This window comes from Heterocephalus glaber, unplaced genomic scaffold (genome assembly GCF_053883595.1).
Source record: "Heterocephalus glaber isolate CG9 unplaced genomic scaffold, H.glaber_assembly_v1.0 deba00001613, whole genome shotgun sequence".
NCBI lineage: Eukaryota > Metazoa > Chordata > Mammalia > Rodentia > Bathyergidae > Heterocephalus > Heterocephalus glaber.
In genome coordinates, this window is record NW_028258384.1 from 771037 (window position 1) to 843125 (window position 72089).

The window sequence follows — 72089 nt, forward strand, 5'->3', positions numbered from 1 at the left end:
TCATTTTGTATCAATCCAGCTGCTTCTGAATGATGAGAAACATGTTAAGACAAGTGAATTCCATGAGTATGAGCCTATTGCCTCACTTCTTTGGCTGTAAAATGTGTTCCTTGGTCACAGGCAATGCTCTAAGGAAGTCCATGATGGTGGATAAGGGATTCTGTGGGACCACAGACGGTAGTTTTGGCAGAAGTATGACATGTAGGGAAGGCAAATTCATATACAAAATAAGTGTTTATGCCAATAAGGACAAAGCCCAATCCTTCAAATGATGGAAGCAGTCCAGTATAATAAACCTGCCGCTGGGTCACAGGCTGCTCACCCTGGGGAATGGTAACATATCAGGGCCTTAGTTTTGATCTCTGCTACTGACATATTGGGCATTCAGCAGTGGCTATAGCCAGATCAGACTTGGCAAGTGGAAGTCCATATTTCTGGGCCATACATAACTTTCATCCCTGCCACCATGGCCACTCTGTTCATGAGCCCATTGGGTAATGACAGGGATGGGTTAAGAATTTGATCACTATCTACAGAATGGGTCATCTCATCCACGTGATTGTTAATATCCTCTTCTGCTAAGCTCACATTTGGTAAATGCTTACATATGATACAAATATTTTTACATTCCTTGCCCTAATGGAAAGGTCTATCCATGTGCCTCTTCCCCAAGTATCTTTTTCATCAATTTATCACTCATGTTCCTTTCAAGTTCCTGACCACCCCTCCAGACCATTGGCTCCAGCCCATGAATCAATATACTGTCACTCATTTGGCCATTTCTCTTTCCAAGCAAAATGTACTACCAGGTGCACTGCCTGAAGTTCTTCCCACTGTGGAGATTTCCCTTCACCACTGTCCTTCAGGGATGTCCTGGAAAGGGGCTGTAATGCTGCAGCTGTCCACTTATAGGTGGTGCCTGAATAACTTGCAGATCCACCTGTAGAGCAGCCCCTAGTCTTCTCTTCCTTTGAGAGCTGATCATATGGTACATCCCATGAAGTCATAGGTGCATGCTGGGAAACAGAAGGCAGTATAGCAGGAGTAGGAGCCATGGCCATTTGTGCAACTTCTTCATGTAACTTATTTGTACCCTCTGGACCTGCTCTGGCTCAATCATATATATACCATTTCCATTTAATGATACACTGTTTCTGTGCATGTCCAACAATGTGACTAGATGGATCAAATACCCAGCTCATGATAGGAAACTCATGTCACATGGTAACCTGGTGTCCCATGGTCAAGTGTTCAGTTTCCCTAAGGCTCCATAGCAGGCCAAGAGCTGTTTTTCAAAGGGAGAGTAGTTGTCTGCAGATGATGAGAGAGCCTTGCTCCAAAACTCTGAAGGTTTCCACTGCAATTCACCTATGGGGGCCTGTTAGAGACTCTGAACAGCATTTCTGCCTGCCAATGACACTTCAGGTACAGGATCTGCTGGATCATACGGCCCCAGCAGCAGAGTAGCATGCATAGGACCCTTGACCTGTTGCAGAGCATTCTCTTGTTCTAGGCCGTATTCAAAACTAGCAGCTTTTAGGAAACAGGGAGATTGATAATTTGCAAATGAAAAGGGGGGTGTAGAGATAGGGGGTATAAAAAGAATTAAGACATGTTAAGTACTTAAGTACATCAACTTACCCTCAGATGAATGTAAACATACATACAGCAAATATGTACTAATAAAATACATTTTAAGAAAAAAAAACTAGCAGCTTTCTGAGTCACTGCATAAATGGGCTGGAGCAAAACACCTAAGTGAAGAATGTGTTGCCTCCAAAATCCAAAAATGCCCTCTAGGCATTTCTTTCTTTTCTTTCTTTCTTTCTTTCTTTCTTTCTTTCTTTCTTTCTTTCCTTCCTTCCTTCTTTCCTTCCTTCTTTCTTTCCTTCTTTCTTTCCTTCCTTCCTTTCTTCTTTTTTATATCATTGGAAGCCAGATGCAACAGCTTATCTTTTACCTTAAGGGAGATATCTCTACATGCCCCACACTACTGGACTCCTAGAAATTTCACTGAAATAGAAGGACCTTAAATTTTAGTTGGATTCATTTCCCATCCTCTGGCTCTCAAATGCTTTAGTAACAAATCCAGAGTGTTTGCTACCTCCTTCCCACTTGGTCCAATCATCATAATATCATCAATGTAATGTACAAGTGTGGTACTTGTGGGAGAGAAAGGTGATCAAGGTCCTTGAGAACTAAATTGTGGCATAAGACTGGAGAGTTAATATAACCTTGAGGTAGGACAGTGAAGGTGTATTCCTGGCCTTGCCAGCTGAAAGCAAATTATTTTTGAAGGGCCTTATGGATAGATATGGAGATGAAGGCATTTGTCAAATCAATAACTGCATACCAAGTACCAGGAGCTGTGTTAGTTTGCTCAAGCAAGGAAATCATATCTGGTACAGCAGCTGCAATCACAGTCACCACTTCATTCATTTTATGGTAATCTACCATCATTATCCAAGACCCATCCATCTTCTGCACAGTCCAAATTGGAGAACTAAATGGAGATGTGGTGGGGACCACCACCCTTGCATCCTTCAAGTCTTTGATAGTGGCACTGATCTCTGCAGTCTCTGCAGCAATTTGATAGTGTTTTTGGTTTACTATTTTATCAGGTAAAGGCAACTCTAATGGGTTCATTTCAGCCTTTCCAACCATAATAACCCTCATGCTACAGGTTAAGGAACCAATGTGAGGATTCTGCCAAGTACTAAGTATATCTATCCCAATTATACTCTCTGGAACATGGAAATGACTACAGAATGGATTTGAGGATCTATTGGACTCACTATGAGTTGGACCTTTGCTAAAACTCCCTTTATCAACTGATATCCATAGGCCCCTGGACTTATTGGAGAGCCACAATGATGTATTCAATCTCCTAGAATTGGCATTAGTTCAGAACCAGTGTTAAGTAATCCCCCAAATGTCTCATCATTTCCTTTCCCACAATGTACAATTACTCAGGTAAAAAGCCTTAGGTCGCTTTGGGGATGGATGGAAGAAAAATTGATCATATACATTTTTGGTGGTACATAGGATCCTTCCTCAAGAGGACCCAACCTCCTTTTCATTCAAGGGGTTCTGGGTCTGTACACTGGATCAAATCTGGGAACGGGCTGAGGTGTTGTGATTCCCTGTTACTACAATTTGATGGAGGTTTTTATTTGTCCTTAAATATCTTTGATAATATAAATCTTGTAAAAATTTTGTAGGCTTCCCATCTATTTCACTTTTGAGAACACCATGGCTAGTCAGCTAACACTATAGGTCAACATGTGCTAGATGATTCTAATCATTGTTCTGCTTCTGCTGTGCATTACAGTGTGTGCACCCTGCCTTTGGTGATTAAGTGCTGTCACTTGATTCCTGGCATTCTGGGATTTAATCAAACTCACTGTCCTTAAGTTTCCCAGTTGAATAGCTTTGGTCCCCACTGTGCAGTCTGGTATACAGAGAACAGCAATGCCAGTGATCTTTAGGGATGCTGGTGCTCCCCTCATGTATCTGTTTCTCAAGGCATAAGTGAAGGATACATTTTCTAGATCATACCAGTTTGGCGGATTAGGTTTGACATGACAAATCCACTCCAGCATTCCCATTTCCCTAAGCCTCTGAATCCCCTTATCAATAGTAAATCACAGAATATCAGGGATCTCAAACTCACTGTGTGCCATCTTTTGATCCATACTTATGCCAACCAACCAAATAAACTATTATTTATTCCATGAGCTGCAACATTAAATTCAGAATCTCTGCTTAATGGGTCTATATCAACAAACTTAGCCTGATTCAGGTGTCTGTTTTTGCCACCATTATTCCACACCCTTAAAATCCATTCCCACATTTGCTCATCACGCCTCTGCTTGTAAGAGTTAGAAAACTCAAAAAGTTTTTCAGGAGAATAGTGGACCTCATCATAGGTCATACTATGTACCTCAGCCTTAGGAGCCTTTTGCAATTTGAGCCTGGGTATAAGCCTAGTGGCAAAAGTTGGTAGTGAGAGTGGGTCCTGAGGAATGTCATCAGTATCATCCTTGATCAACACAGGATTACTTTCCTCAGGTATAAGAGAAGAGGCCAACACACATAGGGTAGAGGTGGGGATGCCTCTGCCACTGTAGGTGGGTAAATCTGTTCCCCTGGCAAAATAATCTTAGAGTACAAGTGCTTAACATCCTCATCTTTGTCAGGATCCTCCCAAACATCTCCGTCACAAATTGCAGGATTCTATTCTTTTCAGATCAGTGCCTTCCCATTTACATCAGATACCCTTCAAGGCTGAGCATTAAACTTTTGCTGTATTTTAGCCAATCAAATTATGAAAGCCTGTGTTTGGGTTTCTGCAATCTCAGTCCTGTGACTAAAGGAGAGGAGATTCTCTTTCAGGAAACACTTAGAAACTTTTAAATATTTTATGTGTGTCTGGAGCTGGGAATTTGAATCCTTGATCTCCTTATTTTCCTTCATTAAACTGCCTTCACAGTTAAAATACTTCAGATTTCCTATGGTATGTTGAGCTCATTGTTGTCTTTCACTAGTTTGTCCAGAGATGCTAAGAGAAACCAGCCAGTATCATTATATTTCTCACTCTGCCAAAAATATTCAAAAGTTTCATATATGGAGTTGTTAAATTCCTTACATCTCACAAGTAGTGAATTAGGATAATCAGATGGATCTGCATCATTACTTTAAACTATTACTTTAAACAGTTCACACCAAGGACTATCAGTATTCCCCACAGTATCATAAGGAGACCATGGCATTTTTAGATCTCATTACATTAGAGAGCCAACTCCAGGAACCCTAAAGCTGTTAAAAATTGACCTTTACAACTTTTTTCTCTAGAGCCCTCCTTGTACCAAAATTTGTATCAGTCATTGCTTACTAAAGAAACAGATTTAACCACTTACCTGCCCAATTATTTAAATATAAGATGACCCCAAAATTGCATATTTTTGGTAATGTTTCTAAGATAATATAACATAAAATATAAAAAATGACAATTTTGTCAAATTTATTCAATACAAGAATTGACTCTTTGAAATGACATCTGCTTGAGCAACGCTTTGGATAGTACAGAAAATCACTGAAGGTGATGCTAGGGGTAAACTGTGAAATGGTTACATGGTTAACAGTGGTTACATGTGGTAACAGTGGTTAAAGTGGTTACATGTAGCTTGCAATGGCCAACCGTAGCAGATGTGAAAGAGTACAAAAGTCTATCTGTACACTGGAGATTCGAGGGATCCAGTTGAAGGCCTGGAGTTCAGTGTAGCGTTCTGTGTGAGCTAAAGGGTCTGTGATGGAAAGGAGAAGAGTCTGTGCTGGAAGCTGAAGAATATGTGCTGGAAAGCTTAAGAGTTTGCACTGGAAGCCAGGAGATGATGTTGAAGGTGAAGGGATAGACTGGAGCTCCTCTGAAGAAAGAGAAGTGAGCCTTCCTTCTTTGTTTCCTCTTTATAACATTCAAGTGATAAGCTGTCCTAAGGTGAATATTCTGTCTTCAGTAAATTCCCTCAGACACACATAGAACTATGCTGATCCAATTCAGCTGAGCATTTTTACTCAAGTTGACACAGTTAACTGTCAGACCCCAACCCCTTCATCTCTCTCTGTTTCTTGGCTGACATGGGCTGAGTACACTCTTCTCCCATGTGATCCACATTCCCTTTCATGATATATAGCCTTGACACATGCCCAAAGGCTACATAGTGAAGACATTTTGAACTGAAACATGTGAAAACTCTAAGCCAAAAATAAACCTTTCCTTCTGTTTAATTATTTCAAGTATTTTGTTACTGATATGAAAAGCAGACTAACATAATTCTGTTTGTTATTGGAGACATATTTCTCCTTTTCCTAGTGTGCTGAGAATTTTTTTTTCATGTTTATGTGCAGGATTCTGTCAAATGACTTTTCGGTGTCATTTGCAATGACCATGCTTTTTAAATTTAAATGTGTTTATGTCATAAATTATAATAGTTTCTGAATATTAAAAAATAATTTTATACTTAAAATAACTCTTACTGCTCATGGTGTATAATTTTTTAACATATTGTTCAATTAATTTGTTAATCGTTTTTAAAGAATGTGTTGAAATTCATGAAAGATTGGTCTATATTTTCATTTGTTCCTGATTTTAATATCATGTAAGCATTGTTCCCATATAACGAGTTTGTAAATGTTCTTTATTTCTTTGTGCATTTTCTGGAAAACATTGTGTAAAATTGATTTTAGTTCCTCTTTTCATTTTTGAGTGAATCTTTTTTGAAAACAACAGAGTTTGAAAATTATTATTATTTGTGCTACCGAAGCGAGCACAAGGGTTTGAAAATTATTTTGGGGGGATTTAAGCTATAAATTCAATTCATCTAATAATTATAGCAATAGTTTGTTACTTTCAAAGACCTTATAGGATGCTATAAATATTTTACAACACTGAATGAACTGTTGAAAAGACATTCATTTCATCCCTTTACCCTCACAACCTCAAAATATCACCTTCAACAGTATGAAATAATTATAAAGGGGTTTTTTGGGGGGTATTTTACCCAAAGGTTTTTAAAATTAATTGTTTATTGGTACTTTTTTTTTTTTTGGTACCGAGGATCTAACTAGGACCTTGTGCTTGCGAAGCAGGTGGGGGCACCACTAAGCTAAATCCCTGATCCCCTATTGGTACATTTTAGATATACATAATGATCACATTCATCATAAGGAATTGGTACCTGTACATGATATATGTTGATCTTTATTTTTTCCCCATTCTCCTACACTCTGTTCAACCCCTCTTCCCATCCTTGTTTGCAAAGGCTTTTCCTTTTTCCCCTTTTCCTTCTTTTCTCATTTTTTTCTTTTCCCTTCCTTCCTTTCCCCTCCCTTTTCCCTAGTTCCTCCTCCCATTTGAACATTTTTTTCCTACTTCACAATATCTATTATACATTTTTGTCCTAACTACACTTTTGGCTTCTCACACCAGAGAAACAATGTGATATTTATACATGTGTGTCCAATTTATTTCACTTCAAAGTATGGTATTAAAGTGCATCCATTTATCTAGAAATGCCTGAAGAATACTCTTCTTTATGGCTGAGTAGTACTCCCTTGTATAAACACCCACATCTTCTTTATCCATTCATTAATTAATGGGCATTTCGGCTGTTTTCAAGATTTAGCTATTACAAACTACGCTGCTATAAACATGGGTGTGCATATATTGCTGTGGTATGACATTTTTAACTCTTTCAGGAAGATACTAAGAAGGGGAATAGCTGAGTCAAATGGAACTTCTAGTTTTAATTTTTTGAGGAATCTTCACACTGATTTTCACAGTGGTTGCACCAGTCTACACTCCCATGAAGAGTGGAAAAGGGTTCTTTTTCCCCCACAGCCCCTCTAGCATTAGTTGTTGATTGATTACTTGATAATAGCCATTATTTCTGGAGTGAGATAGAATCTCAGCATTGTTTTAATTTGCATCACTTGAATGACCAGTGATATTGAACACTTTTTCACATTTTTATTTGCTGTTTCTAATTCTTCATCTGAGAAATGTCTATTCATTTCAGATGGTTTTCAATTGAGTTTTTGTTTTATTTTGTTTTGCCAGTATCATGCTATTTTTTATCACAATAGCTTTGTAGTACAATTTCAGGTCAGGGACTGTGATGCCCCCTGCCTTGCGTCTATTGCCCAGAATTGTTTTTGCTATTTAGGTCTCTTCTGGTTCCACATAAACTTTACAATTGTTTTATCTAATTCTGTGAGGTATGCTATTGGTATTTTGATTGGGATCGCATTAAATCTGTACAACAATTTTGGGAGTATGGCCATTTTCACTGTGTAGGTCCTTTCTCAAGAGCAAGGGATATCTTTCCACTTTCTGATATACTCTTCGATCTCCTTTTTGAGAGTACTGTAGTTTTGATGTAAAGATATTTCACTTCCTTTGTTAGATTGATTTGTATTTCATTTTTTCGATGCTATTGTGAAAGATGTTGTTTCCATAATTTCTCTCAGTGAGTTTGTTATTTGTGTAAAAGAATGCTATTGATTTTTGATTGTTGATTTTGTATCCAGCTACATGATTGAATTTGGATATTGAACCTATAAGTCTTTTGTTTTTAGGGTCTTCTATGTAGAGAATCACATCATATGCAAATAATGATAATTTACCTTCTTCCTTTTCTATCTTTATTTATTTTTCTTGTTCAATTGCTCTGGATAATGTTTCCAGAAGTATACTGACTTTTATACTGATTTTTTTGAGACAGGGTCTCACTGTGTAGCCCAGCCTGGCCTTGAACTTACAGCAATCCTCCTGCCTCAGCATCCTGAGTGCTATGATTACAGGTGTGTACCACCAAACCAAGTTCCAGAAGTATATTAAATAGGAGTGGTGAGAGTGGACATCCTTGTCTGGTTCCTGATTTTAGAGTGAAAGCTTTCAATTTTTGACCATTTATTATAATGTTGGATGTTGGTTTGTCATAGATGGCTTTTATCAGATAGAGATAAAGACCATCTATTCTTATTTTCTGTAGGGTTTTTATCACAAATGGGTGTTGGACTTTGTCAAAACATTTTTCTACATCTTTTGAGATGATCATGTGAATGTTCCCCTTGGTTTTGTTGATATGGTATGCTACATTTGTTGATTTGCATATGTCAAACCATCCGTGTATCCCTGGGATGAATCTTACTTGGTCATTGTGTATAATTCTCTTGATGATTTGCTGCATTTTGTTTGCCAGTATCTTATTAATTTTCCATGTATGTTCATTAGGGAGTTTGGCCTGTAGTTCTCTTTCTTGGTTGGGTCATTTTCTGGTTTTGGTATCAGGGTAATACTTGCTTCCAGGAATAATTTTAGAAGTAATGATCCTCTTTTAAATTCATTAAAGCATTTGAGTAGTAGTAGCATTTGCTCTTTTCTAAATTTCTTCTATAATTCACCATTCAATCCATCAAGACCTGGGTTTTTCTTTGATGGTAGGTTTTTTAATTATATCTTCAATTTCATTGACTGATACTGTGTCATTTAGAATTTTTATATTTATTATTTTGAAAATATTTTTTATTTTAAAGTCATATAAGTAGATGTTAATAAAGAAAATACAAAATACCTCTATGACAAAATAAAATTTCATAACAATAATTAGAATAACAATGTAACAACAGTGTATCATGATCTTTTTATTCCCATTAAGTTTATTGGTACATTTTGGTATAAAATACAGCTACATTCATCATTGGGATCTGGTACCTTTACATCAGTATCTTGGGTTTTTTTTGCATAAATTATTTTATTGGTACATTTTAGGTATACAACATGTTTACATTTATCATTGGGTGCTTGTACCTGTACATGATGTATATTGGTTCTTAATTTTTCCCCGATTACCTGTGCACTTCTCCCCCCTTCCACCCTTCCCTACTTACAAAGACTTTGTTTCCATTTTTTCCTTTTCTCATAATTTTTCCTTTCCCTTCTTGCCTTTCCCCTTCCCCTCCCTCTTCTCCTACCACTTTGGAACTTTTCTTTCTATTTCAAATGATCAATTATTCATTGTAATCCTTTTAATTCTTATTTACAGTTTCAGTTTCTCACACTAGAGAAACTATTCAGTATTTACACATGTGTGTCCTATTTATTTCACTTAAGAGTATGTCCTCAATATGCATCCATTTAGTTATAAATGTCTCTAGTTTCTCGTGTTTTATGGCTGAGTAGTACTCCATTTTATTAAAAAAACCCACATTTTCTTTATCCAATTTACAGTTGATGGGCACTTGGGCTCTTTCGAAGGTTTAGCTATTACAAACTGTGCTGCTATAAACATAGGTGCACATATGTCACTGCGCTATGATTCTTTTCTTTTGGGAAGATGACCAGCAGGGGAATACCTGGGTCAAATGGGACCTCTAGTCCTAGTTCTTTGAGGTATCTCCATACTGACTTCCACAGTGGTTGCACCAGTCTGCACTCCCACCATCAATGGAGAAGGGTCCCTTTCTCCTCACACCCCCACCAGCATTTGTTATTGGTTGATTTCTTCATAGCAGCCATTCTTTCTGGGGTGAGGTGAAATCTCAGCATTGTTTTCATCTGCATCTCTTGAATGACCAGTGATGTTGAACATTTTTTCATATATTTATTTGGTATTTCTACTTCTTTGTCTGAGAAACATCTCTTCATTTCAGATGCCCATTTTTGAATTGGGTCTTTGAATTTGGGGGGTCTGATTTTTTTCAGTTCTTTATATATTCTAGATAGTAGTCCTTTGTGAGGTACAGTTGCTAAAAATTTTTCCCACATTATAGGTTGTCTCTTAGCTCTGTTGGTGTTTTCTCTTGCAGTGCAGAAGCTTTTTAATGAGATGAGATCCCAGTTGTTGATTTTTTCTGCTAATTCCCATGCTACTGAGGTTTTGTTCATAAAGTCTTTTCCTATGCCAACAGCTTCAAACATTCTGCCTAACTTCTCTTCCAGCAAATTTAGTGTTTCTGTTTTATTTAGATCTTTAATCCACTTTGATCTTAGTTTAGTGCATGGTGATAGATATGGGTCTTGTTTTAATCTTTGGTGAGTCAAAATCCAGTTTTTCCAACACCATTTATTAAATAGGCTATCTTTCCTCCAATGAGGGTGGTTGGCTCCTTTGTCAAAGATGAAGTAGCTGAGTATGTCTGCAGTTGTTCCTGCATTTTCTAATCTATTCTACTGATCCTTGGGTCTGTTTCTTTGTGAATACCATGCTGTTTTTATCACAGTAGCATTGTAGTATAGTTTCAAGTTGGGGATTGTTATACCCACTGCCATGTCTCTGTTGCCTAGAATTGCTTTTATTATTCTGGGTCTCTTCTGGTTCCAAATTAATTTTTGAATTGTTTTCTCTACTCCTGTGAAATATATTGGAATTTCAATTGGCATTGCATTAAATCTATATAGCAGTTTTGGAAGTATGGCCATTTTCACTATACCCAGGAACAAGGGATGTCTTTCCATTTTCTTATATCCTCCTCGATCTCCTTTTTCAGAATGCTGTAGTTTTCAGTATAGAGGTGTTTTGCTTCCTTTGTTAGATCGATTAATAAATATTGCATTTTTTTGGTTGCTATTGTGAAAGTAATCATTTTCCTAATTTCTCACTGTGAGTCTTCTATTTGTGTACAAGAAGGCTATTGGTTTTTGAGTGTTGACCTTGTATCCAGCTACTCTACTGAATCTGTCAATTAAGTCTAGTAGTCTTTTGGCTGAATTTTTTGGGTCTTCTATGTAAAGTATCATATCATCAGCAAATAAGGATGGTTTAACTTCTTCCTTTCCTATCTTTATTCCTTTTATTTCTTTCTCTGGTCTAATTGCTGTGGCTAATATTTCCAGAACTATATTGAACAGGAGTGGTGATCGTGGACATCCTTGTCTTGTTCCTGATTTTAGCATAAAATTTTTCAGTTTTTGACCATTTACTATGATGTTGGCTGTTGGCTTTTCATAGATAGGCTTTATCAATTTGAGATAAAGACCATCTATTCCAATTTTCTGTAGGGTTTTTATCATAAATCTGTGTTGGATTTTGTGGAATGATTTTTCTGGATCTATTGAGATGATCATATGGTTTTTGTCCTTGGCTCTGTTAATATAGTGTATTACACTTATTGATTTACAAATGTTGAACCATCCTTGCATCCCTGGGATAAATCTAACTTGGTCAGGGTTTATGATCTTCTTGATGACCCTCAGTATTCTGTTTGCCAGTATCTTATTGAGGATTTTTACATCTATGTTCATTAGGGAGATTGGTCTGTAGTTCAGTCTTTGGGTTGGGTCTTTCCATGGTTTTGGAATCAAAGTAACACTTGCTTCCAGGAAGGAATTTGGAAGCCTTACTTCCCTTTCAATTTCTGTGATGAGTTTAAAGTGTAATGGCAATAGTTATTCTTTAAATGTCTTGTATAATTCAGCAATGAAGCCATCAGGACCTGGGCTTTTCTTTGTTGCTAAATTTTTATTACGTTTTCATTTTCATTCATTGTAATTGGTGTGTTTAGAATTTCTATATCTTCCTTGTTTAACTTTGGGAATTCGTATGTGTGTAGTAATCTGTCCATTTCTTTTGTGTTTTCCATTTTATTAGAGTACAGGTCCTCGAAGTAGGTGTTGATGATCCTCTGGATTTCTGCTGGATCTTTTGTGACCTGTTTCATTCTTAATTGGGTGGATTTGAGCCTTTTCTTTCCTTTTTTTGATAAGGTTGGCTAAAGGTTTATTGATTTTATTTATCCTTTCAAATAAAACAACTCTTTGATTTTTTGTATCATTCTCTTAGTCTCCATTGCATTGATTTCTGCTCTGATCTTTATAATTTCCTCTCTTGTGCGAACTTTGGGTTTATCATGCTCTTCTTTTTATAGGAGGTTGAGGTTTAGCATTAGGTTGTTGATTTGAGCTCTCTCTGTTCTCCTAATATGGGCATTTACTGCTATGAATTTCCCACATGGAACTCCTTTCATTGTGTCCCGTAAATTCCTGTATGTTGTACTGGCATTATCATTTACTTGTAGAAACCTGTCTAATTTCTTCTTTAATTTCTTCTGTGAACTATTGGCTGTTCAGGAGGGTGTTATTCAATTTCCATGAGTTTACAGGGGTTTTACAGTTTCTTGTGTTATCGATCTCCAATTTTATTGCACTATGGTCTGGTAATATAAAGGGGTAACTTCAATTCTTCTACATTTACTTAAACATATCCTATGAGCTAGCATGTGGTCTATTTTGGAGAATGACCTGTGTGCAGCTGAAAAGAATGTGTATTCTGATTTAGTAGGGTGAAATACTCTGTAAACATCTATTAAGTCCATATGTTCAATAGCTTGGTTCAGTTCTAGAATTTCATTGTTGACTTTTTGTCTAGATGATGTCTCTTTGTGATCGTGTGGTATTGAGGTCCCCCACTGCAATTGTATCAGTGCTTATTTGCTTTATGTCCATTAATATTTGTTTTTTATAGTTGGAGACATTCGCATCTGGTGCATATATATTCATGACTTTCATCTCTTCCTCTTGGATTGTTCCCTTCACAAGGATGTAGTGACCGTCTTTGTCTCTCTTAAAAAGTTTTGGTTTGAAATCTAGTTTGTCTGGAAATAAGATTGCTACCCCTGCTTTTTTCTGGGTTCCTGTCATGTGGCGAACTGTTTTTCATCCTTTTACTTTCAGTCTATGAATTTCTTTTTGAGTTAGGTGTGTTTCTTGTATACACCACATTGTTGGATTTTGCTTCTTAATCCATTCTGCCAGTCTATTTCGTTTGATTGGTGGATTGAGGCCATTAACATTGATGGTTATAATTGATAGATATTGACTCGTGCTTGTCATGATATTTTGCTGTTGTTGGTCTTTTATTTTTTCTTTTTCCCCCTTTCTCTTTAGTTTCTAGCCTTGCTTGGTGGCTTCCCTCTGTTCGGCCTCATGGAGTTGTGACCTTCCTTTTCTTTTTCTAGGATATTGTTCAGAATTGTCTGGAGTTCTGGTTTAGTGTTCATGAAATTTCTCAGGTGTCCTTTTCATGGAAGTATCTAATTTTGCCATCAATTTTGAAAGATACTTTTGCAGGATACAACAGTCTAGGTTGGAAGTTATTTCCTTTAGGGCTTGAAATAATTCACTCCAGGCTCTCATTTACTTGAGGGTTTGTGTTGAGAAGTCTGCTGTGATTCTGATGGACTTTCCTTTGTAGGTGATTTGTTTCTTTTCTCTAACTGCTTGTAGGATTTTGTTCTTCTGTTGGGTTTCTGGGATCTTGACTATTATATGTCTAGGTGTAGATTTTTTTTGATCATGGCTAGTTGGAGTTCTATATTCCTCACTTATCTGTATGTGCAAGTCTCTACTTCTGTCTGAGAAGTTTTCTACTATTACTTCTGTGAACAGTTTTTTTTATGTCAATTGTACTTTCTCCTGTGTTTTTGTGGACTCCTATCAGTCTTATGTTATTCTTCTTTGCATCATCTAGCAGCTGCTGGATTGATTTCTCGTAGTCCCTTACTATTTTGAAGAAATCTCTGTTTTCATGATCACTAACCACAATCCTGTCTTCTATAATATCTGACACTCTATCTTCACATTCCCTTAATCTAATGTGAATGCTTTTAATGGAGTATTTAATCTCCTGGATATCTGTTTTAATATGTTTCATGGTTTCCATTTCTTTCTTATGCTCAGCATTCATGGCTTCCAGCATGTTTCTGAACTCATCTATTTTTTTTATCTGTTTCTGTTTTTGAGTCTCTAATCATATCTTTCACTCTGCTCACCATCTCTGTAGTTATATGGGAGATTATTTCTTTTTTGAATTTTTAGTATATGTGCTGCCGAAGCAAGCACTGTTTTGAATTTTTGTAGAGCCTCATTCATCTGTTTTGTTACTTCCTGTGCTATCAGTTCACTTTGTCCAGATGGTTGATTATCAGACTTTTCTACCTCGTTTCCCCCAGAATTTGCCTTTTTGGGGGTGGAAGCCTGAGTTTGTGCCTTCCTTAAATGTCTTCTCATTTTTGTTTTTGGTACTGTCCTTGGTTTAATTCATGGGTTTATACTTCACATATCTTATTGTAAGTATCTTTATTGCTTGTGTTTAGACCTCTTGTGGAATGATTGCTTTTCAGAGGTGTCTTCCAGATATAGCTGGTCTTTAGATTTTGAGCCTCTAATGACTCTGAGGCTATCTCATTTTCATTATACCAGGAAGGCAATCACAACATCTTAGCCCAAATTATACAATTAGCACAGCTTAGAAAATGACAATTTGTGGTAGTTATTAATCTATCAACTTTCACTTTGTGAATTAAATCAAAATCATGGACAAACCCAATGTATGTTCATAGTGAATAAACTCTTCAATATAGCAACTTTACCCTTTGGGATGGGGAGTTAGAAGGAGTTGGGGAGGGAGGGACAGATAGGCAGAAGGATGAGGAAAAGTTAGCAGTGAGGCCAGAAGACACAGGAAGATCACACAAATTCTAAGAAACTGTTGAAGGGAAGAGGAAAAGGCAGAATGAAAGAACAAAGACATGAGCAGAACCACCTAACAGCAATAGGGAGGCTAGATACTGTATTTCCTTTTCTTAAAAACTAATGATAATCAAGAAAAGGGAAAAGAGAAGAAAAGAAAAATAAATGAGAAATCCAAATTAGGTCCAGAAGGGAACTAAAAGGGAGATGAAGAACAGCGTGGGACAGAGAGCATGAGTGAGAGAGAGAAAGAGAAAGAAAAGAGAAAAGAAAAAGAAAGAGAAAAATAAAAATTTGAAAAGAGTAGAAAAAAATAAAAATTGAGAATTAAAACTAAGAGAAAAAAATTTTTTTTGCAAATAACAAAAAGTAAAAATGAAGGGCCTCCTTCAGGGTGTGTCTCTGCTGTCACGATAGACAATGTGGGCAGCCCTGTGCAGATATAAGTCAGTGAGTCTCAGCAAGCCAGTAACATACCTGTGAGATTCAGCAGATTTCTGGCTGCTAGTCCCAAATTGAGCTCTCTCTCCTCCTGCAGGGTTGAAGTCTTCAAGGTTCTACTGCAGGTTCCAGCTGCCCTTCCACTGAAGGTATTTCAGGTTCCTATGGGAGGTTATGATCCCTCCAACTTACCAAGTACAGTTTTCTGGTGTGCCTTTATTGCAGAGATTCTCTTCAGTTTTCTACTGGGCTTCAGGTTTCATTGAGGAGCCTGAGAAAGGCCCTCTTTCTGTTTCTCACTTCTGCTCAATCTTGTGGAGCACAGGACAATGGCCTTTACAACCCTCTGTGCCTCTGTAGTGTGGAACCAGGTAGCAGCAGAACCAGGAGGCCAGGGAGGAGAACCGGTGCCTGTAGGTGCCCCTGCAGATAAGTTGGTCGAGTTTTGCAGAGCATGAGGATGGAGTGGGGACTCGGAGCTAGGCCAGGGTCCTCACCCTGTGCCTTCTGGTTATGGTGGGTGGAGCCAGGGACAGAGCAGGTGCTTCAGGCTGCCTGGGTCCACACCTTGTGCTGGCTGGTCGCATTGTCTTGGTTCTTATTTTTTTCCCCTTCCCCTGCCCTCCCTTTAGCCCCTCTACCCTTCCCTATTTGCAAAGACTTTGTTTCCATTTTTTTCCTTTTCTCATATTTTTTCTTTTCCCTTCTTTTCTTTCCCCTACCCCTTCCACTTCCCCTACACCTTTAGACCTTTTCTTCCTATTACACAATATCAATTATACATTTTTAAATAACAATATGAAGATCTAGAAGACATTACCACAGATTTTACAGAATTTAAACAGATATACAAAGCATATTACACAAATCTTTTTTGAAATAAATTTGACAACTTATATGAAGTACCTTGGAAGACAAATTAATGAAACTAACTCTGGAGGAAATATAAAATTTGAATAGCACCTATTAAAGAAAGTATATTCCTAGCTTGAAAACCTACCTATATGACAACAGCAAGCTCATATACATTTTAACTGATAAATTATATCAAACATTTAAAGCAGAGAAAAAAGAAGGAACACTTCTCCCCACATTTTACGAAATCAACATTGTGCTAATCTTAAAACTGGATAAAGATAATAGAAGAAAAAAGTATGAACATAGATAGAAATTTGTTTAACAAAACAAACTATTAGAAGTCAGATCTGGCAGTATGTAGAAAGTGAATTTATTATAGATATGGCAGTGTTGGTTCAGCATTGAAAGATTCACCCCCATAAGTTATCATTTTAACAGAGGAAAAGAAAAAGCCATATGATCCTGTCAGTAACTGGAGAAAAAGTATCAGACTAAATTCTACAGCTGTTCATGGTAAAAGCTATCAGGAGACTAGAAGTAGAACAGAACTTTCTCAGCAGATAAGCCATGACCTCCATACTTCCAGCAGAAATGCCTTATATGAATGGAAAAGATGCAATGCTTTTTCCCTAAGGTGGGGAACAAGGGCAGATATGCCTACTCTTCATCTGTCCATTAAACTTTGAAACATAGGCGCAAACCAAAATAGTCTGGCAATAAAAAAACACCATTACTATACGATTGGCAAGGTAGAAGTAAAATCTTTATATGTAGATGAAATGACCATCTACAGAGAAAATACTAAGAAATCTCTAGGAGTCCCTAGAACTTGTTCTTGAATTTAGCAGGATTAGAAAACACAAGGTATATATAAAAATTCAGTTCTATGCATACTTGCTATAAATGAAGAATTGAGTATTGAATTTTAAAAGTTATGTAGGAGTACAAAGGACCTACAAAAGTAAAAAGAAAAAAAAACAGTGTTGGAAGACATTTATTGCCTAATTTTAAGACTTCCTCAAAAGCTACAGTAATCAAGGCAGTGTTGGTGTAAGGAAAGTCATATAGATCATTGGAATAAAACAGAGAACCTAGAAATAGAATCACACATATATGGTCCCCTGAGTTTTGAAAGATTATTTAACAGTAACATTTTATAGAACATAAACTCAACTCAAGAGCAGAGGAAATGATAGTGTTTTCAGCAAATGGTACTAGAACACCTGGTATCCATATATAAAAAAATTAACCTCAACCCTTTATTTGCATACATAAAAATAACTTGAAAGGATCTATGAACCTAAATATGAAAGACTAAAACTATGAAACTTTAAGAAGAAATCATAAGGGAAAATATTCATGAATTTAGGGTAGGCAAGAATTTCCTAGGATATAAAAAACATGATATATAAAAGAAAAAAATGATAAATGAGATTCCATCAAAATTTAGAACTTTAAATGACATTGTTAAGAAAATGAAAAGTAGTCCTTAAAGAGGCCATATTTATAATGTATATAACCTATGACCAGAATATATAAAGAACTTTTACAGCTCATTAATAGACAACCCAATTTAAAAATAGACACAAGAAAATGATAAATAGCCAGTACAGCACAAGGAAAAGTGTACAACATTAGAATAAGAAAAATACTAATCAGTACAATAACAAGATTGACTTATACACTCATTAGGGAGATGAAGTTAAAAGTTTTAAAAGAACCAATGTCAGCTTAGGTGTGAACCAGTTAGAACTTTGTAATACTGGTAATGTGAATGTAAAATGATAAAAACCATTTTGGAAAACAATACAGAAATTTTTTGCATTACTGTTAAGAGCCAACAGTTTTGTTCTTAAGGTTTTACTTAAGAGGAATGAAAACACATGTGCACAATAGATTTGTACATACAAGCTGACTATCCCTTATCTGAAATTCTTGGAACCAGAGTGTTTCAGATTTTCATTTGAAATCCACTTGATTTGCAAAGAGGATAGTTACTCCTGCTTTTTTTTTCAGGTTCATGTTGCATGGAGTATTGTTTTCCACCCTTTAACTTTCAGTCTATGAGCTTCTTTCTGAATTAAGTGTGTTTCTTGTATGCAGCATATTGTTGGATCTTCCTTCTTGACCCATTCTGCCAGTCTATTTCTTTTGATTGGTGAATTGAGACCATAAATATTCATGGTTATAACTGAAACGTGTTGACTTATCATGGTCATGACTTTTTCTTTTTGTTGGATTCTCCCCCTTTGCATTTAATTTCTTGTCATGGCCAACAGATTCATTCTGCTGGGCTTCCCTGGGTTGTGATCCTCATTGTCTTTTCCTAGGGTATTGTTTAAAACTTTTTGGAGTGCTGGTTTGGTATTCATGAAATTCCTAAGATGCTTTTGTCATGAAAGTATCTTATTTCTCCATCAGTTTTGAAAGATATTCTTGCAGGGCACATAAATCTGGGTTGGAGGCTGTTTTCCTTTAAGGCTTGAAATACATCTCTCTGAGCTCTTCTTGCCTTGTTGGTTTGTGTTGTGAAGTCTGCTGTGATTCTGATGGGCTTTCCTTTGTATGTGTTTTGTTTCTTTTCTCTCACTGCTTGTAGAATTTTGTTCTTGTGTTGGATTTCAGGAAACTTAATTATTATATTCCTATGTGTAGATTTTTTTTTGATCAAGGCTAGTTGGACTCCTATATGCCTCACTTATCTGCATGTCAAGTTCTTTCCCCCTGCTTGGGAAGTTTTCTGCCATTACTTCTGTGTATAGTTTTTTATGTCATCTGCACTCTGTTTCTTCATTGACTCCGATCAGTCTTATGTTATTCTTCTTTGCATCATCTAGCAGCTGCTGGATTGATTTCTCATGGTGTTTACAATTTAAAGAAGTTGTTCTTTTCCTGGTCAATAATTGCAATCTTATCTTCTATATCTGCAGTTGTGTCCCACATTGGCTCATTCTACTGTACAGACTTTCAATGGAGTTTTTAATCTCCTGGAAATCTGTTTGCATCTGTTTTATGGATCCCAATTGTTTCCTATGTTGGGATTCCATCATGTTCCTCAGCTCCTCTATTTTTTAATCTGTGTCCTCTCTAGATTTATTAATCATGTCTTGCACTATGGGCACAATCTCTGCTGTTATCTGAGAAATTATTTCTGACTTCCTTTTTTTGCAGTTCCTCTTTTGTTGCCACTTCAGGGAGTTCAGGTGGTTGACAGTGTCCCATCTTGTTTCCCTTTGGGGGTGTTTTAGGTGATCTGGAAGTCTGGTTTTGAAACTTGTTTACATTTTTTCTCATTTCAATGGCGGGAGGTGGTCCTTGTGCCCACGTGCCTCACCTTGTCTGTGCTGGTGGGGGGGGATACAGTGGCTGGGAAGCCTCCTCCTGTGCACTGGGAGTGACTCACCTCCTCTGTGCTCTAGAATTTTTATATCTTCTTGATTCAGCTTTGGTAATTCATATGTTTCTAAGAATCTTCTCATTTCTTTCATGTTTACCATCTTATTGGAATAAAGTTTCTTGAAGTAGGTATTGATGATCTTTTGGATTTATGCAGGATTAATTGTGATTTTATGCTTTTCTTTCCTAATTCCATGGATTTGAGTCTTTTTCCTTTTTTTGATAAGGCTTGCTAAACATTTGTCAATTTCATTTAATCTTTTAATTAACCAACTCTTCAATTTATTGACTATTTATTGTATTGTTTTCTTAGTCTCAATTACATTAATTTCTGCTCTGCCATTTATACTTTCCTCCCTCATATGAACTTTGGGCTTGACTTGTTCTTATTTTCTAGAAGTGCGAAGTTCAACATTAGGTTGTTTATTTGAACTTGTTCTGTTTTCCTGATTTGAGTTCACCAATATAAATTTCCCTTTGAGGAATACTTTCCTTGTATCCCATAAGTTCTGGTATGTTGTATCAGGATTATCATTTAATTACAGAAACTCTCTAATTTCTTCTTTAACTTCATCTGCAACCCATTGGTTGTTCAGGAGGGTGTTATTTGATTTCCATGAGTTTACACAGTTTTGTGGGTTGTTTTGTCATTGATTTCCAATTTCATTGCTCTATAGTCTGATAATATGCATGGAATAATTTCAATTTGTTTGCATTTACTTTAGTGTGTTCATGGTCTATTTTGGAATATGTCATCTGTGCAGCTGAGAAGAATGTGTATTCTGACGTTTTGGGTTGGAATACTCTATAGACATCTTGTAAATCCATTTGTTTACAGATTTGGTTCTGTTCTGATATTTCTTTGTTGTTCTTGTGTAATTAGTCTATTTATGGCAGTATGGTTTTGAGTTTCCCTATTACAATTGTGTTATGCTTATTTGATTTTTCAAGTCCATTAATATTTGTTTTGTATAGTTTGGTGTACTGGTATTTGGTGCATATATATTTATGACTGTTATCTCTTCCTCTTGGAGTTTTCCCTTAACTAGTATATAGTGACCTTCTTTGTCCCTTCTGATCAGTTTTGACTTGAAGTTCACCTAGTCTGCAAATAGAATATGTACCCCTGGTTTTTTCCTTTTTCCTGTCCCATGAAGTATTGTTTTCCATCCTTTGATTTAGTCTATAAATTTGTTTGAGTTAAATGTGTTTCTTGTATGCAGCATATTGTTAGATCTTGTTTCTTAATATATTCTGTCAGTCTGTTTCTTTTGATTGGTGAGTTGAGACTCTTTACATTGATGGTTATAACTGATATGTATTGGCTTATCCTTGTTATATTATATTCCTGATGTTGGTTCTCTGTCTTTCCCCTCTGTTTAATTGTTTGCCTTGTCTGATTCATTCTTTCTTTTGTTGTTCTTGGAATTGTAGTCTTTGTTATCTCTTTTTATAATATCCTTCAGAATATTTTGAAGAGCTAGTTTGGTGGTCATGAATTTCTCCATTTATTCCTTGTCATGGAAATATTTTACTTGTGCATTGGTTTTGAAAGAAAGTTTTGCAGCTTACCTCATTCTGGGTTGGAGATGGTTTACTTTCAGGACTTGAAATATTTTACTCTACACCCCTCTTGACTTAATAGTTTGTGTTGAGAAGCCTGCTGTGATTCTGATGGGCTTTCCTTTATAGGTAGTTTGTTTCTTTTCTCTAACAGCTTTTAATATTCTGTTTTCATGCTGAATTTCTGGAATCTTGATTATTATATGGCTTAGTGTATATTTGCTTTGTTCATGGCTAATTGACATTCTATATTCCTCACTTATCTGTATTTCAAATTCTTTTTTCATGTTTGGGGAGTTTTCTGCCATTACTTCTGTGAACAAGTTTTTAATGTCTTTTGTACTGTGCCTTGCTTTTTCATGACTCCAATTAATCTTGCGTTGTTCTTTGCATCATCTTCCAGTTGTTGGATTGATTTTTCATGGTCCCTTGCAATTTTTAAGAAAACTTCCCTTTTTTATCACTAACTACAATCCTATCTTCTAGATCTAATATTCTGTCCTCACATTGGTTCATTAGGCTGCAAATACTTTCAATGGAATTTTTAATCTCCTGGATATCTGTTTGAATCTGTTTCATGGATTCTATTTCTTTCCTGTATTGGAAATTTATGGTTTCCTTCATTTCTCTAAGCTCCCCTACTTTTTTTTTTACCTGTGTCTGCTCTAAATTCACTGAGCAATTCCTTCATTTTAATCATCATCTCTTTTTAAACCTGAGAGATTATTTATGATCTGATTTTCTCCATAGCATCATTTTTCTGTTTTTCTTACTTCTTTTGATGTCATTTCAGAAAATCTAGGTGAGTGGCTTCTGATTTCCTCTGTCTCATTGTTCCCTGGACTAGTATTGGATGGGCTGGATGTCTAGGGTTGCATTTTGTTTCTGGATCTTGCCACTTCCTATTTTTTAAATTTTAATTTGTATTTTTTGTTGATGCTTGTAAATTGCTTATGGTAGGTAGTTTTATCACTAGTATTGAGGCTTCTCTTGTAAATGTCTATTCCTCAGAGATGTCGTCTAGGTTTAGCTGGCTCTTGGCCTTTGTGTCTATCCCAAGATCCTACCTTCCCAATTTATTAGGGATGAGAAATTGTTATCTATTTGACTCTGTACCCAGTCCTTTGGTACTGGACTATGATGATGATCATGACTCCAAACAAGCACAATGTTGTCATACAAGGAAGAACAACTGATTACAACAGATATGACATCCTGACTAACATAGTGCAATTAACAATAACAATAGCATCTAGCACAGCCTAGAAACGGACAAACTGTGGTAACTATTAATTTGGTACTTTTAATTATAGGAGCAAGATATACAGTTATATAACAAAATTCAACATAACAGGAACTTGTATGCAGTGAGTTTCCTCTTAGTAGAGTGATTTTACCCTGTGGGGAGAATTTAAGAGGGATGTAGGCAAAACAGAAAGATAAATGAAAAGAAATATAGTAGAAGAAAGGCTGAAGGACAAAGGATGACCACTCAAGCTTTGGGAAACTGGAGAAGAGGATAGAAGTGGAAGAATGTAAGAGAAAGCAAAAGAGTATTGAAGCAAACCACAAAGACTAGAGAAGATGTCCACTTGTATATAAAAAAGCAAAAAATCCAGAAGTATAGTTGAGGAAAGAGATAAAAAAGACAAACAAAGTAAAACAATGAAAGTAAAAACCTGAACAACAAAAAAGACAGGAAAAGGAAAACAAAACAAACAAATGACAACAACAAAAAATAATAAAATTCCTCTGGTTCCTGCAGTTCTGTGGTAGTGTCCAAGTCAGAGCCCAAATCTGTGCTGGGCAATTCCACCAATTCTGTAGTAGGAGTAGTGCTGGATTTGAGGCTGATCTTGGCCTCCAGATGTGTGGGCTATGGGCAGAGTTTTCAGCCAGAAACTTTCTGTATGTCCCTCAGTGGCCCAGTCACATCTCCTTACCCTGTGTGTCTCTGCCTTGGTCTACCAGTTGCTGTGAGGCCTTCAGTCACAGACAGCCCCAGGCTGCTTCTAGTGCTGTATACAATTGGCCCCTGCTGGTCCTCTTACAGACCGCTGTGTTCCACTCTGCTGCATTTCCCTCCTCTCATGCTCCTGGGAGCAGGGCGGGAGGAGTGCTGAATTTCCACTTGTTGCCCTGCTACAGCTTAAGGCTGTTTAAGTCCTCTCTCTCTCTCTCTCTCTCTCTCTCTCTCTCTCTCTCTCTCTCTCTCTTTCTCCTTGGAGCAGGGCAGGCAGGGTGGTGCTATTCCACTCACTACCTTCACTGCCTCCACTGTGGTCCCTAACCTTGTGCTAGAGGTTCCAGTTAGCCACTATGATGCATGACAAAGAGAGATAGATAGAGATGGGGGGCTAACTGGTAGCCCACTGGGGAGAAAGCAGCTTTCTGGTCACTCATCCCTGTGTGTGACAGTAAAATTTGCTACCAGGCTGCAACATCCTCTGTTTGGAAGAAGGCAAAAGAGGTGAGGGGCCTTATATTCTAAATGTATCTTTTGTGGCTTGAGTTTGCCATGCTATTCCAGTCCATCAGTTTTTTGGGAACTTTCCAGAATGGCAATTCCTGCTTTGTGTGTGGGCAGAGTTCTGACAGGCAGCCCTGTGGACTGTTTCACCATTTTAGAGAGTCTTATGTCCATATTTTGTTTGACCTGCAAGTCTCTTATTTCAGATTGATTTTGTCATCAGAATGTATGTCCTTCCCTTTCTTCCAGTTACCTGTGTTTTTAGATGATTTTCTCTGAGTAACTCCAATGTAGCTCCTCCTTTATTCAGCCACGATGAATCCCTCCTAATTATGTTTTGATTCAATAATAAATATTACCTAGAGATCATGAGAATAATCTATTTCATCAACATTTGTGCTCTTTAGTTTTAATTCTTTTTTCATTTTCCACAGTTACTCCTTGATAATTTTATTTGTATTGTGAGACTTATTTTAACTATTCTTTTTTTTTGGATGGAGAATGTACTTTTATTCTTGTTTTATCCTAGGACATGAACACTGAATAATCCATTGTTCACAAGCTATAAAATTTTTAATCCTTAAATTGTACATTAATATCCTATGACTCCAAGTTTTATTTATCACTCTCCTTCAAGTATGAAGAAAATGATTAATTTATTAGGTTTCACAGACAGCACAGTCCCACTGACATAACATTTAGTCCGAAATCCTACACTTGTCAGAATAATAGCCAGTATCAAACTGGCCTGAAACCTGATTGTGTTCCTGGCTCAGGATGCCTGCAATAAATTTATATGTCCACACTAAGACACAAAATTAAACTAGGATGTATTAATTTTATTTATAAAACTTTTCACATTTTGCTAAAAATTAACAAAGATTTTACCAAATTTTAACCTTATTATGGTATTTTATTCAATTTTCAAAATGCCTGTTTAACTGCAAATTAATTGCAAATCTCTTGAGGTGGATTGCTTTTGAAAATTTGCCCAGCATTTCAAAATAGTTACAGAATTAATATAACTTTTAAAATGTCAAAATTATGCTATACATATTGCACTCTTCTGCTAGACAGGGCTAGTATCTTCCATGGCAAGATACCAAAACTACTTAATAAAATACATTTAAAAAACCAGTAAATACTTGATTAATTTCCCTGATTATTTTTAGGATTTTTGTAAGTTTTGATTCCTTAAATAGTTTTAAAGTTTAAACTACAGAGGGGATAAAAACCCTCATATATTGATCTTTTTATGTCCTTTTTTGGTCCCTCAATGACCAAAGAGAATTTTAAACAAATCATGTTTTGTTTCCTGACTTAATAAAATGCTACAATTTTTATTATCCAAATTAAGAAGTGGTATACTAAGCAAAAGCTACTAATTTTGAAATATCTATGCATGTCTCTCTATAGGTTTCCTCAGAACCTTTCTCAACTTTTTTTTTTTTTTTAGTACCAGGGATCGAGTCCTTGTGCTTGTGAGGCAGGCAGCAGAATCACTGAGGTAAATCCCTGGACCCTTTCTCAACTCCTATAACGAAGAAATTTTATGTATTAAAATCAAACTAGGTAAAGAAAAACTTATTTTGCAAAAATAAAATCACTTCCCAATATTGTTTGACAGAAACAAGCTATTCATTTTCATTTGTGTTCCACTAAAGACATTACTAAAATCTGTCCAATGGTTTATTTCCAAGAGGTCCACTATGGAATTCTTTGGAATGTTTTAAGATTGGCTGTAGCTAGAGTTCTGACTTCCATTTGGACCCTGCTCTCCTTCACTGGTTTTGGTTTTGGCATCTTACTAAGAATATAATCTTACTAAGGTATATCATTCACTATCCTCCATGCAAGGGGAAGCAACATGTCTTCTTGGCCCTTGCCCTGCACATACTGGAGCAAAGTTCTGTAAGGATGATACACTATCAAGCAACAATCCATTAGTTCTAAAAGATAGAATTCACATTCTAATATATGATTCATCCTATAAGGAAATTCCTTTGGGAAGGCATATGAAAATCTAGTTTTTAATACAGAAGTAGCAGCAACAATCAATCTTGTATTTGAGACTACCCCAAATTCCTCCACTTTGGATGCCAAAAACACACATGTAGGAGCCAGTAATACAGGGTCTATACTTTTCAGAGAATATCTGGCATAGAATCTCTTGAAATAGACCATAGCACTGGCAATAACTTGTCTTAATTTAAGATATTCACCTAATGCTTGGATAACATTTGTAAAAATATCTGTAATTTCCAATACTCTTCTTCTGAGAGAAACTTTAAATCCTTCTGGCGCTCCTTCAACAGATCTTGTTTATCAAAAATCCACTGCAAATAGTGGGAGCTCTGCCAAACGTTCCCTGCCTTGGAGCGCAGCTTGCCCTGATAAAAAAGCACCAGCCTGTGGAAAGCCCTTGGAGCTACTATAGACCCAGCCCATTGGGTAATCGCGTTCCTCAATCTGATCAGCTAAGCTCCTTTCCACGGCAGCCTATTTTAACTATTCTTGATGATAGAACTGGAAAATACATATTTTTAAAGACTTACTTCATATAAAAATTATATATTCTCCTGACTTTCTTGATTTGCCATGTATAAAATTGACAACTGAGCAGCTTCATAAACCATATGGACCTGTGGCCCGACAGAATGAATGGAACTGCACCTTGTGGAATCCACAGAACTACAGCCCCATGGAGCACATAGAACCATGGCTTCATGGAACACCCAGACCCACGTTCTGGTCTCCAACCATCTCCGCACCCATGGATTCCACACCTTGGCCACAGCCACCACCAATTCAGAGATAGCTCTGTGTTTTGTTCCCCCCCTCTGCTTTGGGCTGCAGAAGTGCCAGCCAACCAACCAACAAATCTGATTTTGGATAAGACCAAATTCCAGAAAATTCTGATTAGTTTCCACTTATTTCCCTGAGGTCATTGGAGATACTTCATTGTTGAAATAGTCCTAATAAGCACAGCGCCACACAGGTGACTACCAAATAACTGACCTGATTAAGGAAAAGGGCTATGCCCTAGAGAAGAGGTAAGCCCAGAAGTGTTGGCTGCTTCAGGGAGAAATAACAGGGAGCACAGCAGTGCTAGCCCCGAGAAAGGCACACATTTATGTAAAATAAGGAAAAAAAGCACTGTGAGATTTTACCCCAAGGGAGACTTCTTCATGGTGGGATAGATTTGGAGAAAAAACTCAGTGTAGAACCTGCATTTTGTAAATCTGCTCACTTGACAATTTGGGAAGGGCATGATCATATGGTACTGAGTCACAGAACATTTATACTACAGCTTCACTTCAGGACTGAAGTGGTACCCTACCACAGTAACTGAGTGAGAGACAACCATGGGAGACAGACTGGGAGAGGGGAAACATTAGACATAGATCTCTAGAGAGACTCCCCTGAGAAGTTCAAATTCAGGTCAGGAAAGGACATGGGACCTCCATTCTGTGGTGAGAAGACAAACTAGGGGGTCTGGCTTACAGAGGTATCTGGATCTAAAGTTTATGACATTAAATCTAGTGGTCTGCTTGAGCCCTCACCTTGCAGCCTACATCCAGAGGAGACCAGTGATCTGATTGCTTCCTCATGTACCAACATGAACAGGGACACATCTCAGCTTTGATAGTTGTCATGGACTGGGGTTTATGGAAAGGGGAACCTCTCAAACAGTGGGGCCATACATAAACCCAGAGGATAAAACGAGGGACAGAAAGGAATGTGATTTGCTGGATTCCAAAAACTTCAGGTTCTGGAAGAAATCCACTCATTTGGAAATACATAGGAATTTTTTTTCTTGTCTTTAGGCCCATTTTTTTCTATTTTTTTTGTGGAGTTTGGAGTTTTAGCACCCATCTATTTTTCCTTTTTTACTATTACTTTATTTGTTTGATTAGGTCCTCTTTCTCTCTCTCTTTTTGGGTGTTTTGTTTTGTTTTGTTTTTTGTATCGGGGATTGAACTCGGTACCTTACGCTTTTGAGGCAGGCGGCAGAACCACTGAGCTAAATCCTCGGCCCACTCTCTCTTTTCTTTTCTCACTAACTCTTTGAATTTGTTCCCTCATCTTTAAATTATTTTCCGTCTAGTTCACTCTCTGTATTATTTATCATTTTTCTTGTTGGTTATTTCTGTTTTTATCTAATAACTTTCTTTTACTCCTTAGTAGGATCCTTTGTTTCAATTTTATTGCCTCTTTTCCTATCTTCCATTGCTTAATATTTGAAATTCTATAGGCTTCCCCGCCTGTCCACCTAGCCTCGCTGCTGCCTCCTTAGCTCCCTGAGCTCTAAGAGCGTGGGCCAGCGGCGAGGGGCGGGGGTGGGGGGGGGCGGAGGCCCGGGGCGACGGCGGAGGTAGGGCGGGCGGCGGGCTGGCTTCAGGCGGCCAGTACAGAGAGCGTCTCTATATGGCGGCAGTTTTGTCGGGCCTGGCTGTCCAGCTCTTGAGCTCCGCTGTAGCCCGCTCTTATGGGGTCTTCTGCAAGGGTCTGACCCGCACACTGCTCATCTTCTTCAACCTGGCCTGGCGACGGCGCATCAACTTCCCTTACCTCTGCATCGTGGCTTCCATGGTGTTCAACGTGCGCTTGCAGGTTCATATTGAAATCCACTGAATGCCAACCCCTCCTGACAGAGGCATCAACCTGGGCTCACCACTGCAAAGGACACAAAGCATGAGGGACAGGAGAGGGACCCTCGGCACCTGTGCAGCGGAAGCGAAGGGGAAGGGAGGAGAGGACCAGGACAGATTCGAGAGGAGTGCGTAGAAGGGAAGGCCTTGCCCCGCAGATTCCCCTTCCTGGCTGAACACGCCTGCGGGAGATGGAGATGGAGATGGAAACAGAGCAGAGCGAGGCACTGTCGTAGGAAGCGGAAGCCGGTCTGAGTGAGGCTAGCCTCCTGCTTCCTACTGGCGACAGGGCGCTTCTGTACTGGAAAGGCTCCATGGGAAGAAAGGCCGGGCAGCGGTTCCCAGCAAGGCTGTAGGTCTGTCCCGGCCCCTGCATCTGTCCCCGTAGGAGAGTGCCTTGCTGCGCTGTCCCGCTGTGCCAGGGTAGCTCTGCAGAGAGACTGGCCAGGAGGAGGCCCCGGAGCCGCGGACAGACGCAGAGAATAGTGCTGCAGCGGAGAGGCGTGCGCTTCAGCGTGGCCAGCCAGGAGCAACTGCGAGAAGCGGGAGTTTCCGAGGGTGACCCCTTAAGGGCTCTTCCCGAGGAGCCAGGCTCTGCACTGGAACTGTCCTGCCTGTGTCCCTTGCTGTTGCCTGAGACGCTGCACGCCAGTCCTCAAGGCCTCCTGAGGAATGAGACAATATGTGAGCACCTCAACCAGCTAAAGCCTGTGCTCACAGAGCAGACAACAGAATATAGGAACATGCTTTTGAGTATAAATCGTACCTCAGATGGTCTGCAGATAACACTGAGGTTATTGGCTCTATGACCTTTGAAATTAGCAAATCTCCTAGGCCATAGTTAAGGTACAAGGAGAACAGTAAAAATAGTAGCTTAATTTTAAAAGTTGTCCTAGAATGATTTTTTTTGCGTTAAGTCTGGACGCAAACAGCAGCCATTCAGTTCCTGCTTTGGTTTGTACAGCTAGACAAACTTTATAAAGTATGTCTAGTATAAAATCACTAAAAGCTAGGTAATGAGAAAGAAATTGTTGAGCATGTTTTAAATTGTGCTTGAAAGACAACAAAGAATTGGGAGCCCTTTCCGGAGATTATTAATATACCCAGTATGATATCTGCTGGGAGCTTGGATTACCATGAGGTTCTTTTGTCTCCCATACCCAATCCAAAGAGCTACTTACTGTCCCAGACACTGTCTGTCTCTTTAGCTGTCCTGTCACAAATGAAGTGGATATTTGTAAAGTTTACCTGCTGTACTTTTATGAAGCCTTGCTGAGTTCATGGTGAGCTGTTACTATTTCTGTGTTTTGTAGAATAATTTTGGTCTGCAGCAAAATTTGATTTCTCACACTCTTTTCTTTCTTCTTGAAATGTAGTTTCAATGGAGGCCCTACGGTGAAAGTTACAATATTAAGTTTAGAATAATCTTCTCAAACTGGGATTCCTAGCCGTGTTACCCTAAGAAAAAGGAGCTTGACTCTGCTGTAGCTCTGATATAGAGGCAAATCAAGTATTTTCCCTTATAAAAGTTTCCAGATCCAAGAATTGAGGTCTCTTTTACACTAAGATTTTTCTTTATTTTTTCTTAAATCCTTTTATTGGTACATTTTAGGTATACACTTACATTTATCATTGGGAACTTGTACCTTTACATAATGTATCTTGGTTCTTATTTTTTTTCCCCATTCCCTTTGCCCTCCCTTCAACTCCTACACCCCTCCCTATTTACAAAGACTTTGTTTCCATTTTTTCCTTTTCTCATATTTTTTCCTTTCCCTTCTTTCCTTTCCCTTACCCCTCCCACTTTCCCTTCCCCTTGGGACCTTTTCTTCCTATTTCACATTATCAATTATTCATTTTAATCCTTATTTACACTTTCAGTTTCTCACACCAGAGAAACTATTCAGTATTTACTCGTGTGTCCTATTTATTTCACTTAAGAATATGCCCTCAATGTGCATCCAATTTTCTTACAGTTCTTGCTGAAGGACCAACTATGAGACTCTTAAATCCTTCTCTGATCCAAGCTGAAGTAACTCGTTTGTTGATAACTTTAACAAAGGTCACTTAAAAGTGTAAGTTTTTAAGGACTCCCAAAGTGAAGCTTGAAATAGTCATTTTGGTAATGATTGCATATGTCAATTTGTACTATGTGTTAAATTACTATGCTGTGTGCTATTTTAGTGTTTTGGGAAAATGGAGAATAAAATCCTTTCTTTAGCATAATAAATGTCTTATTTTAATGTGTGTAAAAATATTTGAAATTCTATTTTTTTATGATCCCATTTCCCCATCTATTCTCTTTCCAGCAGAGTTGGTGTTTCCAATTTAATATTTAGATCTTTGATTCATTTTTATTTTAGTTCAGTGCATGATGAGAGACATGGGCCTAGTTTTAATCTTCGGCATGTAGAAAGCCAGGTTTTCTAGCACCAATTATGAAAGAGGCTATCCTTCCTCCAGTAAAAATGTTTGGCCCCTTTGTCAAAGATAAGGTGACTGAGTGTGTTTGGAGTTCTTTCTGCCTCTTCTAGTCTGTTCCATTCACCCTCAGATCTGTTTTTTGGCCAGTACCATGCTGGGTTTTTTTAATCAAATTATTCTATGGAATAATTTCAAGTCAGGGATTGTGATGCCCCCTGCCTTGTATTTGTTGCTCAAAATTTTTTTGCTCTTCTAGGGTTCTTCTGATTCCAAATGAATTTTAGGAATGTTTTCCCTAGTTCTGTGAGGTGCTACTGGTAAGTTGTTTGGGATTGCAAAAAATCTGTATAACAATTTTGAGAGTATGGCCATTTTCACTATGTTGGTTCTTCCTACCCAAAAGCAGGGAATATCTTTCCATCTTCTGATATTTTCTTCAATATCCTTTTTAAAAGTACTGTAATTTTCTATGTATAGGTCCTTTATTTCCTTTGTTAGATTGATTGCTAAATATTTCAATTTTTGGTGCTATGGTGAAAGGTGTTGTTTCACTAATTTCTTTTTCGGTGATTTTGTTATTTATGCACAGGAATGCTATTGATTTTTGAATGTTGACTTTGTATCCAGCTATGCTACTGAATTTGGTTATTAAACCTAGAAGTTTTTGGTGGAGTTTTTTGGGTCTTCTACATAGAGAATCATGTCATCTGCAAATAATGGTAATTTAGCTTCTCCTTTTCTATCTTTTTTACTTTTATTTTTCTTCTCTAATTGCTCTGCCTAATGCTTCCAGAACTATGTTAAATAGAAGTGGTGATAGTGGACATCCTTGTCCTGTTCCTGATTTTAGGGTGAAAGCTTTCAATTTTTGACCATTTACTATGATGTTGGCTGTTGGTTTGTCATAGATGGCTTTTATCAGATTGAGATAAAAACCACCTATTCCTATTTTCTGTAGGGTTTTTATCATGAATGGTGTTGGACTTTGTCAGGTGCTTCTTCTATGTCTATTGATACGATCTTTGGCTCTATTGATTTGGTGTATTACATTTATTGATTTGTGTATGTTGAACCATCCCTGTATCCCTGGAATGAATCCCATTTGGTCATCGTGTATAATCTTTTTGATGATTTGTTGCATTCTGTTTGCCAGTATCTTATTGAGGATTTTGCATCTATGTTCATTAGGGAGATTGGCCTGTAGTTTTCTTTTTTGGTTGAGGCCTTCTCTGGTTTTGGTATCAGGGTAATACTTGCTTCCAGGAATGATTTTGGGAGTGTTGTTTCCCTTTGAAGAGTGTGGAGAGATTTGGCAGCAGATCTTCTCTAAATTTCTTGTAGAATTCAGCAGTGAATCCATCAGGACCTGGGCCTTTCCTTGTTGTTAAGTTTTTAATTAATTTTTTATTTCACTTATTGATACTGTGTTGTTTAGAATTTTATATCCTCCCGATTCAGATTTCATAATTCATATGTATTGAGGAATCTGTCTATTTTTTCTGTGTTTTCCATCTTGTTACAGTAGAGGTTCTCAAAGTAGGTATTGATGATCATCTGGATTTCCCCTGGATCTGTTGTGATTTCACACTTTTCATTTCTAATTGCATGAATTTGAGTTTTTTCTTCCCTTTTTTGATGATTGCCAAAGGGTTTATCAGTTTTATTTAATCTTTCAAAGAACCAACTCTTCCATTCAGTGATTCTTTGTATTGTTTTCTTAGTCTCAATTGCATTCATTTCTACTCTGATCTTTTTTTTGGATATTTTTATTTTATTGGTACAATTTAGGTATACAATATAATGACATTCATCATTGGAAATTTGCACCTTTACATAATCTCTCTTGGTTCTTATTTTTCCCCTTCCCCTGCCCTCCTTTCAACCCCTTCATCCCTCCCTATTTACAAAGACTTGGTTTCCATTTTTTCATTTTCTCATATTAATTCCATTCCCTTCGTTCCTTTCTTTGCCCCTCGCACTTCCCTTTCCCCTTTGCCCCTTTTCTTCCTATTTCACATTATCAATAATACCTTTTAGTCCTTATTTGCACTTTCAGTTTCTCATACTAGAGATACTATTTGGTATTTACACGTGTGTCCTATTTATTGCACTTAAGAGTATCGCCTCAATGTGCATCCTTATAGCTATAAAAGTCTCTAATTTTTCATTTTTTATGGCTGAGTAGTACTCCATTTTATTTCTTAAAAACTACATTTTCTTTATCAAGAGTTGGGCATTTGGGCTGTTTTTCTTTATCCAGAGTTGGGCATTTGGGCTGTTTCCAAGTTTTAGCTATTAGGAACTGTACTGCTATGAACATCGTTGCACATATATCATTATGGTGTGATTTTTTTAATTCTTTGGGGAAGATACCCAGCAGGGAAATAGCTGGGTCAAATGGGACCTCTAGTCCTAGTTCTTTGAGGTATCTCCATACTGATTTCCACAGTGGTTGCAGCAGTCTACATTCCCACCAGCAGTGGAGCAGGGTTCCTCTCTCCCCACAGCCCCAACAGCATTTGTTATTGGTTGATTTCTTGATAGCAGCCATTCTTTCTGAGGTGAGGTGGAATCTCAGCCTTGTTTTCATTTGCATCTCTCAAATGACCAGTGATGTTGAACATTTGCTATTTGTACTTCTTTGCATGAGAAATGTCTGTTCATTTCAGATGCCCAATTTTGGATTGGGTCTTTAAATTTCGGAGGTCTGATTTTTTGAAGTTCTTTATAGATTCTAGATAGTAGACCTTTGTCTGAGGAACAGCAGGTGAAAATTTTTTAACACATTGTGGGTTGTCTCTTCACTCTGTTGGTGGTTTCTCTTGCTGTGCAGAAGCTTTTTAGTAAGAAGAGATCCCACTTGTTGATTGTTTGTGCTAGTTCACAGGAAACTGAGGTTTTAAAGTCTTTTCCTACACCGATATCTTCAAGAGTTCTACCTAATCTCTATTCCAGCCGATTCAGCATTTCTGTTTTAATATTTAGATCTTTCATCCATTTCAATTTTACTTTAGTGCATGGTGAGAGATCTAGGTCTAGTTTTCATCTTTGGCAAGTTGAAATCCAATTTTTCCAGCACCATTTCTTAAAGAGGTTATCTTTCCTCCAGTTTCCAGTTTTTTATTATTATTTATTACCTGTTCAGTCTGAGAATCTTTCAAATCTTCTTTTTGTTTGTTTTTTTGGTACCAGAGATCGAACTCGGGAACTTGAGCTTGCGAGGCAGGCGCCGGAACCACTGAGCTAAATTCCCAGCCCAGAAACTTTCAAATCCTGACGTTCTGCTTCCCTTTGATTATAAATTTCATTTTAATCTTCCATCTTTTCACATTTTAGTAAAAGTAGTTAAGAGAAGCCATGGAGCACTGCCGATCCTTTTCTTAGATATGTCTTCTGCCAAATATCTTGGAGTAGTACTCTGAAATTCTGCCTTCCATAAAGCAGCCGGATATGGAAGAATATTGCTGTAGTTTGAATCTGAAATGTCCCTAATGTCCCATGCATTCAAGGCTTGGCTCCCAGCTCATGGTGCTATTGAGAGTTGATGGAACTCAACTACAGATGAAGTCCAGTGGGGGATCTCCTAGTCATAGGAGGCATGGCCTTGAAGGGATAATGTGATGCCATCCCCTCCCTTTCCTGTTTTGTTTGTCCTGACCATAAGGTGAGCAGCTTTGGTCTACTATGTACTTCCTGCCATTATTTGCTGCCTTGCCTATGGCCTGAAAGCAATGGGGCCAGGGGAGCATGGACTGAAACCTCCCAAACTGTGAGCCATCATAAAACTTTGCCCTTTATAAGTGGATTCAAACAGATATTTTACTGTCTTAGTGGAAAGCTGACTTACAGACACACAGTGTGGCCAAGTCCTCTGCTCCTTTGTAAGAAGGAAGGGGTTTCCTTCAGCTTCTGCCAAGATATTTTTAATTTGTAGACCCTCACCAGAATAGCTCCCACCGTCAATATTTCTATCAACTTTCTTTTTTACTACCACTTCGGTGATTGTTAGGTCAAAGAAGACCCCTAGGGCAACCAACAAGATAAGCAACAGCAAGAAAATTGAAAGTGCAATTTTATTGCCTCTGGCAGCCAGATGCCTGAGTCATGACTCCAGGAGCCAGCCCCTGGCCTGGGGTGTTCTGCACTATACACAGAGCTGTGGGATTAGATGTGGGTAAGGTGATTGGTCAGAAAGGAACAAAGCTGGGTCTTCTGGCAGGTTGAGCCAAGCACTATTTTTATAAGGTAATTTTCTATTTTTCTGAAATGGCATCACTCATTCAAGGTAGAGTTAAAATATACTTTCCCAAGTTAGGTTTTTTTTCTCTCAGAAGTGATGTGGCCTCTCTGCCTAGAAGGGGGGTCCTGCATTCTGTCCTCATATTCCCAATTTCTCAAAGACAAACTGGCTTGAGAAGACAAGTTTTGATTCTTTGAAAAAGCAGCACTCTTTCTGTAGGAATAAACAGAGACTTCTTTCCTTGGCAGGTAAGATATCTAAGCCCCTTCAGTTTTGTAGGGCCACAGCTGCTTCCATTGGGCTAGTGGGGTTTTTTTAAATCTTTTATATTTAGGAGAGAGTTACTAGGGTTAAGTAAGGCTAAGTAGGCCACTGGGTGTCTGTTACCTGGGAAGGAGGATGCTGCTGTTTGGCCTGGAGCATAGACAGGACACAGGGCCGTAGTTATGGGAATGAGAAAGGAACATTTTTGTCTCCTAAGGGAGTTAGGACCCCATATTCCCAACTCCTGGTTTAAGGAATTAGGGTGTGAGTCCTTTCCTCATGAAGCTGCTTTCTGCTGACTGGTGTCATTGTCAGGGGGGATGCAGTGGAATCATGAAGTGGGCCAAGTGTTCGGTAAGGATAGGGGCATGGAGTCATCAGCATATAAGTAGTGAGAGAATTGTTTCGGTAGCCACATGAATTCTGTGTTGGATGAATTGATTGAGACGGTGTAAGCGATAAGAGGCAAATGTTAATATGACAATGACGACTATTATGGGAGCTAGAAGAGGGAGCATCCACTTTGTTGTCAGTGAAGAAAGCCAGTCTGAGTCTGTCTGATGTCGTTTGACCTCTGAGAATTTATCACTGAGCATTTTTTGCTGCATCCCGAATAATTCATGACACGTTGGCTAAGAAATAGCCTTCCTCCTGTAGAAACAAGCAGAAACCTCCCTCCTTGGCAGTTAGGATATGGAGGCCACTGTGGCTTTGAAGGGCCACACTGATACGAGGGGACAAACAGGCTGAGGTATAAGTCTCTGTCTAATTAGGGAGCAGGCATAGGTGGGATTGCTGGCCAAAATTGTACTGAGAAGAAGTGTTGTGAAGTATAGGTAATTGAACAGTGTCTGGTACATATGGATTTAGAAAAGGGCTGTACAGTAAAAGGCCATCTACATATTGGGTAAGGCAACTGCAAGATGTCTTTGGCTAGTGTCTTTCCAAAATGTGTTGGCTGTTAGAATCCTGAAGGAGGACAATTTTAAGTGAGTTGAGAGTTGTTGGTGTCAGAAACTATCAAAGTAGAGTTAAAAAGATTTTGGGAACTGAGGTCAAGAGGGATAGCAAAAAATATCATGGAGTTCAAGAGCTCTAAAGAAAAACATGTGTCAGTATTGAGGAAAGAATGTTCCATCGAAATGACTGAGGGGCGTTTAGTGGCCCACACTGTGGGGCTGACATGTTGGAATAGGTTGTGAGGTAAAGTTTGTACAATCTTCTTGTGGGGGGTAGCTAAGGAGCAAAAAGTAGCTAAGGTTGGGGAGCTCTTCATGATAATGATAAAATGTAATTTTGAAAGTACATCTCTTCCCATTAGTGGGCTGGAACAGGTGGGGTGTGTTAGAAAGGAATTCATGAATATTATTCTTTTTAAATCGCGAGTCAGAGGCTTTAGTACAAAACACTTTGTAGGTAAGGCCATCGGCCCCCATAATAGATAGAGAGGAAGGGATTTAAAGTCGCACATATTTTTGTTAAACCAAATATATTGCTCATATCTAAAAGAAAGGAGATCAGCTTACCTGACATTTTCACACTAAACATGGGTTTTATTTTGGTGATGGAGGTCCCAGAAGTTTTACGAGTGGGGCCAATTTACTTGTTAACAACAGCAAGTCTCAGCACACTGGGAAAGGACAGGTTGGAGTTGGCCTTAGATTTGGAATGGTTTGTCCCTTTCCCAGAGGTAGAGGGACAATTTGGCTGTTTGTCACTTCAGCTTAGGGGAGGAAAGGATGGTTTCTGTATTTATTTTTATCTTGTGCTGTGTATAGTCTCTGTTAGTGGACTGTTTCGTGACTGTCCAGTTGATGTTGGAAAGAAGTGTGTTATCACAGAAGTTTGAGTGCTGGGAATTTTAGCTCTTTTGTCACTGTATTTTTCCTGATGAATCAGCAAAGATAAATCATTGGCATGGGACCAAGTGATCACATCTGCAACTCTTGTGCTGAGTGAGCAGTGATGAAGTTAGGGGCTTTTTTGAGTGTGTTGATCATCAGATGTAGGATGACTTTACGCTTAGAGTTTAGACCCAAACTGGGTGGTGAGATCTAGATGGCTTCTTTTAGTAGGTCTCAGGCCTATTGTGGAGAAGTGTACAATTCTGGAGAAATAAACTGAAGAAGATAGTTTTACAAACATGGACCAAAGAGAATTATTTAAGAATAATCTTCAGTTGCCATTTTTACCAAGAGTTTGAAAGCCAGACCAGATAATATCTTTTGTGGTGGTTACAGTCAGGCACTTATGTGTAACCACCCTTCCTTGTAACCTCTTGGCTCTATTTATCTTTTGGTCTGCTTGACACAAATGACTCTATTTTGATTTTGATAGCTTTGACTTTTTTATATCCCTTCTTATCCTGAAGACATCATGTTGTCATCATTTTGTTCATTATTGTCCCTTGTTGCCAGGATGGTGTTCTGGTTGTTGGCCTTATCTGGTCCCATGTTGAAGGGGAAGTAACTGATGATTTAGAGTTAGTGTCATAGACACTTTTAGCCACATTTGAGCAACAAAGAGGTTTAAAAGTAACACATCTTAGGCCCAACCGAACCAACGAGAGTAAAAACTTAAAATAATCAAACATACCTATGTATTTTCACAAACTTCATCCTCTATAAAACCTTCTTGACATTTGGACCTCCTACTTTTCTTGCTCTCTTTTTTTCCAACCTGGTAGAACAGGCATACAAAATCTTTTCACACTAAAAATATATCTTCACACTTTAACTTTCTACAGATTTCCTTTTCTATCCTACATACGGGTTTCTTTCTGTAACTATCCAACTAGCTGCTTGGGACTTTTAAATGTCCTTAATATACTTTTCTTTCTTCTGTCTTGGAGTGAGTTATACATGGTTACATTTGAATTAAGACTGGCTACCCAGAGACCTCCAAGAGGCCTTGAGGCAGCATCCTTATCTTAGCCTAAATAGAAAACAGAAGATGACGATAACCTTGTAATTATAGTTTGAGAATCTTCACAAAGCCAGCTGTTTCTAAGACTATCTTAGGCACATTAATAAGACAAAAATATTAACTTAAACAACAGAATTTAAAGTAAATTTAACAATCAATTAGGAGGTTTTTAAGTGGGCCCTTCTCTTTTATGGGTGCTCAGGAAGGCTGCCTTATCTTGTGGCATCCTGAGAGAGGCACAAATCTTACTGTAGTTGGGTAGTTCCTTTTAGAAATGTCTCACCAAGTAAAGATACTGGGTTTTGGAGTTGCTGGCCTCTTAGCTTCCAGGTGCTTCTCATCTCAAACAAAGAATTTAACAAGACAAGCAAAAAAGAAAAAGGTGACAAAGTTTATTTGAAAAAGTGAGGGTGCAGGGCAAAGGAGGAACTCTCAATAGCCACCTTGGGCCAAACAAAAGAGAGAAAAAGTTAAAAGCCTAAAATAAAAGTACGCGCTGGTGGGGGAGACACAGGGCAGGCTATTTTGAAGAGCCACGATAGAGAACTCTCTGTGGGATCCACTCTCTTTGTTTCTTCCACACCTCATGGGAACCCATAAGAACTTCTACATATAGGGTCTTGAGGTGTATTTGCAGCATGTGTCCTGGCATCTGGTCACACTTCCCACCCCACTTTGTCACGCCCTAACTTTCTGCCCCATTTCCCCCTGAGAGGCATAAATGCCATAATTCTTTATGGGCTGCAGAAGGAGTGGAGATCTCTGCCTTCAACAACTTCTTTGAGCTGGAGGGGCCTGTAGACCCTACATACTGGGGATTATATGCTCTCCAATGACCTTGTAGTGCTGTGACTCTCTGGCTGGGTTGAAGAAAGAAAAACATGTCAGAAGACAATGAGAAAAGAGTTGGTGACCATTGAGCTGCCTGTTTGATAGGAGAAAGAAACTTTACTATTAGCCCAGATATGAAGAGTAGGTCAGATGTCCATGCTTCCTATAGAGAAGAGTATGTTAGAGAGGTGTATGACATAAACTAGCAGGAGTATAAGAGCCATGGACTTAGCAAAATCCTGTTTACTTACCTGTAACAGCACTGAAGTGGTGCTTTTTGAAGAGAAATCTCAAGTGTTCTAGAGGCTCATAGAAATGGCTTTCTCCTCTTGGTTGATCTTGTTCTTCAGACAGTTCAGGTGGGACTGGTTTTGTTCTAGAAAGCTGAATCCAATTATCTATATCTGCCACCTTTATGGCAGTGGGTGTGGTGAGGATCACTGAAAAAGGGGCCTACCATTTGGCTTTAATTGGTCAGTGGGTGTCCACTCTGTCCAATTTTTATGAACACTTGGTCTCCAGGGCAGACAGTAGGTAGTCCCCTGGGGCAGGAGTTGGCAGGACTCTGTTGCCATACATTTAGATAGCCTGATGAACTTGACTCAGATTAATGAGATATTGTAAGAGACCCAGGGTCTCTGGGTCTACTATCACATCAGAGGGTAGAAACAGCCTCCCGTATAACATCTCAAATGGTAGTGCAAGCTTTGTAATAACCTTAGGGGTCTCTAAGAGCATGGCCTGATACTTAGTGAGCCATTCCCCTTTTAACCACAAGTAATCTTTTGTCTGCCGAAGAGCTCTGACCTGATGGGGAGACAACACTTCTAGTCTGTGTCCAAAAGTCAACTATATAGCTTCTTTTGTTAGTACAGCTACAGCTGCTACTGCTCTCAGGCAGGGTGGCCATCCAGCAGCCACTCCACCTAACTTCTTTTGAAAAGTATCCCACTGATGTGGTTCTTTTCCTAGCTTTTGGATCAAGATGGCCAAAGCAATTCCTCTCTTCTCTGAAATGTAGAGAAAGAAGGGATTTCTTAAGCCAGGTATCCCCAGTGCTGGAGCCTGAGTAAGGGCGTGCTTTATTTCCCAAAAGGCATCATCAGTCACTTTCCTCCATTCTAGGGGCACAGACTCAGGTCCTTTGACAGCCTCATATAAAGGCTTTGCCATTAGTCCAAAATTAGGTAGGCAGATCCTACAAAGGCCAGCCATTCCCAGGGAGCTGTTGTTTGGTGGCAGGAGGACCAAGATCACAGAGAGCCTGGATCTGGCCCCTAGACAGGTGTCATTCCCCATGTGTAACACTATATCACAAATGTTGAACTTTTTGCAGAGATATCTGAGCCTTTCCTTTGGAGACTTTATATCCACTCTTAGGTAGAAAGTCAAGAGTTATCACAATGTTATAGTCAGATAACCTCTAAATAGGACTGAAAACTCGAATATCATATACACACTGTAGGATGGTTCCTTGTTCCAGCTTTAGGTTCCTCAAATCTTTTTCTAGTGCTCGAGCCAAAAGGTGAGGACTGTCTCTAATCCCCTATGGGAGAACTGTCCAAGTATATTGTTGCTTTTCTCTTGAAATGGGGATTTTTCTATTCAAAGGCAAATAGAAATTAGGAGTCTGGGTATAAGGGCATGGAAAACATGTGTCTTTTAAATCTAAGAATGTGGACTAATTAGTATCTCCTGGAATATAGGAGAGAATTGTACAGTATATGGCTCTGCCACCAGAGGATGGATTAGAATGGCAGCTTCATTAATGATGCAAAGGTCTTGTACAATCCTGTACCCTCCTGAAAGCTTTACTACAGGGAGAATGGGAGTATTGCAAAGAGACTGACAAGGCCTTGAAAATCCGTATTTGAGAAAACTGTCTGTGAGAGGCTGGAGGCCTTTACATGTCTCTTTTTTGTTTGTTTGTTTGTTTGTTTGTTTGTTTTTGGTACCTGGCATGGAACTAAGGACCTTGCACCTTCGAGGCAGGCGAGGTGCTGCTGAACTAAATCCCCAGCTACGTGTGTCTTTTTTGATTGAATACTGTTTTTGTTTAGAAAATGGGCTGGGATATTTTAGTCTTTTAACTACTAGCAAATCAGAACTTGCCCTCCCAGGTATTACATTGTACCATGCAGCAGGATCCTCTTGTTGGCTAATTTGGTCAGGGAGACCTGGTATAGTCCCAACAAGTAAAATTCATGTTGGCCTTAGTTGGAATTTGAGAATTTCCTCCCAATTTTGCTAGTAAATCTCTTCCTAGTAAGGAGTAGGACACCGTGGAACAGTTGCAAACTCATAGTTAATCATTTGGCCTTCAAGGTGACATGTCAGAAGAGGTGTAAAGAATCTCCAATTAGGGATCCCGTGGACCATAACTACAGCTACGGATCTAGAGGAGAATTTACTAGAGAAGGAAATCAAAACAGAATGAGCCACCCCTGTATCAATAAGCAATTGAACTGTCTTGCCCACGACATTTAAGATTACCCAGGGTTCCTCGGAGGGAGTCATGATGTCCATGGACAGGGGCATTGCAATTTTCTCTCAGCCTCTTTGATCATCAGAGCAGGAAGCGAGGGTTCTGGCTGGCCTAGCCCCTCTCTAGGAGTGAAGACAGTCAGACCTCCAATGCCACAAGTCAGGTGCATTAGCTACTTCACATATGGAGAAGGGCCCAGGTGGAGACTTGGTGCAATCTTATGCGTAGTGTCCAGTCCTCTTGAATTTGAAACAGGGACACTTTTCCTGGTTGGCCCTGGGTTTATATTATTGTGTGCACCCAGTAAATACTGGCTAGCTCAGAGAGTCAGTCTTTGCCCACTCTGAGGCACTGACCTCCCAGCCCCTCATATATTATGAAATTATGCATATCTCTGCCGTCTTTCTTTTTTCAGCCCTCACCGGCTTCTTTCTAAGCAGATACGATAGTTCCTTGTTTTGCTCAAGTTGACAGGCATAGGGTTTTGTTTTGTTCTTTTTTTCTTAAATTTTTTATTGGTACATTTTAGGTATACAGTACATTTACATTTATCGTTGGGTTCTTGTACCTGTACATGATGTATCTTAGTTCTTATTTTTTCCCCATTACCTATGTGCGCTTCACCCCCTCCACCCTTCCCTCTTTACATGGAGTTCATTTCCATTTTTTTCTTTTCTATAATTTTTCTTTTCCCTTCTTTCCTTTTCCCTTCACCTCCCACCACCTGTACCCCTTTGGACCTTTTCTTCCTATTTCAAATTATCAATTATTTGTTGTAATTATTTTAATCCTTATTTACACTTTCAGTTTCTCACACTAGAGAAACTATTCGGTATTAACACATGTGGGTCCTATTTATTTCACTTAAGAGGATGGCCTCAATATGCATTCACTTAGCAATAAATGACACTAGTTTCTTGTTCTTTATGGCTGAGTAATACTCCATTTTATTAAAAAAAATTCTTCTTTCTCCAGTTTTCAGTTGATGGGCACTTGGGCTGTTTCCAAACTTTAGCTATTATAAACTGTACCACTATAAACATGGGTGCACATATATCGCTGTGGTATGATTCTTTTCATTCTTTTGGGAAGATACCCAGCAAAGGAATAGCTGGCTCAAATGGGATGTCTATTCCTAGCTCTTTGAGGTATCTCCATACTGATTTCCACAGTGGTTGCACCAGCCTGCATTCCAACCAGCAATGGAGAAGGGTTTCTTTCTCCCCACACAGCTGCCAACATTTGTTATTGGTTAATTTCTTTTTTTTTTCATTAAGTTTATTGGTACTTTTTAGGTATACAATACAGTTACATTCATCATTGGGATCTTGTACCATTACATGACTCTCTTGGTTCTTATTTTTTTTCCCCATTCCCCTGCCCTCCCTTCACCACCTCCACCCTTCCCTATTTGCAAAGGCTTTGTTTCCATTTTGTCCTTTTCTCATATTTTTTCTGTTCCCTTTCTTCCTTTCCCTACCCCTCCCACTTCCCTGCTCCTTTAGACCTTTTCTTCCTATTACACAATATCAATTACACATTTTTAAAATTAAAATATCAAGGCCTAGTAGACATTACCACATATTTTACAGAATTTAAAAGGATATAGAAAGCATATTTCAAAAATCTGTTTTGAAATAAATTTGACAACTTCTAAGAAGTATCTTGGAAGACAAATTAATGAAACTAACTCTGGAGGAAATATAAAATTTGAATAGCACCTATTAAAGAGAGTATATTCCTAGCTTGAAAACCCACCTATATGACAACCACAGGCTCATATACATTTTAATGGGTAAATTATATCAAACCATTAAAGCAGAAAAAAGAAGGAACACTTCTGCCCTCATTTTAGGTAACTAACATTGTGCTAATCCTAAAACTGGATAAAGATAATAGGAGAAAAAAGTATGAATATAGATAGAAATTTGTTTAACAAAACAAGCTATTAGAAGTCAGATCTGGCAGTATGTAGAAAGTGGTTTTATTATAGGAATGGCAGTGTTGGTTTAGCATTGGAAGATCCACCCCCAAAAGTCATCATTTTAGAAGAGGAAAGGAAAAAGCCATATGATCCTGTCACTAGTTGGAGAAAAAGTATTGGACTAAATTCTACAGCTGTTCATGGTAAAAGCTATCAGGAGACTAGAAGTAGAACAGAACCTTCTCAACAGATTAAAGACATGTACTCCATAGTTCCAATGAGAATGCCTTATATGAATGGAGAAGATACAGTGCTTTCTCCTTCAGGTGGGGAACAAGGGCAGATATGCTTACTCTTTATCTGTCCATTAAACTTTGAAACCCAGGCCCAAGCAAAATAGTCTGGCAATAAAATGACACAATTAGGATAGGATTGGCAAGATAGAAGCAAAATCTTTATGTGTAGATGAAATGATCATCTACAGAGAAAATACTAAGAAATCTCTAGGAGCTCCTAGAACTTGTACTTCAATTTAGCAGGATTAGAAAACACAAGGTATATATAAAAATTCAGGTCTGTGTATACTTGCTAGAAATGAAGAATTGGATATTGACATTTAAAAGTTATGTAGGAGTACAAAAGACCTAGAAAAGTTAAAAAGAAAAACACAAAAACTGTGTTGGAAGATGTTTAGAGCCTAATTTTAAGACTTCTTCTAAAGCTACAGTAATCAAGGCAGTGTTGGTGTAAGGAAAGTCATATAGATCATTGGAATAAAACAGAGAAACTAGAAATAGAACCACACATATATGGTCCACTGAGTTTTGATGCATAGATATTTATGACTGTCATCTCTTCCTCTTGGATTCTTCCCTTTACAAGGAGGTAATGTCCTTCTTTGTCTCTCTTAGTCAGTGTTGGTTTGAAATCTACTTGATCTGCCAAGAGGATAGCTACTCCTGCTTTTTTTGGGGTTCCCATTGCATAGAGTATTGTTTTTCACCCTTTAACTTTCAGTCTATGAGTTTCCTTTGGAATGAAGTGTGTTTCTTGTATGCAGCATATGGTTGGATTTTGCTTCTTGACCCATTCTGCCAGTCTGTTTCTTTTGATTGGTGAATTGAGACCATTAATGTTGATGGTTATAACTGAAACGTATTGACTTGTCATTGCCATGACTTTTTCTTTTTGTTGGGTTCTCCCCCTTTCCATTTAATTTCTTGTCATGCCAGATGGGTTCATTCTGCTTTGCTTCCTGGGGTTGTGATCCTCAATGTCTGTTCCTAGGATATTGTGTAAAATTCTTTGGAGTGCTGATTTGTTATTCATGAAGTTCCTAAGGTGCTCTTTGTCATGAAAGTATCTTATTTCTCCATCCATTTTGAAAGATAGTTTTGCAGGGTACATCAATCTGGGTTGGAGGCTGTTTTCTTTTAGGGCTTGGAATATGTCACTCCAAGCGCTTCTTGCCTTGATGGTTTGTGTGGAGAAGTCTGCTGTGATTCTGATGGGCTTTCCTTTGTATGTGATTTGTTTCTTTTCTCTGACTGCTTGGAGAACTTTGTTCTTCTGTTGAGTTTCTGGAATATTAATAATTATATGCCTATGTGTAGATTTTTTTTGATCAAGGCTATTTGGAGTCCTCTATGCCTCACTTGTCTGTATGTCAAGCTCTTTTCTCCTGCTTGGGAAGTTTTCTGCCATTATTTCTGTGAAGAGATTTTTTATGTCATCTGCACTCTCTCCTGTTTCTTCATTGAGCCCAATCACTCTTATGTTATTCTTCTTTGCATCATCTAGCAGCTGCTGGATTGATTTCTCATGTTCCTTTATAATTTTGAAGCAATTTTTCTTTTCCTGGTCACTAATTGCAATCTTATCTTCTATATCTGAAATTCTGTCCTCACATTGGCTCATTCTGCTGTGTAGACTTTCAATGGAGTTTTTCATGTCCTGGAAATCTATTTGCATCTGTTTTATGGATTCCATTTGTTTCCTATGCTGGGATTCCATCATGTTCCTGAGCTCCTCTCTAGATTTATTAATCATGTCTTGCAATAGGGGTATAATTTCTCCTGTTATCTGAGAAATTATTTCTGATTTCATTTTTTTCCAGATCCCCTTTTGTTGCCAGTTCAGTGGGTCCAGGTGGTTGAGTATCAGAGTGTTCCATCTCATTTCCCTTTGGGGTTGCTGTAGGTGATCTGGAAGTCTGGTTTTGAGACTTATTTATGTGTTTTCTCATTTCTACTGGGGGGGGGGGCTGTTGGCACCTGCACGGATTACCTCCCCTGAGCTGGGAGATGTGGGACAGGGGCCAGGAGCAGAAGTAGGGATGGTGACCCAAAAGCCCTTTCCTGTGGGCTGGGAGCAGCCGGAGGGATGGTGGCCGGGAAGCCCCTTCCTCTGGTCCAGGAGCAGTGGGATGGCGGCTCAGAACCCCCTACCTCTGGGCTGGGAGCAGTGGGAGGGATGGTTGGTTAATTTCTTGATAGCAGCCATTCTTTCTGGGGTGACATGCAATCTCAGCATTTTTTTCATTGCATCTCACGAATGACCAGTGATGTTGAACATTTTCTTATATATTTATTTGCTGCTTTTACTTCTTTGTCTGAGAAATCTCTGTTCATTTCAGATGCCCATTTTTGAATTGGTTCTTTGAATTTTAAGGGTTTGATTTTTCTCATTCTTTATATATTCTAGATAGTAGTCCTTTGTCTAAGGTACAGTTGCCAAAAAGTTTTCCCCACATTGTAGGTTGTTTCTTAGCTATATTGGTGGTTTCTCTTGCAGTGCAGAAGCTTTTTCATAGGATGAAATCCCAGTTGTTGTTTCTTTGTGTTAGTTCCCCTGCTACTGAGGTTTTGTTCATAGTCTTATCCTATGCCAATGTCTTCAAGAGTTCTACCTAACTTATCTTCCAGCAAGTTTAGTGTTTCTGTCTTAATATTTAGATCTTTAATCCACTTTGATCTTAGTTTAGCATATGGTGATAGGTAGGGGTCTAGTTTTAATCTCTGGCTGGTTGAAATCCAGTTTTTCCAACACCATTTATTAAATAGACTCTCTTTCCTCCAATGAGGGTGGTTGGCTCCTTTGTCAAAGATGAGGTCGCTGAGTATGTCTGGAGTTGTTTCTGCATCTTCTAATCTATTCCAGTGATCCTCAGGTCTGTTTCTTTGCCAGAACCATGCTGATTTTATCACAGTAGCATTGTAGCATAGTTTCAAGTTGGGGACTGTGATACCCCCAGCCATGTCTCTGTTGCCTAGAATTGCTTTTGCTGTTCTAGGTCTCTTCTGGTTCCAAACGAATTTTTGGATTGCTATCTCTACTCTTGTGAAATATATTATTGGAATTTCAACTGGTATCATATTAAATCTATATAGTAGTTTTGGAAGTATGGCCATTTTCACTATATTGATTCTTCCTACCCAGGAACAAGGAATGTCTTTCCATTTTCTTATATCCTCTTTGATCTCCTTTTTTGCAGTGCTGTAGTTTTCAGTGTAGAGGTCTTTTGCTTCCTTTATTGGATTGATTCCTGGATATTTCCTTTTTTTGGATGTTATTGTCAAAGGAATTGTTTCCCTAATTTCTCTCTCAGTGAGTCTCTTATTTGTGTATAAGATGGCTATTGTTTTTTCAGTGTTGAGCTTGTATCCAGCTACTCTACTGAATCTGTCAATTAAATATAGAAGTCTTTTGGCCAATTTTTTTGGGACTTCTATGTAAAGTATCATATCATCAGCAAATAAGGACAGTTTAACTTCTTCCTTTCTTTCTTTATTCCTTTTATTTCTTTCTGTTTTTCTAATTCCTGTGGCTACTGTTTCCAGAACTATATTAAACAGGGATGGTGATAATGGGCATCGTTGTCTTGTTTCTGATTTTAGCATGAAAGTTTTCAGTTTTTGACCATTTAGTATGATGTTGGCTGTTGGTTTTTCATAGATAGTCTTAATCAGGTTGAGATAAAGACCTTCTATTCCAATTTTTCACTGTTTTTTTTTTACATAAATTGGTGTTGGATTTTTTTCGAATGCTTTTTCTGCATCTATTGAGATGATCATATGGTTTTTGTCCTTGCCTCTGTTAATATTATGTGTTACATTTATTGATTTATGAATGTTGAACCATCCTTGCATCCCTGGAATAAATCCGACTTGGTCAGGGAATATGATCTTCTTGATGACCCTCTGTATAGTGTTTTCCAGTATCTTGTTGAGGATTTTTGAATCTATGTTCATTAGGGAGATTGGCCTGTAGTTCTCTTTTTGGGTTGGGTCTTTCCCTGGTTTTGGAATCAAAGTAACACTTGCTTCCAGGAATGAATTTGGAAGCCTTGCTTCCCTTTCAATTTCCTTGATGAGTTTAAAGAGTAATGGTGATACTTCTTCTTTAAATGGCTTGTAGAATTCAGCAGTGAACCCATCAGGACCTGGGCTTTTTATTGTTGGTAAGTTTTTTTATTGCATTTTCAATTTCACTCATTGTAATTGGGGTGTTTAGAATTTCTATATCTTCTTCATTTAATTTGGGCAATTCATATGTATCTAGGAATCTGTCCATTTCTTCTGTGTTTTCCATTTTATTAGAGTACAGGTTCTCAAAGTAGGTATTGATGATCCTCTGGATTTCTGCTGGGTCTGTTGTGACTTCACCTTTTTCATTCTTAATTGCATGGATTTCAGCATTTTCTTTCCTTTTTTTGATAAGGTTGGCTAACGGTTTACTGATTTTATTTATTCTTTCAAAAACAAACTCTTTGATTCATTGATTTTTTTTGTATCATTCTCTTAGTCACCATTGCATTGATTTCTGCTCTGATCTGTATAATTTCCTCTCTTGTATGAACTTTGAGTTTTTCATGCTGTTCTTTTTCTAGGAGCCTGAGGTTCTGCATTAGGTTATTTATCTGAGTTCTCTCTGTTTTCCTAGTATGGCCATTCACTGCTATGAATTTCCCATGTAGAATTGTTTTCATTATGTCCAAAAGATTCCTGTATGTTGTAGTGGCATTATTATTTACTTGTGAAAACTGTCTAATTTCTTCTTTAATTTCCTCTGTGATCCATTGGTTGTACAGGACATTGTTATTCAATTTCCATGTGTTTGTGGGAGTTTTGTGGTTTTTGTTATTGATCTCCAATTTTAGTGCTCTATGGTCTGATAATACACAGGGTGTAATTTCAATTCTTTTACATTTACTTAGACATGTCCTATGAGCTAACGTGTGGTCTATTTTGGAGAATGACCCATGTGCACCCAAGAAGAATGTGTATTCTGATTTTATGGGGTATAACACTCTGTAAACATCTATTAAGTCCATTTGTTCAATAGCTTGGGTCAGTTCTGGAATTCCATTGTTAATTTTTTGTCTAGATGATTTGTCTATTTGTGATAGTGGGGTATTGAGGTCCCCCACTACAATTTTATTAGTGTTTATTTGGTTTTTCATGTCCATTTATATTTTTGTTGTATAGTTGGGGCATTCATATTCAGTGCATATATATTTATGATTGTCATCTATTCCTCTTGGATTGTTCCCTTCACAATTATTTAGTGATCATCTTTGTCTCTCTTAATTAGTTTTGGTTTGAAATCTATTTTGTCTGCAAATAACATTGCTACCCAGGTTTTTTCTGGGTTCTTGTCATGTGGAGAACTGTTTTCCATCCTTTTACTTTCAGTCTATGAATTTCTTTTTGAGTTGGGTGTGGTTCTTGTATACAGCATATTGATGAATTTTGCTCCTTAATCAATTCTGTCAGTCTATTTCTCTTGATTGGTGAATTGAGGCCATTAACATTGATTGTTATAATTGGTAGATATTGACTCATCCTTGTCATGATGTTTTACTTTTGTTGGCTCCTTTATTTCTTATTTTTCCCCTTTCCCTTTAGTTTCTTACCTTGCCTGGTGGCTTCCCTCTGTTGCACCTCATGGAGTTGTGACCTTCATTGTCTTTTTCTAGGATATTGTTTAGAATTGTTTGGAGTGCTTGTTTTGTGTTCATGAAATTTTTCAGGTGTTCTTTGCCATGGAAGTATCTAATTTCCTCATCAATTTTGGAAGATAGTTTTACAGGATACAGCAGTCTAGGTTGGAAGTTATTTTCTTTTAGGGTTTGAAATACTTCACTCCAGGCTCTCCTTTATTTGAGGGTTTGTGTTGAGAAGTCTGTTGTGATTCTGATGGGCTTTCCTTTGTAGGTGATTTGTTTCTTTTATCTCACTTCCTGTAGGATTTTGTTCTTTTCTTGGGTTTCTGGGGTCTTGACTATTATATGTCTAGGTGTAGATTTTTTTTTTATCAGGGCTAAGTGGAGTTCTATATGCCTCACTTATCTGTATGTCCAATTCTCCACCTCTGTCTGGGAAGTTTTCTACTATTACTTCTGTGAATAGTTTTTATGTCAATTGTACTTTCTCCTGTGTTTTTGTGGACTCCTATCAGTCTTATGTTATTCTTCTTTGCATCATCTAGCAGCTGCTGGATTGATTCATGATTGTCTCTTACTGTTTTTAAGAAATCTCTGTTTTTGTAGTCCTTCACCGCAATCCTGTCTTCTATATCTGATATTCTATCTTCAGATTCTCTTAATCTGCTGTGCATGCTTTCAATGGAGTTTTTAATCTCCTGGATATATGTTTAAATCTGTTTCATGGTTTCCATTTCTTTCTCATGCTGGGCATTCATAGCTTCCAGCATCTTTCTGAGCTCAATGGCTTTTTTATCTGTCTCTGTTCCAGAGCCTCTAATTTTGTCTTTCACTCTGCTCACTATCTCTGTAGTTATCTGGGAGATTATTACTGCTTTGAAATTTTCTACAGCCTCATTTATCTGTTTTGTTACTTCCTGTGCCATCAGTTCAGGTGTCCAGGTGGTTGATTATCAGACTTTTCCACCTCATTTACCCCAGAATTTGCCTTTTGTGAGGAAGATGTCTGAGTTTGTGACTTGCTTAAATGTCTTCTCATTTTTGTTTTTGGTACTGTCCTTGGTTTACTTCCTGCATTGATATTTTGAAGTTGCTTATTGTAAGTGTCTTTTTTGATGTATTTAGAACCCTTGTGGAATGATTGCTTCTCAGAGGTGTCTTCCAGTTATACCTGGTCTTTACGTTTTGAGTCTCTATTGGCTCTGAGGCTATCTCATTTTCATTATACCAGGAAGGACAACTGATTAGATCAATCACAACACCTGAGCCCAAGTGATACAATCAGCAACACCATAGCATCAAGTACATCTTAGAAAATGATAATTTGGGGACAACCTACTGAGGTCCCGAGTTGAGCAGAACATGCTGAATCAGTCCACGCCCCAGCAGCAATCCACTGGACCCCCCCCCCCGCCTGCTCCTCTGTACAGCCACCTGGTTATACACTACAAAGACACAGAGGACACCAGACCACCAGACCAAGGTACTGAGTCCCTCTGCTCCTGGCCCAGAGGTAGGGGCTTCTGAGCCACTGTCCAACTGCTCCTGGACCAGAGGAAGGGGCTTCATGGCCACCATCCCTCCTGCTGCTCCCAGACCAGGAATGGAGGGGTTGAAGGGAGGGCTGGGCAAGAGTGAAAAATAAGAACCAAGAGAGACTATGTAAAGGTGCAAATTTCAATGATGAATGTCATTGTATGGCATACCTAAAATGTACCAATGATTAGAATGAATAATTGATAATACAAAATAGGAAGAAAAGGTCCAAAGGGGTAGGGGTAGTGGGAGGGGCAGGGGAAAGGAAAGAAGGGAAAGGAAAAATGATGAGAAATGGAAAAAATGGAAATAAAGTCTTTGTAAATAGGGAAAGGTGGAGGGGGTGAAGGGAGGGCTAGGAAAAAAAATGATAATTTGTGGTAATTGTTAATCTATCACCTTTAAAAATGAAGGGCCCTCTTCAGGGTATGTCTCTGCTGTCACAATAGACAACGTGGGCAGCAGTGTGCAGTTATACATCAGTGAGTCTCAGTGAGCTAGTCCCAGACCGATGAGATTCAGGCATATTTCTGGCTGCAAGTCCAAGTTGAGCTCCCTGTCCTCTTGCAGGGTTGAACTCTGCAAGGTTCTATTGCAGGTTTCAGCTACCTTTCCCCTGAAGGAAATCCAGGTTCTGATGGGAGGAGATGATCCCTCCAACTTCCCAAGCACAGTGGTCTGGTGTGCCTTTATTTCAGAGATTCTCTTCACTTTTCCAGTGATCTTGTTTTCATCAGAGAGCCTGAGAGAGGCCCTCTCTCTGTTGTTCACTTCTGCAGCTCAGGACAATGGATTTTATTTCACCCTGTGCCTCTGTAATGTGGAACCAAACATCTGCACAACCAAAAAAGGCCAGAGGCGGGGGGGGGGGCTGTTGTTCTAGGCGTCCACACAGCCAAGCTGTCAGCTGGTGGGCATGCCAGAAGGGGCCCTCCTCACCCTGTCTTGGTCGAAAGCTGGTGGAGCAAGCTGGAGGAAGCAGGTCCTGGTCAGCCTGCAACCGCTTGGCCCCGTTCGGCCCCGCTCCTTCAGGGAGAATAATGACAGTGTGGTTTTTTTTTTAATTTTAACATTTACCACATACTTTGATCACACCTTATAGAAAACTGCAAATAAAATAATTTGACTTCTTTGTTTCCTATTTGTATCCTTTTTATTTTTTTTCTCTTGCCAGATTGCCCTGGCTTAAGTTTTTAGTACAGTGTTGAACAGGAGTGGTGAGTGTGACCACCAGTATCTCTTTCTTGATTTTCAAATGAATGCTTTTAGTTTTTTTCCCTTTCCATAGGTTATTTTTTATTTCACATATTATTGGCTGTGGATTTGTTATATTTGATTTTTGTCATTTTGAAGCAAGATCTATCTACTGGAGACCTCTGTGGTAGGTTCCAGTCTCTTGCTCAGTGTAGGATGCAAGGCTGAAGAAAGACTCAAAGACAGAATTATAAAAAATAGTGGGAAACCAGGATGGCCAATGCTGCTTATTCAGCCAAAGGAACTGGTCAGTCCAAGCCACTCATTTTTTATTAGTAATCAATTAGGGTAAAGGTGAGCTACATGGGAGGACAGGACTATGTGTGAGGATATAGAGTCCTGCAGTTTCTATGGAAACTAATGCATGCAAGGCTTGTAAAGTAAAAAGAGAAAGCACTCTCAAATTAGGAAAAAATAGACAAAATATATGATCATAATTAGAGTACTGTCCTTGTAGTTAAGAAGGTTTTGATTGTGGGAATGGAATTTGGGTGCCAGCTACTCTGACATCAGCTAACATCTTACCTCAAATTGAGCCCCATAGCTTCATAGGCCATTTCTCCAGTCTCAGCTATGGCCATTAGCAGGAAGGTCATGCTAACCTGCGCACTACCACAGTGCTAATGAAGTGCTTCCATGAGTCACATAGCTTCAGTCCGACTCACTTTTTAAAATAAGCCAAATGAGGGATTTAATTACAGCATGATTTGGCCATAATCAATATTGCAGTCCTCGGCATCTATCTATATTTATTTTTGTCGGAGTTTTATCATGAGTGGATGTGGGATTTTATCAAGCACTCTCTGCATCTATTGAAATAATAAAGTGATTTTTCTAGGCTTCTGTTTATGTAGTGTACTGCCTTTATTAATTTACATATGTTGATCCGCCCTTTCATTTCTGGGATTAAGCCAACTTGTTCATGGTGCATAATTCTTTTAATGATTTGTTGAATTCTGTTTGCAAATAACTTATTGAGAATTTTACAAGTGTAAATGCATATTCTCTGAATGTTGACACAGTTTAAGGAAAGAAACACTCCTGGACATGAAAGAACAGATGCACACCAATTCTAACTGCTATTAGGAGACAACGGGCACAGACTATTCTGGCTACTTTTGGCTAAAAGGGGTCATAATCATAGTCAGTAGTTAGAGACGGTCATAGGAGGATCTATCTAGAGGCTTCCTGTAAGTCAGGCAGTCCCATCTTAGGTAGGTGCATAGCTTTAAATCTGGAGGAGACAAAGCCAAAGAAACAGTTAAGTATGCATGGTCTAAAGAATAAGATCAACAAGACCACCACTAAAGTGGTCAACAAATGTTTCCACCATGAAGAGCCAGTGTTGACCTCCCGTGAAGATGGTAAGGAGAAGGTTCAGGGAGCTTTAAGGCCTGGCATGGCATCAACCAATCATTTAGTATCTTGAATGGCCATGGAGATATTAGTAAAAGGATCAGGAATGTACACACAAAGTCCAGCCTTTATAATCACACAGGATCCTTCTTATGCCACTCTTAAGATGTCTAAGGCCATCTGATACTGGAGGACAGCTTGCCTCATTAATCTGATTTCATTTAGAAGAGAGATTCCAATTAATGTGTCATTTAAGGCCCACTGTGTATAGCTAGTCAAGGTCTCCATGTGGTGCATGATATCCTCTAATATTAGAGAAGGGACAAATATAGAAGCCAAATGATCATAACAATGAAACACATTCCTAGACCATTGATGTTGTAGATAGGGTACGTTTTCAGATTTATCAATATTTTTGACACTCCTGCCTTGTAACCACACAAATCCTGGCATGCATCTGCCTCTCTACCTAGGAGACAGGCAGGATGACAAATTGGTTCTTCAGGACCAATAACTGTTGATGGGGGCTCCTCATGCAAGCACAAGGTGATTAAACCAGTCTGTTCCAAACCAGTCCTTGGCCAGTAGAGGTATAATATTTTTATGGATGAGTGAGTTCAAACAATAGGGATGGACCACACTCTGTGCCAGATTTGAGCCCATTTATTATAGCCAGCAGCTGGAAAGAGGGTGGCTAGCACCAGAAAGTTTCCTTGGCAATGGGAAGTGGTTAGATTTCTCTTTTTAAATCATGCTTTCAGTTGAGAAGGGCTTGGGGGAGAGCAAGCAGAATCTTCAGAAGCAGAACCATACCAGGTTAGTGGGGGATACAAGGAAGTTTCACACATACTAGATGAGCTACAAAACATCCTGCAACTGCAGCAAGTTTACTGCCAAGCAGGATGTGGGGGGGTTGGGTGCTTTTTCAAGCTCAAGCACTTTGTTCAAGCACAGGTACAAAATGGCATTGAGGCATAAGATGGAGTCGGGTTGGTTATCACAATATGAGTACATTGATCAGGGGGTGCCCACACCAAGTATTTGGTAGAGTTAGGCAAATGAGAGTAGGTGTAATTCCTTTGCTCCCAGTGTAAGGGGGCCTTTCTACTAAGGCATCCCGCATTGGAATCAACTGTATCTGAAAGTAGCCGCCTTGATACCTATGATTGTTGGCTCTCATGATAGACCCCTTACCTTTATTTCATAGGGGCTTTACCAGAGTCCTCCAAGATGCTTCAGTGTTATTCTCAGAATAAATCCAATTATGCCTGGCTTAGTAAAAGTGGAGTTAAGAAGCCACTCAGTTACCTTGTAATAGTGGGTTGAGCTATGAACTCCTGAGCCTTCTTGTGTCTCATTGATATAGTCTTGTAACTTATTGCAATCATCTCCTTGAAATGGGGATACCCACTAAGGGAGTCCTGATGTACTTGACAAGGGAAGCATGCCTCGTATCCAGCAAGATGTTTGTTGTAATTACTCCACGTATTCCTGTGCCCACACTAAAATGGAAATGGACTCTCCTCTCCCAAGTTGTATAAAAGTAATAAGTAAAAGGGCTAAGGATAATATCATAGATTACTTATCTTGAAGACATCACTTTTGTTTTGAACAATAACTTTAAATCTTCTGTGGGTTCACAGGTGGTTATTCTCGCTCAGGATTGGTCTCTGGCTTCCAGCACTTGAATGGAGTATGGTGGGTGCTGGAGTCAAGGTACATTACCTTGACAGCTGAGGAGGTTGACAAGATGACAGTATAAAGCCCTTTCCCAAGTTGGTCCTAGAGAAGGAGATGGTAAGGGGAGAAACTTTACCAGTTCCATACCTCCAGGGTGGAATATGGGCTTTCCCTTTTCTTTAGGCTTAGTTATTGAGAGTTGGTTGGAATATAGCCAGTAAGTTGACATCCTTTATCAAGGCATCTGTTTCCCTATTGAAGAGAAAATCATTACTGAGAAAAGGGCATCCATAGAGCATCTCAAAATAACGGAGAACTAGAGTTTTAGGTGTATGCCTTTCATTAACAAAAGCTAAAGTAATTACCTTGGGCCATTGTAGGAGGGTTTCCTGGGCCATTTTGTGGAAGTGTCTCTTTAGGGTCTCATTTGTTTTTTAGTCATTTCCCAAAGACTGTGGTCTCCAAGCACGATGAAGGTGATAGAGAATGTCCACTGCCTGAGAGACAAGCTGTATGACTGTTGCTCCAAAAGAAGGCCCATTGTCAATACATAAACTCTTACAAAGTCCAATCTGTGGATGATTCCTGAAACCAAAACCATTACCCTGTCCTGTGCTTTTTCCATTTTGCAAAGCCATAACTTAACTAAATTAGTAAAGAATCTACTCAGACCAAGAGGTGTCCCTTCCTTTTTGGCATATGGGTAAAATCAAGCTGCTGCCAATCTTCTCCAGGATATTTGCCATGTCTCTGCATGCCCAGAGGAACTGCGGTCTGGTTAAGAGGATTGTTCTTTAGGCAGAGCTCACGTGTCTTAACTTTCTCTTGTATTGTCTGAGAGAGTTCCTGTCTTGGTTACATTCTTCCCGCTGAAACACAATACCAAACATTCACAATTTAGAGAAGGAAATAATTATTTTGGCTCACAGTTTATACAGGTTTTAGTCCATATTCAGCTAGCTCAAAGGCAGGGTGGCATGGCAGAGAGACTTGGCATTGGAGAAAGAGCTCATGCCATGGCATCAAGCAGTAAAGAGTGATCAAGGGAGGAGCAAGGTATCCAAAAAGCCCCTCCTTTGAGCACATGAGGCTTTTGGGGGGCTTATAGATATAAAGCACAACATTTCACCCCTGGTCTCCAAAAGACTCATGTGCATCCTTTTATACAAAGTGCCATTGCTAAGGGTTGCCAAAGTCCTAACATTTTCAACATTGCTGCTAAGTTCAACTCCAAAATCTCCTCTGAGATTGATGGCAAAATCTTAGCTGTGAGCTCCTATAAAAAATGAAAAGAAAGTGAAACCCTTCCAACATTCAATGGCACAGGATAAATATTTCCTTTCTAAATGAGACAAATAGGGGGATTGAAAAGAATGGAATCAAAGCAAGTGCAAAATTCAACAGGGCAAACATTAAGTGCTACATTTCCATGTCCAGCACCCTGTGGTGAGATGTGAACTTTAAATGACTTGGGTGGCCCCATCCCTATGATGTTGTCCATGGGTCTAGGACTTATGGCCTCTTTTCTCTTGGGTCAGCTTTGCTCACTCTTCATGGTTTTCTTCAGACATCCCATATTCCTGGCTTTTCTAACATCCTGGGGTTACTACTGCACAAGCTTCACACTCACAACTTTACACACTTCCCTTTCAGGAGCACACTGCCTGTCCACTCAAGGCTTCTTCTGAAATCTGGGTGGAAGCCACCCTAACCCAACAACTCTTACATTCTGCATGTGCCTAAAACCAGCGCCATGTGAATCATGCTAAGGTCCACTGTCAGCTGGAGCAGTAGTTGACTCCATTGCATCTTGTGCAAGATTTGGAAGGCCTCTGAGGGTCCAGAGGGCTGACAAGAGTGAAGGGAATTCTAGGGAATCAATTCCCATTACCTAGGCTGCCATCATTCTGGAGCATAGTGCTCTGGGACCTTCTTCTCAAAGCATTCTTTCAACTTTGCAATTTTGACCTTGAAAAGAGTGGGGTCAGGCCAGTTCTTGTGATGCACTCAAGCCATCTCTTCCATTCCCCTGTTCCAAAGTACAGTGCTTGCTTTTTAATGCTACTCTTTTCAGCAACCAAGTTCTCCTCTGGGCTTATTTTTTTAAATTTAATTTTATTGGTATATTTTAGATATACATAATGATCACATTAATCAGGGAATTTGTACCTGTACATAAAATATCTTGATTCTTCTTTTTTCCTCAATCCCTTTCCCTCTCTTCAATCTCATTCCCTCTCCTTATTTACAGTGCTAAGGATCAAACTCAGAGCCTCATGCATTCATGGCTGCTAGACAAGTGCTCTACCATATAGCTACAGCCCCAAGCCCCAGGTAAAACAGTTTTGTTTTGTTTGTTTGTGCAGAACCAGGAATTGAACTCATGATCTTATGCTTGCCAGGCAGGTACTGCACCACTGAGCTATATCCCCAGCACTCCTCTCCTTATTTACAGAAGAATTTTCTTTCATTTTATCCTTCAATTGTCTTGTTTCTTTTCTCTTCCTTCCTTTCCCCCTTCCCCCTTCCCTTGGTCCTCTTCTCATTTGAACATTTTCTTCCTATTTCCTCATATCTATTATACATTTTGGTCCTTATTTACCCTTTCTGATTCTCACTCCAGAGAAACAATTCAATATTTAAACATGTGTATCCAATTTATTTCACTTAGGATGATGGTCTCAAGGTACATCAGTTTACCTAGAAATGTCCTCTACAGTGAATTACTGCCACCTTGGAGAGCAGATAGATGGATTATAAAAGTTCATCTGTCTCCTTATGATACTTTATGGGTGATCCCTTGGCTGGTAAATAATTTCTCTCCTCCCATATAGTTTCATGAACATGCATCACTAGGGAAGTATACTTTGAATCAGTACAGATGTTGACTTTCTGTCCTTTGCTGGAAAGTATAACTCTGGTCAAGATATGAGATCAGCCAGGTGGGCACTAATCCCAGGGAAAAGTGGGGAACTGTCCAGTGTCTCATGTAGAGTCACAGGAGCATATCCTGCCTTTCCTGTCCCATTTTTCATGAAGAAACCACCGTAACAAAAGGGACAAATCAAGGTCAGTAAAGGATGTACTTTAACAAATCTCCCCTGATTGTGTATGTGTGGGGAATTGCCTGTTTGTAGTCATATTTTCCAGCCTCAGTTTCCTTCTTTTCTGGTAGAAAAGGGGAAGTATTTAAGGATGAGTATGTCTTTATTTGGATTGCTGGTCCTTCTAGAAGCAGAGCCCAATGTTTGAGAAGCCAGCCATCTGATAGCTATAGGCTCTGTTTGGAGGAAAGAAGCACTACCACGTTGAGAGAGGTATATACAATGAGCTCTTTGCCTAAGGTCAGTTTGGATGCTTCTAGAACCAGAAGAGCCATGGTGGACACAGCCCAAAGGCAAGCAGACCAGCCCTTCTCTACTATGCTTAATTCATGCCTGAGATACCCTACAGAATTCTGGGCAGGTCCCTGATCCTGTATAAGCACCCCTGAGGTCATACTTTGCCTTTCATCAACATATAGATTGAAATGATATCCTGTCAGAATGCTCAGTGCCATGGTATTTGAAACACTTCTTTAAGCTTCTGGAATGAAGTTTGGAAATTGGGTTTCCAGGATAAAATATGGGTATCTACCTCCTGGGCTTCCTTTATAAACTGATAAAGAGGGGTTCTCACCATACCCTGTGATCCAAAGGCAGCAAAAGCCTGCAATTTTTAGAAACCTTTGTTGTTTTAGGGTTTTGAGTGCAGGAAGGAAAGAACTGATTAAATTCTTTCTCCCCCTAGTCTTTGGGTTCACTTAGACATGATAAAGCCCAAATAATTTACCTCAAGGCTGCAAAGTTGAGCCTTAGACCTAGAGACTCTGTAACTTCTATCTGCCAGGAAATTCAGTAGAGCACAAGTACCCTGGCTGGAGAGCTCTTCAGAGGGAGCACATAACAGTATATCACTCACATACTGCAGGACTGTGATATGGGAAAATTCAAAACAGGCCAAGTCATGGAAAACCATTTGGCCAAAAAGATGAGGACTATCTATGAACCATTGAGACAGCACAGTCCAAGGCAGAGAGAGGCATGGTCATGAGGATTTTCAAAGAAAAACAGAAAATGGGAATCTGGATACAAAGGGATACAAAATAAGGCATCTTGTAAATCTAAGCCCATGACCCAACCAGCATCTTCAGTTATCTGAGAATGAACGTATATGTGTTGGGTACTGCCAGGTGGGTGGGCACTATTGCCTTATTTACCAATCTATACTGGAAATCTTTGAGCGTCCAAGTTTGGGGTATTGCAAGTGCTGTTACATGGTGTAAACAAACCTTGTGCCCTTAAGTTGTCAATTGTAGGCAATAGTCATTTTTAGCTTGAGGTCTTAGAAAATATTGTCTTTGCTGAGGAAAAGTAGTGGGGTCTTTAAGGTCTATTTGCATCCAGGCAGCTCTTATTGCTCTCCCGATGTTATTCTTAGTTGCCCACACTTCACTGTTTATTTTAGTTTCCACTAGAGGGAGGCAATGTACCTGGTCTGAATGCATCTCTATTATAGCATTTAAACAACAGAACATATCACTTTCCAAAGGGGGAACTGGACTTTCAGGTATGACCCAAAATGAATGGGAGAAGACAAAGCCATTCCAATTACAGCCTAAAGCTTGTGAGACATAGCAAACCACCTCTTCCCCAGTGAGTCCTTTCAGCAAAGTATGATGGCTGGAAGGAAGGCCAGGATTGAAAAGAAGGATGAAAAGCCTAGCTCCAGTGTCCAGCCATAGGGTGTTCTCTTTTCCTTCTATAGTTGTGACTACCTGGGGCTCCTCTGTGGAGATGACTGTCTGGCTAAAGAGAGAGAATAGAGTGACCTAGGGCTTATCAGTCTTGTTGCACCAGCTGGAAAGATGGGATTGATCCCTGAACCTTCATCATAAGGGACAATCTAACTTCTAGTGGTCATCACTGTACACAGGGCATAGCTTAGGGGCCCTCTTGTGGCTGTTCTTATCACAATCCCTCTTAAAATGGTCTGGTTTCCCACAGCTGTAGCAACTGGGTGTAGTAGTTGGGTTCTTCTTGAAGTACCAGGAGTCAGACTCAGAGTTTTTTCCTTTTAAATCCACAACCAAGGTAGTCACTTTCTCTTGGTCTCTTTATTTTCTCCCCTTGCTCTCTTTCTATTCTTCATTATAAAAGACCTATGTTGCAATTCTCACTAAGGCATTAAGTGAGCTGTTTTTAGTGAAAGCCATCTTTTGTAGCTTTCTTCCAATGTCTGAGCCTGATTGGATAAATTTGTCTTTAAGAATAGTCTGTCTGAAGAGGGTGATGGAAACCATGAATGCCCAACACAGGAAAGAAATTCAATACATGAAAAGCATCCAATATAGATGAGATTAAAAATTCCATTGAAAGTTTCCAAAGCAGAATAAGTGAATATGAAGACAGAATTTCAGATATAGAAGACAGAATTGCAGTTAGCCAACTTGAAAACAAAGATTTCTTAAAAATAGCAAGGAACCATGAGAAATCAATCCAACAGCATCTAGATAATACAAAAAAGAATAACTTAAGATTGATTGGAGTCAATGAAGGAGAAGATAGCACAAAAGATACAAACTGCTCACAGATGTTATCACAGAAAACTTCCCAAATAGGGAAAAAGAATTTGACATAGAGATAAGTCAGGCATATAGAACTCTAGTTAGCTGTGATAAAAAAAGAATCTATGCCTAGGCATATAATAGTCCAAATTTCAGAAATCCAACACAAAAATAAAATATTGAAAGCTGTTAAAGAAACAAATATCATTCACAAATGCTTCAAAAAGTTAAATACCAAAGCATTAATGAAGAGTCATAGACACCTATAAAAAAACTATAATACTCTAAAAAAGGAGATTTAAATGGATAAGAGATCATTGAAGCATCCTCTTTTTCTAGATAGAAAGAACAAATATGGTTAAAATTATCATAATACCAAAACTGATATATAGATTTAATGTAAATCCAATGAAAATACCAACAATATTCTTCACAGAACTAGAACAAACAATGCTACCATTTATATGGAACAAGAAGAGTCCAAGAATAGCAAAAGAAATCCTAGGCAACAGCAGCAAATCAGGAGAAAGCACAATCCCAGATCTCAAGCTATACTACAAAGCTATGGTGATTAAAACAGCATGGTATCAGCACAATAACATACATATGGACAAGTGAAAAAGAATGGTGCATGAAGAAACAATTGCAGGCACATTCAGCTTTCTCATATTTGATAAAGGGGCCAAAAACATATGTTGAAGGATAAATAGCATGTGCTGAAGGAAATTCTATTCTATCCTTTAAAAAATACTGCTTGTAAAACTGGTTATCCACATGCATAAAACTGAGTCTAGTTCGTATCTCTCACTATGTACTAAAATAAAATTGAAATGGATCAAAGACCTAGATACTAAAACAGTAACACTTAACCTGCTGGAAGATAAAATAAATAAAATTCTTGAAGATATAGGCATAGGTCAGGACTTTCTGAACAAAACTCACATTGCAGAAGAAATAACACCAAGGATCAATGAATGAGATCATACTAAATGAAAAAGCTTCTACACAGCAAAGGAAACCACCAATAGAGTGAAGAGACAATCTACAAAATGAGAAAAAGTTTGCCAGCTACTTCTTGGACAGAGTACTGATATCTAGAATATAAAAAAATGGGCCGGGGATTTAGCTCAGTGGTTTCACCGCCTGCTGTGCAAGCGCAAGGACCCAAGTTCAATCCCCAGTACCTAAAAAAAAAAAGACAAAAAAATAGACAGACAAAAATAAGAGACCTAGTCAAAAAATGAGCAATTGAAATGAATAGAAACTTTTCAGAAGAAGAAATACAAAGCACCAATAAGTACATGGAAGAAATTTCATCTCTGATCTTCAGAGAAATAAAAGTTAAAGCAGCACTGAGATTCTATCCTACTCCATAAAGAATAGCTATCTTCAAGGACTCATAAAACAATAAGTGTTGGTGAGGCTGCAGGAAAAGAGAACCATCCTATATTGTTGGTGGAAGTGTAAATTGTTTCAACCACTGAGGAATACTCCATTCCTCAGAAAACAAAAATTAGAAATTCTCTTTGACCCAGGTATTCCCCTTCTAAGTGTCTTCCAAAAAGAATTAAATGTATCATATCACAATGATACATACATATTCATGTGTATAGCAGCATAACTCATAATACCTAAATCTAGAAGCATCCTATAAGAATATGTGGCACATGCACACAACAGATTACTACTCAGCCATAAAGGATAAATTTGAGTCATTTATTGGAAAATTGATGCAATGTGAGACCATAATTCTTTGTGAAATAAATCACACATAGCTTAAATATCACATGGTTTCTCTTATAGGAGAAACCCAAAGTATAAATAATTTAAAGAAAAAATAGAAGTGTGTAAGAGGTAACAGTGAGATAGACCTTTTGCAAATGGGAAAGATGTAAAGATGAAAGGAAAAGGGGGAGTGGAAAGGGAAGGGGAAGTTAAAAGGATTAAGATGTGTTATGTACATGGACCAATACCCTAAGATGAATGAATTTATCATATATCACAAAGATGTCCTAATAAAAAAAGAAATTATAGTATAATTCTCTTTCTAACCATATTTCAAGAAGTGGAAAAAGGTGAATCTACTTGAAAAAAGTTTTTGTCAGCAGATTGTAAAGAAATTCAAGTGATAATAATAAAGCAAATTAACATGCAATTAGATTTTTTTAATTTCTGCCTAATTTTTCCAACTTCTTCAAGAACATGAAAATTCAACATAATGAGAAAAAGTCATGTAACTCAATAACTTTGCTATTGTATTGAATATTTTAAATACTTTATTTCAAAATGCTGAGATAGAGAAGACACATTTAAGCCTACACATAGCTTTCATCTTGTTTACTTATTACTTATAAAAGTCTTTTTTGTTTGAGGAGGGTGCTGGTGATTGAGCCCATGGCCTCATGTATGCTGAGCACACACTCTACAACTGAGCTTCCCCAGCCCTTGAAATTTGTCCTTGAAACTTTATAGATGGGAGAAAAATCTGTACATTTCATTGATCACTCTTAAATATGAAGTAGGATGTGCTATGTGTAAAATGCTTTTACATTACATTTTGCATTAAAGGCAGAAATCATATGCCTTTAAATCTGTCATTAAATTTTACTTAACACTTTATAGGTTACTTACATAAATATGGGAACTTCTCTGGTGGATAACAGAATTGGAATTACCAGCTGAAATTTCATTTGTCATCCTCTAGCAAAAATTAGGACATCAGTGAGCCTGAGTTTGTCCATCATATCCCTTAGGGGTTTATGTTTGTAAACTAAAGCATATCCAGCCTTCAAACATGACTTTTTAAAACCTAACTTTCACATCTTTTCAAGTAATTGCCAGTACTTAAAATTAAGCTACTTCACATAAAAATCCAGATTCCTGCTTTTATTTATTTATTTTTGAGAATTCCAAAGTGTTATGGAGCATTTATTTTCTGTTTTCCGTAGACACAACTATTCCCTCTTAACTCCCTGAAATTTAGGTTATGTTGCTTTTCTGAGGGTGTAACCAAAAGGAAACAAAAATATCTTGAATCAGTGTCTTTCCAAATTGAGGAGTAAAATATATATGGACATAATGTAGTCTCTTTCTCTCTCTCTCTCTCTTTCTCATTCTTTTCTCTCATTCTCTCTCTCATATAAGGGATGTATTTTACATATAAACTCCTACATTCATTGATTTTACCTGGTGGTTATGGGCACTTGATTTCATTATCCCTGAGATCCCTCAGAGATGATCTCTAAAGTCTCATTTAATTCTGACCTTCTGAATTTCCATGAGAAGACTTATAAAATTGATGTATTTGAAATAATTTTCTTTTGAAGAACTGTGTATGATGTTGAATGTATCATGTTCATGAATTTGTTCCAGGCTTCCAAATAGAAAAATGACATCAGAGACCACTTCTAGTGAAACACAGCCACAAAGAAGATAAATGCATTATTTTAGAAATCTTTACTTCATACTTTTAACACGTTTGGTCAACTACCCAAAGACTATTGGCTTTATTCTCCAAGGATAATATGGTCCAAGACAACACTAACAAGAACTCTTGGTGCTAACCTTTGAAACCTATATTTTGCTTTCTTATTTAGGGAGGATTACTGATTTTTTTTGTCTTACACTATGTTGAAATAAATTGATATTTACCTTAAAACTAAAAATATATCAAAATTAGGTTAAACAATATGTTTAGTCATTGCAACAAAATAAAATCATTTTTTGGTAAATAAGACTTGTATTAGAAGTTGATGGATGAAATGAATGCTTATTAAAAGATTTTTCTATATCATAAAAATACTTATTTCCATTAGAAAACATGAATATAAAGAACAAATAAAAATCACCTATTACCCCATCACATGCTACCATTTTAATATGTTAAATTGCATTTTTTGTTTATACATGTATTTTAAGTATATTTTTATTAGCATTTGTTTGTGATACATAATACCATTCACCTTGAGGAATATATGTATTTAACATCTTGTTCATTTTTACTCTCACATCACCCATCTCCCTCATCCTCCAGGTCCTTTCCCATCTCTACAGAGTCTACCTCCCTGTTTCTTATTATATATTTTATTTTGCTCCTATAATTAATTGTACTTTTGGTCTCTCATATTACAGAAACCCAGGGATATTTAACCTTCTCTGTCTGATTTATTTCACGTAGTATTATGATCAAGAACAATTTATTTTTCTACAAATGATTCACATTTATACATTTTTATGGGTAAGTGATACTTCATTGTGCATATCCCATATTTTCTTTATCCCTTCTTCTGATGATGGGCATAGAGTCACTTTCCTTTTTTAAAGACTTAAGATGATTTATTAGATATTGGAAAGTACACACTCAAAGAAATGGAGTGCAGGCCCTCAAGAAAGAGAGGTGCACTTCAGTTTGGTGCTAGGAATATTCATGTGTTTTTGGTGGAGGAAATCTATGGAATTTATGAATCTATAGGAAGGTCTATCTTCATCTTTGTAGGAAAAAAGATGGCCTATTCACAAAAAGATAATGGCCCATTTTACAGATGAAAGTCCTGAATCTCACTGCAGTTTTTGTTGTTGTTGTTGTTTTTCTGGATAGGTGATCTAAGATTCATCACTAAAATATGATGACTTTAACTCTTATGTAAATATACTCAGAAGAGATACCATTGGCTCAAATGGAATTTATATTTTTAGTTTCTGAGGAATCTCCATAATGATTTCCATAATGCTTGTTACTAGGTTACAGTCCCACAATGTACAAAGGTTCCCACTCCCACAACCTCACCAGTATTGATTGTTTTTGAGTCCTTTATACTAGCCATTTTTACTGGTATAAGATAGGATCTCAGAGTTATTTTGATATGTGTTTCTCTAATAAGCAAAGATGCTGAAGATTTTTATTTATTTGCTGGACATTTGTATTTCTTGTTTTGAGAAGAATCTATTTATTTCAATTGCCCATTTTTTGATTGGGTATTTTATTTTGGGAGTGTCTAGTTTTAATTTTTTTAATGTGTTCCAGATATTAGTCTAGTGTCCAAAAAGTAGGTGCAAATTTTTTTCCCATTCTGTAGGTTGTCTCTTCACATTGTTGGCTGTTTTCTTTACTGTTCAGAAGCTTAGTAATCTGATATAACCACAATGATTGATTCTTGTGCAATTTGGGTTCTGTTCACAATATCCTTGCCTATGCCCATGTCTTCAAAAGTTTTAGCAATTTTTTCTTCCAGCAGATTCAATGTTTCTGTTTTTATATCTAGTTCTTTGATGTATTTTTATTTCACTTCATTTTAGTACTGGATGAGAGATGTGGATTTAAAGTTATTCCTCTGCATGTGGATAACCAGTTCTCCCAGCACCCATTTGTTAAAGAGTCCATCTTTTTACCAGCATAAGCTTTTGGCTACTTTGTCAAAAATCAGATGGTTAAAGATGCTTTGAATTTTCTTCTGCATATTCTATTCTATTTCATTTGTGTATATGTCTGTCTTTGTGTCAATACCATCCTGGTTTTGAGTGTGGCTTTACAGTATAACTTGATATCTGGAATTATAATGTCTCCTGTTTTCCTATTGTTGTTCAGGATAGCTTTGGCTATTCTGGATCTCTTCTGGTTCCATGTAAATTTTAGGATTTTTTTATACTTCTGTGAAAAATTCTTACAGTATTTCAATTGAAATTCCTTTAAATGTCTATAACATTTTTAGTAATATGGCCATTGTGACATTATTGGTTATACAAGAAGAGCATATGTATTTCTATTTTTTAATATCTTCTTCAACCTTTTTTCAGAGCAATATAATTTGTATTATCAAGATTTTTCATTTCTTTGGTTAGGTCAATTCCTAGGTATTTAATTTTTTAAAATATTGTGAGTGGGATTTTTGGGGGGTATTTTTCCCAGTGCATTTGTTTTTTATTTTTGTATGTTTATTTTATATATTACCACTTTGCTGAATTTGTTTATTAGTTCTTGAATTTTTTTCTTGGAGGGGTTTGGATCTTCTATGTAAAGGATTAGTGTTCTGAAAATAAGGGTAGTTTGACTTCTTCCATTCCTATTCCAATCCCTTTTATTTCTTTCTTTTGCATGATTTCCCTGTGTATAGTTTAGAATTATTCTGTTGAGCAGGTGTGGTGACAGTAGACAACCTTTTCATGTTCCCAGTTTATTTTTGGGGGGGTGGGGAGTATGCTTTCACTTAGTACAACATTGGCAATGGGATTGTCATAAGTAGCTTTTATCAAGTTGAGACAAGGTCTTTCTATATATACTTTTGCTGAGGCTTTATGAATAAATTTTGGAATTTGTCAAAGGCTTTCTCTGCATCTATTGAGATGATAGTGTATTTTTATCCATATTTCTATTTATGTGGTGTATTACATTTACTGATTTACATATACTGAAACATCCTTGCATCCCTCGGATGAAGCTGACTTGGTCATGATGTATGATCTATTTAATGATTTGCTGCATTATCTCTAGAAGTATCACATTTAGGATTTTTGCAGATGTGTTTATTTAAAAGTTTGGCCTGTAGTTTTCTTTTTTCCTTAAGTCCTTGACCAGTTTTGTTATCAGAGTAATGGTAGATTTACTAGTGTTTACCACTATTTAGCAGTGTTACCTGTCTTTCGGTTTTGTGGAAGAGTTTGAGGGATATTGACATTAACTCTTTCATGATGTTCTGGATAAATTTTGTAGTAAGTTTATTGAGTCATGAGCTTTTCTTCAATAGTAGTTTTTTGTAATTATCTTTATTTCATCGTCTGTTACTAGACTGTTTAGAGATTTATGTCTTCTTGGTTCAATTTTAGTAATTTATGTGTGTCTAGGTATTTGTCTCTTCTAGATTGTCAAATTTATTGGAATACAGATTATTGGAGTAGTTTCTTATAATCCTGAGGATTTCAGTGATGTGTATTGTGATTTTAACTTTTTCACTTCTGACTGTATTGATATTGATTTTTTCTTTCCTTCTTTAGGTAAGTTTGGCTAAGGGTCTATCAAACTTGTTTATTATTTCAAAATTTCAACTTTTGGATTCATTGATGTTTGTGTATTATTTTAGTTCTAGTTTCATTACTTTCTGCTCTGAACTTTATAATATCTTTCCTTCTACAATATTGGGATTTGTGTTGCTCTTTTTTTTCTCAGAACTTTGGGTGTATTAATAGGTTATTTACTTGAGGTTGCTCTACTTTTATAATGTGGACCTTCATAATTTTAAACTTTCCCGTTAGAAATGTCTTTATTGTGTCTCAGGTTTTGGTAAATTGTGTTGCCATTGTCATTTGATTCTAGGAAATTTTTTTTTTACACCAATCCTTGGTTTATTTAATTTTTTTTTGTATTAAATTCTTTTATTGGTACATTGTAGGTATACAACACAATTACATTTCTCATTGGGAATTGTACCTTTACATAATGCATCTTGGTTCTTATTTTTTCCCCGTTCCTAGCCCGCCCTTCACGCCCTCCACCCTTCACCATTTACAAAGACTTTATTTCCATTTTTTCCATTTCTCATCATTTTTACCTTTCCCTTCTTTCCTTTCCCCGGCCCCTCCCACTACCCCTACCCCTTTGGACCTTTTCTTCCTATTTTACATTATCGATTATTCATTCTAATCATTGGTACATTTTAGGTATACAATATAATGACATTCATCATTGGAAATTTGCACCTTTACATAGTCTCTCTTGGTTCTTATTTTTCACCCTTGCTCAGCCCTCCCTTCAACCCCTCCATTCCTCCCTAATTACAAAGATTTTGTTCCTATTTTGCCATTTTCTTATATTAATCCCATTCCCTTCTATCCTTTCCCCTAGCCCTCCCACTTCCTTCCCCTTTGTCCCTTTTCTTCCTATTTCACATTACCTATTACACATTTAGTCCTTATTTACACTTTCAGTTTCTCACACCAGAGAAACTATTCAGTACTTACACATCTGTGTCCTATTTATTTCACTTAAGAGTATTGCCTCAATGTGCATCCACTTAGCTATAAATGTCTCTAATTTCTCATTTTTTATGGCCGAGTAGTACTCCATTTTATTAAAAAACCACATTTTCTTTATCCAGTCTCCAGTTGATGGGCATTTGGGCTATTTCCAAGTTTTAGCTATTACAAACTGTGCTGCTGTGAACATGGGTGCACATATATCACTGTGGTATGATTCTTTTAATTCTTTGGGGGAGATCCCCAGCAGTGGAATAGTGGGGTCAAATGGGACTTCCAGTCGTAGTTCTTTGAGGTATCTCCATACTGAATTCCACAGTGGTTGCACCAGTCTGCACTCCCACCAGCAGTGGAGCAGGGTTCCTCTTTCCCCACAGCCCCTCCAGCATTTGTTATTGGTTGATTTCATGATAGCAGCCATTCTTTCTGGAGTGAAGTGGAATCTCAGCATTGTTTTCATTTGCATCTCTCGAATGACCAGGGATGTTGAACATTTTTTCATGTATTTATTTGCTATTTCTACTTCTTTGTCTGAGAAATGTCTGTTCATTTCAGATGCCCATTTTCGGATTCAGTCTTTAAATTTGGGAGGTCTGATCTTTTTAAATTCTTTATAGATTCGAGATAGTAGACCTATGTCTGAGGAACAGCAGGTGAAGATTTTTTTCTCACATTGTGGGTTGTCTCTTCACACTGCTGGTGGTTTCTCTTGCTGTGCAGAAGCTTTTTAATAAGAAGAGATCCCACTTGTTGATTGTTTGTGCGAGTTCACAAGCAACTGAGGTTTTGTTCATAAAATCTTTTCCTACACAGATGTCTTCAAGGGTTCTACCTAACCTCTGTTCCAACTGGTTCAGAGTTTCTATTTTAATATTTAGATCTTTAATCTATTTTGATTTTAGTTTAGTGCATGGTGAGAGATATAGGTCTAATTCTAATCTTTGGCAAGTTGAAGCCCAATTTTTCCAGCACCGTTTATTAAAGAGGCCATCTTTCCTCCAGGGAGGGTGTTTGGCTCCTTTATCGAAGATGAGATGGCTGAGTGTGTCTGGCATTGTTTCTGCATCTTCTAATCTGTTCCACTGGTCCTCAAGTCTGTTTCTTTGCCAGTACCATGCTGTTTTTATCACAGTAGCTTTGTAGTATAGTTACAGGTTGGGGATTGTGATACCCCCTGCCATGTCTCTGTTACCTAGAATTGATTTTGCTATTCTGGGTCTCTTCTTGCTCCAAATGAATTTCTGGATTGTTTTCTCAAGGTCTATGAAGTATGCTGCTGGGATCTCAATTGGAATTGCATTAAATCTATATAGCAGTTTTGGAAGTATGGCCATTTTCACTATATGAATCCTTCCTACCCAGGAGCAGGGGATGTCTGTCCATTTTCTGATATCATCTTCAATCTCTCTTTTCAGAGTGCCATAGTTTTCAGAGAAGAGGTCTTTGATTTCTTTGGTTAGGATGATTCCTAGGTATTTCAGTTTTTCGGATGCTATTGTGAAAGGAATTATTTGCCCTATTTCTCTCTCAGTGAGTCTGTCATTGGTATAGAGGAAAGCTATTGATTTTTGTGTGTTGACCTTGCAACCAGCTACTTGACTGAATTTGGTTATTAAGTCTAGAAGACTTTTGGTGGAGTTCTTGGGGTCTTCTATATAGAGTATCATGTCATCTGCAAATAATGACAATTTGACTTCTTCATTTCCTGTCTTTATTCCTTTTATTTCTTTCTCTTGTCTAATTGCTTTGGCTAATGTTTCCAGAACTATATTGAACAAGATTGGTGATAGTGGACATCTTTGTCTTGTTCCTGATTTTAGTGTGAAGGATTTCAGTTTTTGACCATTTAGTATGATATTGGCTGTTGAGTTTTCATAGATGGCTTCTATCAGTTTAAGGTAGAGACCATCTATTCCAATTTTTTGTAGGGTTTTTATCATAAATGCATGTTGGATTTTGGCAAATGCTTTTTCTGCATCTATGGAGATAATCATATGGTTTTTGTCCTTGGCTCTATTGATATAGTGTATTACATTGATTGATTTTTGTATATTGAACCATCCCTGCATCCCTGGGATGAATCCCACTTGATCAGGGTGTATGATCTTCTTGATGATCTTCTCCATTCTGTTTGCCAGTATCTTATTAAGGATTTTTGCATCTATGTTCATTAATGAGATTGGCCTATAGTTCTCTTTTTCAGTTGGCTCTTTCTCTGCTTTGGGGATCAAGGTGATGCTTGCTTCCAGGAATGAATTTGGGAGTATTGCTTCCCTTTCAATTTCATTAAAGAGTTTAAACAGTAGTGGCAGCAGTTCCTCTCTAAATGTCTTGAAGAATTCAGCAGTGAAGTCATCAGGCCCCAGGCTTTTCTTAGTTGATAAGTTTTTAATTACATTTTCAATTTCATTGGTTGATATTGGGTTGTTCAGAATTTTTAGGTCTTCTTTGTTCAACTTTGGTAATTCATATGTATCTAGGAATCTGTCCATTTCTTCTGTGTTGTCCATCTTATTGGCGTATAGGTTCTGGAAGTAGGTATTGATAATCCTCTGGATTTCTGCTGGGTCTGTTGTAATTTCACCCTTTTCATTCCTAATTGCATGGATTTGGGCCTTTTCTTTCCTTTTTCTGACAAGGTTGGCTAAAGGTTTGTCAATTTTGTTGATTCTTTTGAAGAAACAATTCTTGGCTTCATTGATTTTTTTGTATCATTCTCTTAGTCTCCATTGCATTGATTTCTCCTCTGATCTTTATAATTTCCTCCCTTGTATGAGCTTTGGGGTTGTCCTGCTCTTCTTTTTCTGGAAGCTTGAGGTCCAGCATCAGGTTGTTTAATTGGGCACGTTCTGTTTTCCTAATATGTGTATTCACTGCTATGAATTTCACTCATAAGACTGCTTTCATTGTGTCCCAAAAATTCCAACATGTTGTATTGTCATTGTCATTTAATTGAAAGAACTGCCTGATTTCTTTAATTTCCTCTGTGACCCATTGGTTATTCAGAAGTGTGTTGTTCAATTTCCACATGTTTATGAAATTTTTTGAGTTTCTTTTGCTATGGATCTCCAATTTCATCATACTATGGTCTGATAATATACAGGGGATAACTTCAATTCCTTTGCACTTACTTAAACATGTTCTATGTGTGAGTATGTGGTCTATTTTTGAGAATGACCCATGTGCATTGACCCATGTGCATTGAGAATGACCCATTCTGAGAAGAATGTGTATTCTGATTTTGAGGG

The 72089-nt window shown here is 38.0% G+C and overlaps 3 pseudogenes; 2 read left to right on the forward strand and 1 right to left on the reverse strand.

The window, feature by feature from the left end:
• Positions 1–25580: 25580 nt before the first annotated feature.
• LOC101715080 (cyclin-C pseudogene) lies at positions 25581–26519 on the reverse strand (annotated as a pseudogene).
• A 1665-nt stretch (positions 26520–28184) lies between these two features.
• LOC147822444 (small integral membrane protein 10-like protein 3 pseudogene) lies at positions 28185–28438 on the forward strand (annotated as a pseudogene).
• A 13-nt stretch (positions 28439–28451) lies between these two features.
• Positions 28452–29217, forward strand: LOC147822445 (protein FAM220A-like; annotated as a pseudogene).
• Positions 29218–72089: the final 42872 nt, after the last annotated feature.